General features: G+C 36.3%; 1 protein-coding gene and 1 pseudogene across 2 annotated transcripts; both read right to left on the reverse strand.

Moving 5' to 3' along the window:
• Window positions 1-325: 325 nt before the first annotated feature.
• On the reverse strand, window positions 326-19,300 carry QSOX2 (quiescin-sulfhydryl oxidase 2). 2 transcript variants are annotated; one of them, XM_059589629.2, is made up of 12 exons: window positions 18,867-19,300; window positions 18,271-18,295; window positions 18,094-18,186; window positions 14,496-14,677; window positions 11,944-12,013; window positions 11,773-11,841; window positions 11,608-11,681; window positions 11,372-11,522; window positions 9,583-9,623; window positions 1,525-1,671; window positions 1,002-1,436; window positions 326-795 (listed from the first exon to the last, which is right to left on the reverse strand). In XM_059589629.2, the coding sequence occupies exons 1-12, from the start codon at window positions 19,082-19,084 to the stop codon at window positions 774-776; spliced, it is 1,527 nt and encodes a 508-aa protein (XP_059445612.1). In that variant the 5' UTR covers window positions 19,085-19,300; the 3' UTR covers window positions 326-773. The 2 variants fall into 2 exon arrangements, with proteins under 2 accessions (XP_059445612.1, XP_059445611.1); XM_059589628.2 differs by having other exon boundaries at window positions 954-1,436.
• Window positions 19,301-42,301: 23,001 nt separating this feature from the next.
• LOC148586433 (uncharacterized) lies at window positions 42,302-43,476 on the reverse strand (annotated as a pseudogene).
• Window positions 43,477-52,353: the final 8,877 nt, after the last annotated feature.

Here is a 52,353-nt window from a genome sequence, read left to right on the forward strand (position 1 = left end):
CTTGGTTGTTCAAGTTAAAGAGTATTTTCCTCGAAATTGTCACAAAGCACGCAAAGGGAAACGTACAATTATCAGTGTTCCGAAAAGTAGTGCACAAGAGCCATAATACATTATCAATGGCGATCTTTTCAGATGAACAATCGACCTAAGAATTCGAAGCATCCATTAACTATTTCTTCTAGTCGTTAATACAATTCATCATTAATTTAAAATTTATGGCCAAAGCAAAAAAACAAAAAAACAAAATCACAAAGAAACAAGTTTTCCGTATCTTTTTACATTCAAAATTGACAGCTAAACAGCTACACTACTCTGCAAATACCAATTCAAGATCTAAGAACTGCATTTCATCTGTGGGAATAATATACTGCTCAAAGTCAAATTTTACAGAGTTGCTGCCCATCATCACCAATTCAAATTAAAGAACATACAAAGGGCCGTGGACAACAATGATGTACTCTCAAAACACCATACAGTACTCTCTCATCTTTCTTGACTAAATCCGTGTAATGAACAAAAATAAACTTTTTGAAAAAAAAAAAAAAAAAAAAGGACAATAAAGATGCAAATGGATCTAGGGTGATTCTCTCCCAAAATTAAGATTATCGTACCAAAATCTGTACATTAAAAAAGAAAAGCTTGAAAGAGAATACAGAAGAGGACCTCAACCAGTGCATTCAGGTACAAGGCTTTGATCTGGATTTGCTATTCAGAGCCTGATTTCATCCGGCTGTGCACCCTATTGCCTGTCTGACTTTGTCCCCTTAAGAATCTTAGTTCCAGTTTCTCCTTGGCCTGAAATATTGTGGAAAAAGAAGCAAAATAAGAAGAATGAAAACTCCTAACAACCAACCCTCTGCCTCACTAGCTCTCCTTTTCTTTTCTTTTTTCCTTTTTTCTCCTCTTTTTCTAATGGCTCTGCTTTTTTAAACGTTTTTGAAAGAGCTCATTACCCTCCTAATTATCATATGTTCTTTAAAGAGTGTAGTTGGTGGAAATACTTCCGACTCTTCTGCTGTGAGCGCCAGTAGCAAGCAAGTGCTCCAAATGCACAGCTAGCAACAGCAATTGCCAATGCAGCCCCCACAGGCACCACAAGCGCATTTGTTGAGGCCACCAAATCTTCAAGAGCAACATCAGCCCCATCTTTCCCAAGAATTTTTTTGTCCTTGTATAGAGATACTAGCGTTTTCCCATAATAATTAGACAAAAATTTGAACACCTCGTCCTGGTCCCAATCGATGCTGTTATTTCTCTGGCTACGACGGAGATGACAGGAAGAGCAAAGCTGCTTTGGAGGCCAAATCATCTTCGGAAATTTAGGATCCTCAGTTCCTAAAGATGCTTCTTCTTTGATTAATCTCTCATTAACCTTATTGTGCGCACTCCACAACCAAAGAGCAAAGTCACGGGTTTTGTTGAAAGGATTAGAGACACTGAAATCAAGATTGCTCACTTTTAGCTTAAGTTAGCCGAAAGAAGCTCAAAGAATTTGAAATATGTACTATTCTCAGAAGCACATACCTTGAACACATGTCATAAAAATGTTGGCGACATTCCTCACAGATGAAGAAGTTGTGCACAAATTCGCATATAGCTGTAAATGCAAACTGGCTCTCTCCATCCTCAATTCTAACAGAGAGTGAATGGAGCAGAACCCACAATCCACAACTGCAGACAGAGAAAAAAGCAACATGTCAAAAGAACTCCCAAAGTTGGGAGGAGACTTACAGTAAAAGGGAAAAAAAGGGAAAAAACTTTTAGCGGGAAGGCTATAACAACCAAAAGTATAAGCAGCTGCTTTACTGAGGTGGAAAATTGATATTCCAATTGCATTAGTGATTTGGGGGTGTTAAATACTACATAGTCGAGGGAGTTGTAAAAGTGTAGTATGGAAGCAACAATGTCAATGATATATTGGGTAAGCTACTGATGAACCGAAGAACAGGAACCATCAAGAGACCATCAAATAAGCACTCCTGATCTCCAAAAATTAATATATGCATGAACAAGAGAAATGAAACAAATGCAGCAAAAAACATTCTGTGGTTTCTTTTGTCTAAAAAAAAGGAAAAAATGTCATGATGAATTTAATACCTTCTATGTTGCGTGTGTGTGTGTATGTAACAACGGAATCCAGACACCTCTCAAAGCAAAATTAACGCTTTCCTCAACACCAATACCAGCAACCCAACACACCATCACTACCCCTCTAGAATCACACCCACCATCTCTATTACAGTCAGTAACTCAACTAAAACCATCATAGCCACAAAATGCAACCACTACTCCTCCATTGTCACCACTCTGCCTCCTCTTCCATTACTCCCATCTCCCTCACCACCAGCCTCCAGCTTTCATTGCCAGTTTGCCACTCCACTGCCACTGCTTTAACTGCCTCATCAATGTAACTACCTCTTCCACCAAGCGGCCACAAACAATATTGTGACACCCCAAAAAGTTAGTTTCATATTGGGTAGGTAAATTATAAAGGCACTCATGAGTACTACGTCTCATACTAATTCCTTACTAGGTGAGATTAAGCTTCATAAGCAATTATAATGAGCATTAGTTATAACTTGACTAATCATTTTGAACGAATAGCGCAGATATGATTATCACTTTCCTAAGTCGTTACAAATGGTATTAAGAAAAAAAGTACAGAAACTTTTTCTTATTAATAGAAGATTGAGAGCTGTGTGTGAGAGCTGTGTCGGCGCGTGAGGGCGCGTGTAAGGTGGTTGGAGCTAGTGTTAGCTTGTGTCATGGCTGGACCGAGGAGGTGGATGGTGGAGTCCAAGGAGTTTGAGGTGTTGATCAAGAAGGGGCATCAGGAGTGAGAATTTTTTAGAGGAGCAACAGATTCAAAAGGTCCATCTTTCTTAAAAAGGATGAGTTAGCCTGGTTGGTGAGAGTAGCGGATGATTTGGTGGCAGTGAAGAGCTCTGAGGTATTCTGGGATCAATCCAGAGTTGGATACCCCAAAATTATTGCGCAGAAGAGTTCAAATAGGCATGGATACTTCCTGACAGTGGAGGAATTCGATGGAAGAAAGAGATGTGGCTCGATCATCATCCCTGAAGGACGTCGTGGGTTTGGGTGGGATCGCTTCATTAAAGAAATGCAAGCAGCTTACTCTTCTCTTCGTGATCATCGAGTGATCAGTGAATGTAGAGAGTTTAGGGGAGAAATGGGTGAAAAGGAGGTGAAAAAGCAGAAAAGCTACGCAGAGACAGTGAGACTGTCGTTGAAGGCAACCCAAAAGGACGGTGAAGACTGGCAACAACCAGGCCGGCGAAACTTTACGACTGACAAGAGGAGCTTAGGACCGTCGAAGACCTAGGGTCCAGCGATGGCTCAGGGAGTTTTGGGGAGGTCTCCGAAGGAGTCTGCTATGGCTCCGACGAAATCATTATGGCCGGCGAAATCTGATAGAGGTCCGATAGTCCCTCGCGTGAATGTTACGAAAGCTGGAGTTTGCGTAGAGCGTGCGACAAGAATTTCAGCGAGTTGGTCAGTAAAGCCGGCAGTGCAGTCTGAGCAGTTGTCAGTCTCTGGACGCATGAAGGGACGGGAGAGGATGGGGTACCATGCTGGGCAGACCTACTCTGAGGTAGGTATTGAGCTCCTCAACGTGAAGGAGACGTTGAGAGTTCTGAAGAGAGAATGTGACGTGGGGATGTATAAGATTGACAGGGTGATTAATCAGATGAAGTTTAGTGGGCTTGGGCCGGAAGAGAAGGAAGTTGCAGATCAGGGGAAGGCTGTATGGAAAGAGAAGGAGAAGGTTGGGCCGGGAGGAAAATCTAAAAAGACCACCAGCAGGCTGAAGTTGAAGAAGAAGGTGATGTTCAAGCCAAGAGGGGTCGTGGGCTCAGGTGTGGGCTTTAGTCTAAGCCCATCTCACGATTCTAAGGTTGGGCTGGCTATATCGGCGGCCTCTGGAAAGGTAGCGACAGAGTCGCGAGTTCTTACGCCTTCACCGGAGTGTTCGTCGTTGGCCGGCAGGGAGCGAAGAGGGGAAGAGGGGGTTGGGTCAGTGGCAGAAGAGACTCCCAGGGTGTCTGGCGGCATTTCTGCGGGGGCTGCTAGCGTTTTCGTGGCCGGAGAGAATTTAAGTCCAAAAATCCCCGCAAGCCCGGTGAAGGAACTTCAGCCCACTGGTAAGGAATTAACTTTTTTGACATATATGAGGAGGAAGGCTGGGCCGAAGAATAGAAACAAGACAGGGGTGAGTTCGATAGAAGCTTCATCGTCGACGTCTGGGCAGTTGAAAGAGATTCTGGGATCGACGCCGGAATATTCGCAGAGGGTGCCGGAGATGCTTCTGTCATCGGAGCAGCAACAGACGGCGCCGGAGAAGCCTATGGAGACCGGCCAGGCTGGGGAGAGTACGTGCTGGGCCACACGAAAGCTTCTGAGAGGGAGTCCATCTCGCCGGAAGGTTAATTTGGCCGTGGGGGAGTGGGCTCAGCAGGCTTGTCGGGGGGAGGAATGGAGTTTGAGTCCGTTGTTTCATTTTGGACAAGAAAGGGTGGATCAAACATCGGAGTTGAAGTTGTCTGGGTCTGAATCAGGCATGGATGGGGATAAAATTGCTGAAACAGTAGGTTTGGAGGATTTAGGGTCAGACACGATTTCAACCAGCTGGGTAGTGGGAAACTGCCTCAATTTTTGCCCAAAAATTGGAGTTTCGGATGAGGGGAAAAAGGAGGAATTGGAGGCTCTTTTCAATGCCATTGAAGCCTCTAGAAAGCAGTACGATTCGGACTTGGGAGGTGTTTCTGCATGTGTTCCTGCACTCAAAGGCCTTGAAGAGATTGAGGAAAGTGAGAGGGTTGCTTTGGTGGATCATGAAGCTTAATATTGTAGTATGGAATGTGAGAGGGTTGAATGCCCTCAAAAAAAGGTTGCGCATTAGGGGTCTTTTGAAAGAATGGAAAGTAGATGTAGTGTGTTTGATTGAGACGAAGATGGAGACTATCTCTCGAGAGGTGATTCATAGTCTTTGGGGAGGTCAACATGTGGGTGGAAGTATAAAGGCTCTAATGGTTTGTCGGGAGGGATGCTAATGATGTGGGATAGGAGGGTAGTGGAATGTAAGGAGGAGTGTGTGGGACATTTCACTTTGGCTTGTTCGTTTCAAAATGTAGAGGATAGATGGGTGTGGGCGTTTGGGGGAGTGTATGGGCCAAATGAGGAAGTGGAGAGAGGGGCGCTTTGGGACGAATTGGCTGGTTTGATGAGGGTTTGGGAGGTCCCTTGGTGTTTGGGTGGAGATTTTAACATTGAACGATTTCCCAGTGAGCGCTCCAATGTTTCTTATTATTCATCGGGCATGATGGATTTCTCGGATTTCATTTCAGAAAATAATCTGGTGGATATGCCGATGATGGGGGGTCAATTTACTTGGTCCAATAATCAAGAAAATGAGAGTTGGTCGAGGATTGACCGGTTCTTGCTTTCGTCGGATTGGGAAGATCACTACCCAGCAGTTGTTCAAAGGAGACTTCAACGCCTGCTCTCGGATCACTTTCCTTTATTACTGGACTGCGGGACTCCTTGTGGAGGTAAGAAGGGTTTTAAATTTGAAAATATGTGGCTTAAGGCAGAGGGTTTTGTTGATAAGGTTGCTTCTTGGTGGGGGTCGTATTTCTTTGAGGGATTGCCTAGTTTTGTGCTTGCTAGTAAATTAAAATCCCTTAAAGTGGACTTGAAAAAGTGGAATGAGGAGGTCTTTGGGGATATTGGGAGGAAAAAGAAAGAGTTATTGGGAGGTATCCAGGAGTTGGATGAGTTGGCAGAATCGAGAGGCTTAGATCAAGAGGAGAAAATTTGGAAGGCGGACAAGTTGAAAGATTTGGAGAATACATTGTTGTGTGAAGAAATTCATTGGCGTCAAAAATCGAGAGCTTTGTGGCTCAAGGAGGGGGATCGGAATACTCGCTTTTTCCACAAGATGGCTAATTCTCACTGAAGGTACAAACGTATGGAAGTGCTTCGTATTAATGGCGTTTTATCCGATGATCCAGTTGAGGTTAAAGATCACATAGTGCAGTATTACCAATCTCTTTATTCGGAACAAAGCTCTTGGCGCCCTAGAATGGATAACCAGCAGTTTTTGTCCATCGATGAGGAGGATAATCAGTGGTTAGAAAGAGATTTTGAGGAAAAGGAGGTTTGGGAGGTGGTAAAAGGCATGGATGGTGATAAGGCTCCGGGTCCAAATGGCTTTTCCATGGCTTTTTTTCAAGCTTGCTGGGGTGTTATTAAACAAGACGTTATGGCGGTTTTTGCAGAGTTCCATCGTAGACGTCAAATGGTGAAGAGCTTGAATGCAACTTTTATTTCCTTGATTCCGAAAAAGGCAGATGCGGTGGAGATGAAGGACTTTCGGCCCATTAGCTTGGTGGGAGGAGTGTATAAAATTGTGTCTAAGGTTCTTGCCAATAGATTGAGAACTGTCTTGGGTAAGGTCATTTCCTATTCTCAAAATGCTTTTATTGGGGGTCGGCAAATCCTAGATTCCGTTCTTATTGCAAATGAAAGTGTGGATAGTCGCTTGAAATCAGGGGTGCCTGGTGTTCTTTGTAAATTGGATTTGGAAAAGGCCTACGACCATGTAAATTGGGATTTTGTTTTGTATTTGCTGCATAGATGTGGGTTTGGTGGGAGGTGGAGGGCTTGGATAGAGTGGTGTATTAAGACGGTAAGATTCTCCATTCTTGTGAATGGTTCTCCGGAAGGGTTCTTTAGCAGTTCGAGGGGAATCCGGCAAGGTGATCCTCTCTCTCCGTTATTGTTTGTGATTGTTATGGAGGCGTTGAGTAAGATGGTGAATGCGACGGTTGATCAAGGCCTTTTGACTAGGTTCTCGGTGGGTAATAGGGTCTTGTCAGAGTTGATGGTCTCTCATTCCTTATTTGCGGATGACACTTTGATTTTTTGTGAATATTCTATCGAGCAAATCCGGTATGTTCGTCTCATCCTCTTATGTTTTGAAGCTGTTTCAGGTTTGAGAGTGAATCTTGGAAAGTCAAAGATTGTGGCCATTGGTGAGGTGGAGAACATCGGGGGCTTAGCTAACATCCTTGGGTGTAATGTTGCTGATTTGCCTATGAAGTATTTGGGTCTCCCTCTTGGGGCATCGTTCAAGGATACGGCTATGTGGAATGAAGTGATTGAAAAGATGGAGCGTCAGATGGCAGGTTGGAAGAGAATGTATCTTTCTAAAGGAGGTCGTTTAACCCTCATCAAGAGCACTTTGGCTAATCTTCCGATTTACTTTTTGTCTTTGTTTCCGATTCCTGTTAGTGTAGCTAAAAGGATCGAGAAAGTCCAAAGAGATTTCTTGTGGGGAGGAATGGGGGATGAGCCCAAGTTGCATCTTGTAAGTTGGAACCAAGTTTGCAGCCCTCTTCGATATGGTGGTCTTGGCACTCGGAAAATGTATCAGTTTAACCAAGCTCTTTTGGGGAAATGGCTTTGGAGATACGCAAATGAGAACGGGGCTCTATGGTGTAATTTGATCAAAGCTAAGTATGGAGATCAAGAAGGTGGGTGGTGCACGAAGGAGGTCTTGGGCTCTCATGGTGTGGGTCTATGGAAGCATATTCGTAAAGGGTGGAATTTCTTTGCCAAAGGTATTCGTTTTGAGGTGGGGGAGGGTTCGAAAGTCAGATTCTGGCATGATATTTGGTGTGGGGACAACTCTTTGAAGCAAGTTTTTCCGTCCTTATACAGTATCGCCAGACACAAAGAAGCTTGGGTGAAGGATAATTTTATTGGGAGGAATGGGGTTGTTGAGTGGAATGTCATTTTTGTTCGATCGGTCCAAGATTGGGAGATGGATTTGATTTCTCCTTTTTTTGATCGGTTGTATTCTTACAAGGTCTCCCTAGGCAGTGTAGATCGTATTTGCTAGTCTTCGTCCAAGAAGGGCAAGTTCGAGGTTAAGTCGTTCTATAAGGCCTTGTCCATTTCTAATCGAGAGGAGTTTCCTTGGAAGAGCATCTGGCGTACTAAGGCGCCTCAACGGGTGGCTTTTTTCGGTTGGACTGCGGCCTTAAGTAAAATTTTGACTCATGATACGCTGCGTAAGAGGAACATAGTGGTTATGGAGTGGTGTTGTATGTGCAAGAAGACCGGAGAGTCAGTCGATCACCTGCTTCTCCATTGTGAGCTCGCAAGTGCTCTTTGGCACATGATTTTTCAGCGTTTTGGGTTGCATTGGGTCATGCCTTGCAGGGTGAGGGCCTTGTTTGCTAGCTGGTGGTCGGGAGGACATTCTCGAAGCGCGGTTGTGTGGAAGATGATACCTCTGTGTCTTATGTGGTGTATTTGGAATGAAAGAAATGCTAGATGTTTTGAAAATTCCACTAGGACCATAGAGGAATTGACTCATTTCTTCCTCTTTACTCTTTACTCTTGGACGGCCGCTTGGCTAGCTTCTTTAGTGATTAGTTTCTCTGATTTTCTTTTTCATTTCTCCCCCTCCTAGGCGCTCTCTATTTATACTTCCCGTGTATATGGGTTGCGCCCCTCTGCGCTCTTTTTATATATCATCATTACTTATCAAAAAAAAAAGTCGTTACAAATGGTATTAAAGCAACTTAGTAACATCATGTAGCATTGAGGCATTGCATAACGTGGGTCCTGACGACAATGTCCGGAATTTGAGTGGAGAAAATTGTGAACCCCAAAAAATTAGCCCCAATTTGGAAGGGTGAATTGTCCACATTGAGTGGGTGGATTATAAAGGTACTCGTAGATGCTAAGTCCCACATTAGCTCCTTATTAGGTAAGACTGGGCTTTATAAGCGATTGTATAAAACTCCAATTGTAATTTGACTAGTCCTTTTAGAGTGATGGCACAAATCTGCCTAGCGCTTTCCTTGGACCGTGACAAATATACTGACACGTGCTTGCCTAGTTTTATTAATGAACTAGTTTATGATAAATATATCATACTTTGCTTGTCTCCTGAAACAATCTCCAGAAAGCAACAATACGTAGTAGCTTTCTTTGCCTTCTTCTTAGGACACATCAAGAAATGGCACAATGATAATGTTGATTAATAACCCCCACCATATATGAATTTATGAATATGTATTCATGGCACCACCCTCACAAGCCCTCAAACGTGTGAGCAGCAAATGAACTTAACTATCCACACCTCCATATGTGCTCTTCTCTAAGCCTATCCCATTACACCAGGTATCTCCTAGATGCAGGACTCGGCGAAGAACTTCAGTCAGTTGTTCAGATTTGTTTAACCTTCTTTTTTTTTTGGTGAAAACTTCATGGTATTCTCCTCTGAGAACATCACCCTTGTGCATAAAGCAAGATAGCTGTTTTCTGTAATTTTGTGAAGGTAATTAAATACAAAACTTACTTAAAGGCACACAAACTAAATATAAAAATGCTAAAGACACAAACTAAATATCAAAATGCTAAAATAGGCACACAAACTAAATATCAAAATGTAAAAGTTTGATACTTGCTATGTGAATGATGATTAACACGCTAAACCATTAATCAAAATTTGAAGAATTGAGAAAAAAAAAAAAAAAAAAACACTACCTAAAGCCCCGAGTATCATTCTTGCTACCGCGACAGAACATCTGCAATAGAACATGCAAAAATAATCAAAACAGTTGGAAAATATTACATCACGAGAAATTGAATCAACAGCCAACATAGTAACCAACCACAAAAAAATAATAATAATAATAATAAAACTTAGAATGGATTCACTGCAGAAACAAATGTACTAGCCAGCATCAAAGATCATCCCAAACTACGGACTTGGCATATCACTCACCTCTGCAGGGACTAGGTAAATGACTGAAGCACTGAAGTCCCCAAACAATAAACCACCATCCGTACTAATAGTCAAATCATATCATAGTTGGATAAAATTATAAATCAAGAATTTCATGATCATCAAATCAGTAACTATACAACATCTTAAATATGTGGGAAGAAACAGAGCTTTCAAAAAATCAATCATGAAAGTATATAACAATTAGCTTATTCTTAACTGTAGACAACACGAGTAGTCAGCAAGAACTGAAGGAACTCATTGCTACATTGTAAGTCCAAGGGATAACAAGTGGCAGTCTCCAACTGAACAAGTCTGAAGTGATACTCTCATTAATCTCATTTACTTTGTAAATTTTAGGAAAGAGAAGGAGAAGAACATCAGGGGTAGGATGTGCTAGGCACAGGGCATAGTTTAGGCATGCAATATTTATTAGTTTTCCAGAATGACATTGGTTGATTTTTGTGGGTCTAACTATAACTATTTCCTGTTAAGGGCCCTAGCAAGAAGTTCTTAAACAAGCTCATAGTTTGAGCCAATTCAATTGGTTTAATTGAAATACAATGGTTCGAGATGCGATTTGGCTTGCAAAAGAAAATTTTACTCATAAATTTTTTAAAAAAAAAAAATATACACTAGTTCGAGATACAATGTAGAACATAATTGATATAGCCCAGGAGGAAGGTCCAACAGTCGGTGCTGGAGGACCCAAATACACCTGGATGTATCACTAAAAAGGTTGCAGATATGTTGTTCCACAATTTCAAGCAAGATTGGCTCATACAACATGAGCTATGGGGAATCTTCAAGAGCTGAGGAGCTCAAAATTGAAGCCCTAGAGAAGAAACATAAGGGAAATTTCAAAATCTGATCTTTTTTTGCCCCCTCAAACTAACACAAACCCTGATTAAGTGTATATATGTAGATTTCTCTTTTCTTTTCTTTTCTTTTTCTTTTTTTTTTTTAACTTGGTCCCTAAGCATATTGCTTGGGCCCATACTAACCTCAACTATGAGAAGTTTACATGTAAAACCAGGCCAGACCCATAACATATAACTAAAGCCCAACATAGTAAAACCCTTAAACCTGAACCAACTCTAGATTGAACTTGAATGACCCAAACACCCTCAAAAGTATTAAACAAAAGTCAATAAAATCTTGATAACTTCTAATTTCAATGAACCAGCCCCAGATTTTTCTTTTGGAGTCCCTTTGTACATTTTTCGAATTTACAAGTCGCTCATCAATCTTGACTGCATCAATGATGAAGACTAGCAACACCTGCTTATGACATTTTCATCACTTAAATAGACGATAATCTAGTTGGAAGAACATTACTTAGTGCTTCTATACTGCCAATATTTATGACTAAACAATATGTCCATAATTGTAAAAGAAAACATAAAATGTAATTGAAGAAAATCAAGTCAAATATTTATCAGCCAATACCAAAATCTAGGTAAAAGAGTGTCTTTTTAAATCCTGTCTGTGCAACAGAGAGAATGACAGTAAATTTAATAAGGTGAAACAAAGCCTTTGAGTATCTACCCAATATCCTCGAGGAACATCTTTTCCACAAATCTGAAAATTCCGCAATGCGCTCTTTCCATCACTATCTTCCTGCTTCTCAGTTGACCACATGTCTGATGGGCATAAGTCATCAAAGTTCACAAGCACCTCTGCACTGCCCTTCCGACACCTGCCATATATTTCAAAATTGAAACAATGGAGGAAGAATCATATTAGGCAGAGAAAAATGGCATACTGGAAATTTTGTCTGGTACCTCCTAGAAGGATGATGAGCCACCAAAAGTTGCAGGAATTTTATTAGTGAAGCCCGGGTTTCTGATTTGATCATCTGAAACACATGCATAAAATAGATTGATAGAATTCATTAGCAATAACGATCCCAAACTAATAAAGGCTGACGAGAAAACAAAAAAGTATACCTTTTGTTCTAAGATGATGTCAAAGGCTGTTGATGTTGCCTCCTCAACATCATACACAGCTCGTGCAATCTTACAAAAGTTTTGTTGCAAGAGTTAATATTTATTTCATATAGAACAAAATTTAATTTGTAATAGAAGTGGAGCAATTATATCTAATGTTCTTGTGCAGACCTGTCCAGGGTCTGAGCCATTTGATGAAAGATGCTCATTTTCAAATTTCTCATCATCCAAGCCAAAAGAGCTGCAAAGTTAAAAGCATGTTAGAATATAGTGACAAAAACAACTCTAGAAGCTAAAATATGCACAAAAGTTTACAAAACTAAATGTTTAAGTGGCCATTGTCATCTCCCCCGTGCTTGGTTTGCCATGTCTGATTCCAGCATCTACCCACCAACGCATTAGATACTAGCATATAGAAGAACTTGGTCACAAGAATTATGGTTTAATGGTTCAAAACTAATGGAATGTAGCCTCTTTGAAGTAGCAAAACAGTTTAGCTTAATTTGACACATAGATCGTTCTCCTGTATAGCATCTACCCACCAAGGCCCTTACCACTTCTGCCAACCCCAAGAGGTTATGATTCGACGACACTTTTTTTTTTTTTTTTGATAAGTATGATTCGACGACACTTAATTGCGTAACTTTGTTGTGCTAACCATTTTGCATAATAAAGTGTTAGTTTGTACCCTGCGAAAGTGTGGATAAGTATAATGAAGCATACCCACCCACATTATTGTTTGCATAAATTTAATTCAATTTTTTTGTCTTAAAACATCAGACTAATGGCTTAAGCCCAATTCAGTATTGAATCTATCGGTGTGTTGGAGATATAAGATATGGGACAAGCCAACACTACATATCATGTTGAGTAAGCCACAGAGAGATATTATGGGCTTTTGGAGAGAGAGAGAATTCTATTGAAAAGCACAAGATAGATCTCCGAGGGCGTTGTTTTAATGGCTAGATCACTCCATTAGTTGCTAATAGAGGCTCCTTCTTGAGTTTCATTGGCTTGTTGAAGTTTAGATCTTGAATTATCTTCCACTTCCTTTTCCTTTACTATTCTTTCTTATTTTACTTTCTTTTTTGTTTTATCTTCTCTCCTATACCCCCCTCCCCCCAATGCACTACTGTAGTACTGTTGCACCCTAAAGTATTTATTTATAAAGAAACAATATATGACAATAACATTACATTGCTAGATATTACATTACATTATAAGACATAAGTTGTGCACCCAAGCATATGCAAACACATGACATTCTGAGCGAGTAAATAAATTTTTACAAAAGAAAAAACCCTGATTAAGTAATGCATCTGGTTACAATAACTCCACAAAGAATTTTTCTTGAAAAAATAAATGTGGACATAATTAGTGAGTATCAACTACTACTACAATACTACTGCCCAAGATAATAAGATTAAAAGTGAGGCAATTAAACAAAGTTTCTAATAATTAAGAAAATCCTGTATCAAGATTTTATGAACCTCTCATGCTTGCAAAACCAACAATGACGGAATAGATGACAAATGATTCTTCTAGCCCTAGATGAAGGATTTTCTTATCAAGGATTTTTTTTGATATATACTTATCAAAAAAAAAAGTCCTAGATGATATGGCAATAAATAGGAAAGTGGACAAACTTTTCATTCATGCAGTTCAGATTTTGCCCAAAATAGATATCCATAGGTACAAGGCAACTCTAGAGGCAGCATGAATAGACTATTAAATCATCAATTGTCCAAAAAGCTTAAGCCGATAGGAGATGAAGGATTTAATTATTTAATTAATATTATAAAACTCCCCCTTATCTGTGGGTTCAAACCCCTCAACAAGTGAGGCCTAACACGCAGAATATTTAACTAAAATAAAAGGTAAAATATGAAATCATGGTTTAAATTCAAGACCTCAACTATAATATTATATTAAATCACCAATTATAATAAATAAAAAATTAAGCTAATAAGAAATTGTGAATTCAATTATTTAATTACTATTCTAAAACAAATAAAGGAGGATAGAAAACCTAAGAGAAACCATTCGCATAAAGATTCTACAATGAAAAACCTCATGTACTTACACCACCACCATCCTTGTAATGAGAGCAAATCATCCACTAAAGTAAATGAAACTGATTCTATGATCCCTACATTATGAAAGGGAAGTCCCAAAAACATTTTGCATCGAATGGTTGTCAAGGAAACATATAGATTCAAATAATTTAAAGTGTATTTTCAAATGATTTTCACTCCCTTTAAGAGGTAAACACTTTAATGAATTTGAACTCCTGTTCCAATAAACAAAAGAAAAGAAGGCGGGGGGGGAGGGGGGAGGGGGGGGTGCTCATTTGTTGAAAACTTATATAGTTGGAAAAGTGAAAACCAAGACCTACTTAGCCACGATGTAAAGCATCAAATTGATAAAAAGTACAAAAATAAACTCATAATTAAGCACATTGAGAATATTTGTGTATTTTTTAAGTTCAAATTTATTTTAAACTTCCCATTTGAATGACTATTTTGCCATGCATTCAATTTATTCACCTCAAAGGTACAAATGCATGAGAAAACTTTCAAAAAAACACAGGACTTGAAAATATGTATTTTACATATTTCAAATCACAACACTGAAAGTGTAAATTCCAACATGATGCCAGCTTTAAATAAAACACATAGTACAACATAACCTCCAAACAATAAATAGATGTAAATACCTCATACCTGCCTATTTGCTTGTTGATCCAATGAAGCAATTTATCAGCTGTCCGTCCATCATCAATGACACGTAATTCATTTTTCTCTTGTTTAGGTTCCCAACCACCCGATACGAACTTAGGAGGATGGCCCCAAAAGAGCATTGGATAATGACCAACAGAAAACTTATCACAAAGTTTAGTGTTTATCTGTTCTGTCAGACAAGTGAAAGGAGAAGGACTAATCACCAATCCATGCTTTATATAAATAAGAGTGTGTGTCATTTAAAGAAGCAATAAGAGAAATGCAATAACTACAAAAGGAGAGGGGATAACAGATCAACACCAAAATCAGCATAATGACAAGAACTGAGATGACAAAATTAGACAAATTCTATCACTGAATGTTAATTATGGCTATAGACAGCTCGTCTGATGAGCAGCTGTCTTCTTATATTGTGCCGTCCCTCCATTAGCTCTCTTTTATATGTATTATTTTTCTCCAAACTAACCAATTGCCTCCCCCCACCCCTACCACAAAAGGGGTGTGGCAGTTAATATAAAAGATAATATTCCTATTGTTGCACGGGACTGGGGTTTACTCTGCAGGGGTGGGTCCGAAGGGCCCTGCCTTGGAGAGGTTCCCCGACATAAAAAATAAATAAATAAAAAAATTTAAAAAAAAAAATCCTATTGTTGATTGTTGTCAAGTTGTTAAGGAAAGGACCAAGGAAAACATCTTTCCAATATATTTGTCACCATAAAATGTGAGTAGATAGAAGGCATGAAAACAAGCATTAGAGCCACCTCACTTTTTTGTGCTTCATATTGCAGTTTTTCTTAAAATAGTCATTCCTTAAATTTTGCTTGTTCTTGGCTACTTCTTTATGTTAGAACATCCAACCCTAAAATTTAAGCTAGTTACAAGAACTTGGTCCAGCAATGTTCAGTCAACCACTCAGCACATGAGTAAGAGCCTACTCCTCATGCAAGCCATATACTCTCGGTTACACTAGTCCGGCCAAACTATCGGCTCTAATACCATTAGTTAGGAAGTGAAACCCTTGAAAGTTCTGCAAGTAAGGCCTTGATGCACATAGAAGGGACACCACTTTCCCACATGGTTGTATTTGAGACTTGATATCGATATATGCACTGGTAAGGTTTCTCCATCTACTAGCGTTTTTAAGTTGGATGACCTAACATAGTATCAAATTCCAATTTGTTTGTTTTTGGATCAATGTAGCATACCTGTTTGTCTTTGTTTCAACTTCAATTGGACCAATCAACCACAATGGTGTGCCGCTTTAGGAGATTATCCATCATAAGGATCTTTCGTAGGGCCGCCGACCAACCAAAAAATGCCCTTCTCAACGGAACTTTAGTACGCCAAACACTTTTCCAAGAAAAACAGACTCAATCATGACAACATATGACATTGTAGAAGGATTTAACACCAAATAACCCCTTTTTGGAAGAGACCCACCAAAGCTTGTCCTCCCCTTCCCGTCTCACTCTCAATAAATACAACACCCGGAAAAATGATGCAAAGGCTTCCACCTCCCAATCATGAGCCTTTCTAGTTAAGATTGCATTCCACTGAATGGCACCGCCAAAAAATTCCACGAGAGTCGCAACAGATGCATCATTTATGCAAAAAGTCCAAAACAAGCGTACATCGGCTTATCTAAAGCCATATGCAAAACCCATTGAGCTACAGTATCAAGCAACATTGAGCTACATGTAGCGGACATTGTAGCTCAATGCATTACTTATTTTATCATTTCTTGTATCTCTATCCTTTTTTTTTAACATTTCTCTCGCCCCTTTTTTTGTGCTTCATGGAAGAAATGAAAGTTGCTTCTCTTTCTTCAGCCCCCTCCATGCCTATCAGCATTGTGCTTCGATGCTAGAGCCCCATTTCCCCAACGGCTCGTCGTCAATCTCCCAGCCAAAGGAGCTAGGCAAGAAGACGGTGGAGGTCTGGAAGGAGATCGTGGTTGGGTCAGAGAATCAAAGGGAAGGCAGGGGGGATTAAGCTTGGAAATCATTGGTGATGTTGGGTTACTAAAAAAAGGAGGCAAAGTCCCTATCTCTACTTCTCTCTCTGACTCAATTTCTCTTTCATTCTCTTCCTTTATGGTTTTCTCGCCGCAAATCTGTCTCTCCGGTGAGAATCAGATCCGTCCGATGTGTAGACTTCGGCTTCGTCTTGGTCTGATTCAACGCTGGAACAAGCTTCTGGAAATGACGGAAAGCCGATGTGCAAATCTCTCTCTCTGTCTTGGTCCAATTCCTCCTTGTTTGGCTTCATCCCATGTGCAGACGGTGGAAGCATGTGGTTAAAAATTCATGTGGAAATCAGTGAAGATGTGATTTTAACAAAAAGAAAATGAGTGGAGATGCGTGTGGCTTCATCCTGGTCTGAAGAAAAGGTGTGAGAAGAAAGAAAAGTAGAAAAAAAATTTGAAGAAAAGGGGATTGGTGTTTTTTTCATGGAGATTGTTTTTTAATTAAAAGGAATAAAAAATTAAAAATAAATATTATTTTAATAGAATAGATAAAAATATAACTAATCGGATGTAGGGGATCATTAAAAACCCATTAGCTAAACTAGATAAAGTGAGTTTTGACTATCCATTTTTCATAAACCATTGTGAGTGCTCTTAAGGGTTGTATCCCCACACCAAAGATCATGCCAAAAACTAACCTTAAAGCCATTTCCCACCTCAAATCTAGTATGATTACAAAACTTCCCCCAACCACTCCTAATATTCATCTATAAACCCACCTCATACGCCTTGATGGACTCCATAGAACACCACACTCCCCACGCACTTCCATATTTAGAGTCTACTAGCACCCTCCACCAAACCTATCTGTCAAGTTCATAGTGCCAAAACCATTTAGCTAAGACTAAGAGAGCATGATTGAATCTTAGCAAGTTCCTAATCCTCAACCCTCCCTCAAAGATCGATGTACAAACCTTTGACCATCTCACCAAATGATTTGAACTCTTCACTTAGCCCCCCATAATAAATCACGTTGAAACTTCTCAATACGATTTGCAACACTTGTAGGGAGAGGAAAAAGGGAGATGGAGTACGTAGGTAAGTTGGATAGGGTGCTCTTGATAAAGGTAATCCTGCCACCCTTAGACAAATACAAAATTTTCCAATAGCCAACCAACGTTTTATCTTCTCAATCACATCGTCCCATATATGCTTAGCCTATAGGATGTCCCCAATGGAAGGCCAAGATACTTCAAGGGCAGAGACGCAACCCCACAACCCAAAATTCCAGCCAACCCAGCCACATTATCAACATATCCCACAGGAACCAAATCCGACTTGGCTAAGTTTGTCTTAGCTATTCAAAAGTAAAACCAACATAGACCACAAAACATAGAAAAGGATGAATTTAAGCATTTTCTTGCCCATCTTCATCAATAGGACCCTCTGGGCATGGGACTAATTTACAACCATAGGGTTGCTAAGTCAATGGTCAGTTCCCGGAAGAAAAGTACTAACGTTTTTCATAGAAATAAAATATAAGAAACTAATTTCCAGATACCAAATATATCAAACCCTGTGAAGAAAGTAATCGATAAAGCACAGCATAAATACCTTCGATGCACAGTCTACCCTAGTCATCAATATGATTCCGGGATGCACTGCATCAGGTCCATTAAAAAGCCTAGCAACTTTTTCATAATGGGGCTGCACAATTGATTTTCAATCAACAACAAATAATAAAATAACATCCACTAGGAATTACAAGCCACAACCTTTAGCATACCATACCTTATAATTTCTGCAGGCAGGGCACCTGATAGAACAATAAAATTATGTTAATAAAATCAAACTCCACACGACAAAGGAATATCATATTTCTAAGTTCTTGAATAAATGCAGAGAAAAAAAGTTTTAAAAATAAACATAAAAGGCAATCACTCGGCTGCCAATCCCTTCAATTTGAGTGGCAAAAGTAGTAAACCATGTCTTCGTTTTCTGTATCCTAAACTCAGACTAGCAATCTAGGTCAGCCAAAGTGCAAGGTAACGCTAAGACCAGCTTCAAAAAACACACACCCACAAACACACAAAAACGCTTTTGAAATTATTCAACTTTTTATTTGGATTGCCCATTTCATATATCAACCAACAAGACATTAACACGTTAAGAAATTGCGTAAAACAGCTTCAGTTTAGCTCAAATAACATTTCTCCAACCAGTACTTTCCATAAAATTTGAATATTTTAATGCAAACAAACCCAATCAATGTATATCCAAATTATAGATCTCAAATATTCCATTGAACTAATTCTTTTGTTTTACAACCTGGAACGCAACCATTTTTTTCTCTCCTTTTTTTGTGAGGCTAAATTCGAAATACTGACCAGTGAGCGAAGAATTCGACAACCGCAAAGGTAGCAGGGGTGTCCCTGAGGACCGCATCGAAGTTCGTGACGTTCAAATCGACGGCATAATCGCGAACATCACCTTTCTCGGCATCGATCGCTCTGAGGATCGAGCGCGACCCTGAAGAAACCGACGTCGCTCCGGATCTCAACCAAAGCAGGCTCAGAAGACTCAGAACCAAATATATTTGAGACATGGAATTTAAGACCCAATTGGATGATGCGCCGATGAATCCTCTTCCACCACTAGGGTTTTGTGTGAGTGCGGAGTTTCAGAGGATTTTGCCTCAAGGACTGTTGGGGGAGAGAGCTGTTTACCGTTAATCGTTAGATCGCAGATGCGTCGCAGAAATTGGTCTTTTTCACGTTTCCGTATCTCCGTTGTACTCTCTCCGACTCGGTTGTCGTTGTATGAATCGATAATAAAAATTATTACAAAAAAAAATATATTATTATTATTATTACGTTGTTTTAAAACATTTTTTGGTAGTGCGATTTTTACACGGAAACGACACTGTTTCCAATAAAATTATAAAAGTAAAGTGATGCTTCGATGGTGAGATTTTTATTTAAAAAGAAAATTAAAAATAACATTAAAAAAATATTGAAATATTAACTTGCCTTTTTAAAATTGTTTATATTTTCATACAATTCCTAAAGGACAGATTACAACATAATTATAAGGAAAAACATTCTGATCTCATTAATAGAAGAAGAATCACGAGCATAAAATTCTTACATCGCAAAACGTAAAACTCTGAGAAAATTATAGCCGAAGTTACAAGGTTACAACATCATAGATACATACATAACAATCTTACATTCAAGACTAATCTATGATATCAATATCCGCTAACTTATGACTAATCTTCAGTTGTAAAAACAGCTATGTTCTCTGTTCCAGATAGACAAACCGATACATAAGTAGCAACATCCATCCTACTCGACTCGCAAGCCAGGAAATTATTCACATCCTCAACCCAAAAGGCAAAGACCACAAAATATAGCCAAAAAAACAGGAAAAATAAAGCAAAGGCACAAAAGCCCACAAAACACCGCCGAAAGAAGGCTGCCAGAGGATTTTGTCCAAAGCGCGAAAAAGCCACACAAAGGCGCGTGCCAATCACAATCCATCACGAGTTGCTAGAATCAGAAGCGGCAGGAGTCGTTGGAAGCGGGCAGGGCCAGAGGGCGCGATGGAGGGGCACGTATCGAGGTGAGTCTGATGGAGGGACGTAGATCGAGCTTTGAACAGTCCGATCCAAGAGCCCCATCAACCCCGAAAAAAAAAAGACACGGCAAAAATGTTGGATGGCACATCCAGCGTAGTGGAGCTTGAACCTGTAAAACAAAAGAAAAGTAAACAAAAAGAAAAAGGGTGGGAGGGGGGGCAAAGAGGAGGGGAAGGGAGGGGGGAAGGAGTCAGGGATGGGAGGGGGAGGGGGAGAACAAAGTGGAGAAGGGAGGGAGGGAGAGGGGGAGGGGGAGTTGTGCGGCATCCATATTTTTTCCATATCATTTTATAAACCAACAATTAGATTTGTAAACTTATATGAACTCCACATAAATCTAATAGTTGTGGGCAAATTATAGACATAATTATAAAATCAAGATTACAATCATTTATTTTGAAATTAAAGGGAAAAATTCATTTAACTTTTTGAATTGTCATTATTTTTGCAATGTCTTCACTAAAGTTTAATTTCTCTCAATTTAGTGTATCTATCTTTCAATTATTTTTAATGTCACACATCCATTAGGATTTTTTGTTAACTCCTAACTAAGGGGTGTTAAAATTCTCAAAATACCCCCATTTGTTTTTTTTTAAAAAAAAAAAACAAAGATTAAGGCGTTTCTCCAAATTTAACGGTATTTGTAAAATTATCCATGCATCAATCTTTGCAAAAAAAATTAAATATTTTTTCTAAAAAAAATAATAGGAAGTATTTTGGAAATTTTGTTAGAATTTAATCGAAAATTTTAATGGAGACGGCACATTACAAAAATTTTAGTTCCCTAAACACTAAATTGAAAAGTTTTAAACTTTCTGAGTAACATTACAAAAAATGTGACAATTCAATGAGTAATTAAATAAAAAAAACTTGCTCATATATTAATGCGCTGTACATTAAAAATAAATAAAGAAAACACTAAAAACATAAGCACATGAAAATCTCACCGGTATTAAAATACGATTCTGCAACTCTCCAAAAAAAAAAAAAAAAAATCCAAAAAGAAAGCAACAAGTATATTTAAGACATTTCTTAAACTATAAATGTTAGCTTTTACTTATTAAGAGTTTAGTGACCTAACCCTAAAATTAGCTTTGGATTTGGTTTGGTCACCTAACCACTCCCATTATTGATTTGTTTTAGTAGTTGGTACAAATGAACGGATTTGTTGTTCCCAATCCATATCAAGTAGTTGGTACCAACTACTAATGGTAAGTGTGAACCAGGCAAAGTGTAAAGTTTTGTTTATTGAGTTCTTCATTGATTGTGTTCAATTGAGCTATATCATATTTTGATTTTTCTCCTAAATTATGAGTATACATATAAGTTTATGTTTATATGTTGTAAGTTGTAACCCTTTAGGTCAACCCGAAATGCTACCAATGGGCAGGAGCGGATCCATTGTTAAATATACATATTTTATGAATTCATCCCCTAAAAACTGATATATTTGTCTCCCCAAAATTAACATATTATGCGTTATTTTGTTTATATTCTTTTTCTCTAAGCCATCTTCCCAACATCGTGTTTTTCCTTACATTTATTTGTGCTTTTTTGTGCAAAAGCGTGGAATATGGTGAAAATATATGTTTCTATTTATTTTTTGAGTGATTGTTTTGCAGTTATTTGATTTACAATTTTTATTTTTGGTACCATTTTTCTTAAACTCTATAGATCGCGTTTAATTTATTTTGCTAATTGTTTATATTATTGTGTGTTTGTAATGCTATGAGATTAAATTTAAAAATTGCATGTTTTTATTTTATATAAACAAGCACAAACACACATATAGATAAATTATATTTATTTATATGTTTTTGTATTTATATAAGTCAATGTTACTAACTTATCAAAAAAAAAAAAAAAAGTTTGTCCCCTCACATCAAAAATCCTGCCCCTACCGATGGGATTGTCGTAACTTTGGGACACAAAATTTCTTCAAGCTGGTTTAGAAGAAATTTACTTTAACCAACTATAATAAGTGCTAAGTGTCATCTAACATATTTGAATTTTTCAAAAATCAATATTTAGGTTCCTAGGTTAGTAAAATGAAAATAAATAACTCTTAAGAATATTAAATAAAAGGAGAAATTTCAGTTTAGTCCCCGAACTTCCACACGATTTGACAAACTCCCAACTTTCAAATATTTCACTTTGGACCCCTAAACTTTCAATTTTTCTCAATTTGGACCCATTCGTCAGATTTTAAACATTACATGACGTTTATGCCCCTGAATTTTGTATAAAATTCCAACTTTACCCTTAATTTCAAAACGTTTTTTTATTTAAAAAAAAAAAACAAAAATCAGGGATATTTTGGTCTTTTTTAGTATTTTTAACGGCTAAAATTGACGAATGGGTCCACATTGAGAGCAATTGAAAGTTTAGAGGTCCAAATTGAGAGATTTGAAAGTTTTGGGTGAGTTTGTCAAATCACGTAGAAGTTTAGGAGGGTAAAGTGAAGTTTTTCCTAAATAAAACATTAAGAGATGACACTTGACACTTACTAGAATAGGTTGGAAGAAATTTATGTTCGTAACTTTGCGCAATGTTACCGAACTTGCCTCACCGAGTGTAATACCATGGACAAACATGTGGTAGTTTGTGAAAGACTAGTTTAATGACACATATAAATAATAAAGCACTCAAACTATCAAGATTTGGATGCACTATTCGAACGTTTCATGAAACATTAAAACTATGCCATGTCAAAGCATGAGAACCTTTGTTTACCATTTTAGCGATCAACATTAGCAACCTTATATGGATCAACCGTTTTAACGATACGTGAACCGTTACAACGATAACATATTTCATGCGAATATAATGCATTCAAAACTTAGAAAACATAGGAAACACTATTTAAAAGCTTTCAGAAACCTTAGCAAAGACATTCTCTCACCCATTCAATAGCACAAAGAGAGAGAGGTCATTTTTATGGTGTTTTGAAGCTAAAGGTGGTCTCTACACCACCAAGAATAAGATTATGAAACCATAACCTTTATTTCGTGCCACTTAATTCTATATTTTTATTAATGTGGGTATTTAGCATGTTCGACGTATAATCAAGCTAGATAATAAATGTTCCTAAAAAAAAAAAAAAAAAAAAGCTAGATAATAATGAGATCTTGTTGAGATATTTTTTAATAAAAAAACATATTTGTAATATTTTTGCAACATCTTTGAAATTTTTATTTTATTTTTTTTTATAATAAAAAAATCCATTATTTTGGTCATTTTGAAAGAAAAAAAAAAAAAAAAAAAGGAAAAAATCCTAAAAGAATAAGATAATATTGTAAATTGAAAACTCGAGCGACTGAACTTGGAAGTATTGAAAATTGGTGAACTAAAGCGTTACAATATGGTCTACTTATACACTGATTCAGGAGACCTTGACGATTTAGTCAAAGGGAATCACAATGAGTATGTGAAAGAACATGTGATGGAGTACATAGACTTGTGTACATATTTGTTAAAGATGAATTCAGCTTGTAAACGATTTTTCATTCCCTGCGAACTCTCTCGCATTGCTTGCAATGAATTTGATAAAGAATGGTTGGCCCAGCGATATGAACGAAGAATACATCAATGGAAGTGGACTCAAGGTAGTGAACAAAATCACCAAGGATTTATTTAGAAAATTGCGTTCTAATTGGATTCAAGCAAGTACTTATTGATGAAAATGGTCTTTGGCGGTACACTTCAAAAACATCTCCAAAAGATAAGGATGAGAAACTGACAGTTGTAACAACAAAAGAATCTTCTGCTAATAATAATGGAAACACGATATATCTCTGGCTAGATGGAATGTGTAAATTCCATAAATAGGATAAATAGTATTTTCACAAGTTTTATATATTCAGACTAATAATTCTTGATTTTGTATGTTTTTTAATTTAGATTTGACATGCCTCACGTGTAAAGAGCGAAACATAAAGTCTATATTTATCAAATTGTGGAAGGCATGTGTGCTGTGGGACAAGACAAGAGGCTGCTGGTTCCACCAAGGCCTATTCTGCCGCTGGGCATACTGAGGGTAATCCAGGTGAAGGTCCAATTTTGGACGGGGAAGAGGTTGTTGGATCGGTTGGGGTTCGTCCTAATGGGGTCGTTGGGTTCCTTAGTGCCAAATTGCTTGGGGAGCATTCTTTCGCATGTTCTGCAAAACAGAGAAGATTCAAAGTCTATAAGAGTTCTCGACGGTCGATGGGCCCTTCTTTTGACAGTCCATCTGGTCTTGCTACTGATAGTCCTGCTAGTCCACCTTCTCCGTCTATTGGTGCTGGAGATCTGAGGATCACTCCACTGGCTATGTGACTTCCCAACAAACGAGAATCTATATTTTGGACTCCATAAATTCATCGTCTTCCATGGAGATTAGTGATGCTATAGATGGTCCTTCAACCAATGATCGTCCGATTGATGGGGGTGGCTGTGCCCAACAACCACCGCTTGGTTCTTAAGCGACCTGCCCTGAGTCGCTGGGTTCTGCACAATGGTCCTAACAATCCATAAAGGATGTAGACCCTTTAGGCGCCTGTCAGATGAGATCTCCTCTGTAGCCAAATCTGGAACAGTGAATGCAACCTCCTTGAGTTGACTTGGAGCCAACTAGCAGGGTCGGATAAACCTCCAGTGCAAACTTCGATGGCTTTGATTAGAAGTCTCACATCTTTCCCAATTATTTCTAGGATTATAACGCTGAAAATTATTAAAATTATTGTAAATAGAGCCTGTAGAATTGTAGCCCTTCGAATCAGCTTTCCAATGGTTTTTCAATGGACGAAATCGGGGCCGAAACGAGCCAGAATGGTCGAAATTGCTGAAATTCCCCTAAACTTAGGGGGTCTGCTGAAATCGGGTTGCCTGAACCGGGTCTAATGAATCGGGTCTGCTGAAACCGGGTGGCCTGAACTGTGGGTTGAAACGCGGGTTAAATTTCAGGTCTGATTTTGGATACGGGCGTAATGGCGGGTTGGGCTTCACTAGTTCGGGTTTTGATGAAAAGGGTCGGGTTTCAACGAATCGGTTTTCAGCGGGTTGGGTTTCAGTGCTTATGGGTTTTTGATTTTTTTTTTTTTTTTTTATCTGGGCTTGGGTTCGTAATACGAACTTTCAGGCGTGTATTTCCATTTTGGGCTGGAGCAGAATGGTTGGCAAAGTGGATCGGGATTTGGTTTTCGGTTATGATCCAGAATGCGTGGAGCGGGTCGTTCGACCCGATCCGATACCAAAACAGCGCCGTTCCTATTTACTGGAATGGCATCGTCTGGATAAGAGGCGCTGAAAGATGCCTGTTTGAGTAAGCTCGAAACGGCGTCGTTTTGGTTATCTAGAACAACGTCATTTTAAATAAAACCAAAACCACTCACCTTGGCAGCAAGACAATATCGTTTGCAGCAGGTTCTTCCTCACTTTGTGAAACGGCGTCGTCTAGGGTTGGGGAATTGGCAGTTTTTCTCAACCCGTCGTCTTCTTCCTCCAGATGTGCTCTTTTTTTTCGAATTTTCTTCCTCTGCTTTAGAATGTGAAATTTTGTCTTCTGGGTTTTCTTCTGGATCTTCTTCTTGATCTTCTTTTGGATCTTCTTCCTCCCACGGAGCAGATATGTGAAGAAATCTTCAGATGAAGACACATACGAAGTTTCTTCCTTTTTCTCACAGTTTCCTGAAGCAAAATTCGCAGATGGAGAGGCATTATCAGAAAATTCAGGACTAAATTTTTGGGGAAAAATTTTCTCAGAATCATGTAAAGGAAGAGTGAGGAATTTTCTCCAGTATTTTTGTTCTAAAAAATGCGTTCTCCTCAGAGCATCAATATTACCTGTATAATGTAATCCACCGACTGTGTTGATAAGGGGTTTTTCCTCTGGCTTTTGCAAGGATTGATGCAAATTGTAGAAAGCCACAGAAGAGGCTAAACCAATAACTTGTCTGTGGATTGTTTAATAAATTTCAGACAAAAGTGTTGGAGGATCTTCAATTGTTTTTTCTGGTTCTTCAATCTTCTCTTGTTCTTCCATATTACTGTGCTCTGATACCATTGTAGGATTCTAAATTATAGGATCTTTGTAAATTCTTCAGAAAAGATTTCTCCCGTTAGGGTGGAAATCCGGTGGAGAATAAGAGTGTTTAGAATGCAGAAAAACCAGGAGAAAACTAAACTAAGATTTCATGTAAAAAATAGAATTAAGAATCTGCATTCTCATGGGACTCTATTTATAGAGTCTCAATACAACTCTTGGTCAAGAGTTACCACTCTTGACTTACTACCACCACAAGAAGTAATTTTACTTTCCTGTAAAATTTACATGATCTGGTATGGTGATGACCGCACTAATAATAGTGTGATCATCCTGTACACCATCAGTTCTGACCGGTACGAGGATAGCAGGTCATCCGCCTGGGAAAACTGTGTCCGGTATGGGACCGTGTGGGCCCGGAGTTACGGCGCGTCCTTGAGGACGGTTTGGACCCATATTTTTATAAATTTCATACTGAATTCAAACAAAGTACCATTTTTGTTTTTAACTATTATTGAGGTACTATGTGATATAAAACGAAATCAAGAGGAAAACGAAAAAGTATTTAACCCTCTAATCTAACCCAACATGAACCTAAGTTGGGCCAATTTGGGCTCGTGGACTGGTATAGGCCACTAGTCGTGCTCACACACACACACACACACACATATATATATATATATATATATATATATAGAAACGTATATCACATGATCTTTTCCAAATGGCGGCTTGTAAAAAATAAACATGGCTCATTAGTCATTATACTAGCAACGAGTACACTATCGCTAAACTCACAACTTCTCAACTTAAAGTAGGTTGCTAGAAGCTCAACTTTTTCCTTAGGTTGCAGCTCATATTGATGTTCACTGGAGTAATTGTAGCATTGGATGACTAACTTACTGCTAACTCCTGATATTTAATGAAACAATGAAAAATATGAGAAAACTTATCAATCTTTATACAAACAGTACTCTATTTTAAACAATGATGATCTTGTCTCTCTTAAATATTTAATTTCGTGAAACAAACCTGTGTGGAACAAATCGGTAATATAGCAGCTAATTGACAAAATGCTTGCAAATTGAATAATAATTTATTCAACCTAGAAATGTCAAAACTTGTTTTTAAATTAAACTCAGTTCATTATAATTTACTTTAAATAATTTTAAATTCAAGATACTTATCTCTTATCATGGAGCTCTTGCCCTATGAATTTATTGTATTAGTATACTTTCATTGCATTCATTGAAAAGCTAACATGATAGAATAGTAAAGGAAATTGATAGATTGAATATTAGTAAATATTGGTATACTGTAATATATAAAATTTGTGAAAACACTGTTTATTAAATTCATACATACTATCTAGCCATAGAGATATCATGTTTGCATTGTTATTAACAAAAGACTCTTTTGCTGTTACGATTGTCAGTTTCTCATCCGCATACTCATCTTTTGGATATGTTTTTGAAATGTATAGCCAAAGATCATTTTCATCAATAAGTACTTGCTTAAATACAATTTGAACACAATTTTCTAAATAAATTTTGTCCTTGAAGATTTTCTTCACCACCTTGAATCCACTTCCAATGATGTATTCTTTGTTTATATCGCTTAGCGATATGATTTTTTGTTATTTTTTAAATAAACAAAATACCCCGATTTTTCGTTAAATTTTCACTGATATCTGGTTTTTGTGTTAATATATCTGCATGTTTAAGAAAGAGACCTACTCACTCGAAACAATTTAAACTAATCCAATGTTCACAGATAAATATTTGCCTCTTGATCAGACTTTTTGGCTCAACCAAACTAGTTTAAAACATGAAAACATGATGTTAGATGAATATTTTCTTAATCTATTTTGTTCTTTATAAGCTTTAGTTCACCAATTTTCAATTCTTCAAAGTTCAATCCCTCGAGTTTTCAACTTATAATATTACCTCATTCCGTTATAATTTTTCGTTAATTTTTTTTTTAAAAAAAAATGCCTAAGATACCCCAATTTTTCTATTATATATAAAAAAACAAAATAAAAATTGCAAAAATATTATAAATAAGTTTTTTTTTTTTTAAAAAAAAAAAAAAAAAAAATTATTAAAAAAATATATCAACAAGATCTCATCAAAATTGATATCCCAACAAATGTTATATGGATTACATGAAGCAATTCTCAAGGGTTATGTTTAGAATTTTTACAAGATAACAAATATTAAATTATGATGAAATGAAATGAATGATATCTAATTGATTAAAAAAAAAAAAAAAAAGATTAAAATAATTGCTTGAATTTTTCAGATATTTACCTTGGTTCGTTATCACTTGTTTTTTGCAATCAAATGTGCTCAAGTAACCTTTGAAATTGAGATATGTACATATTTATTTGTCAAAAAAAAAAAAAAAACTTTGACCTTTAACATGTTTTGCACCTGAACAACCAAAACACAGTTATATGTTAGCTTTAAATCTTAAAAGAAACTTTTTTCTTCTTGATCATATAGTAGATTAAACTTGCTGGGTCAGTTTTGTCTCCTTAACAAGATGAAATAATAGAAGAATTTGTTAAATTAAATAGTAATGGAGATTGATATACTGTCATATTTTGCATTTTATTTGATTAGTTTCGTCTCCTTAACATGCTCTAATTGAATTGAAATTTTACAGGTAGATATAATATTTTGAGAAGAACGTTTTGGACTTTCGTTTAACTCATTTTGAGTTCGTTCGACTTAATTTTCATTGGCCCGAAATTTCTGTTTTATAACTTTGTTATATTTGTTATTTGATATACTCATGTATCGAAAATTGTTATGGATCTCATCAAAATTGAGATCCATAAAAAATATAACAAGTAAAAAACAAAATAAAAATTGCAAAGATATTGCAAAAATATAACAAGTAAGTTTTTTTTTATTAAAAAAAATATATCAACAAGATCTCATCAAAATTGAGATCTAACAAATGTTATATGGATTACATGAAGCAATTCTTAAGTGTTACGTTTAAAATTTTCAAATAAGTTCTTGCTTAAATCCAACTTGCTAGCTTTAGTTTCGTAGATATTGTATACAAGATAACAAATATTTAATTAGGATGAAATGAAATCAATAATATCTAATTGATTAAAAAAAAAAAAGATTAAAACAATCGCTTGAATTTTTCAGATATTTATCTCGGTTCGTTATCACTTGTTATTTGCAATCGAATGTGCTCAAATAACCTTTGAAATTGATATACGTACATATTTATTTGTCAAAAAAAAAAAAAAAACCTTTAACTTTTAACATGTTTTGCACATGATCACCCAAATGAAATAATTGGGATAGAGTATCGAAAAACTTTTTCTTTCTTATCTCAGTCGTCTCTTTTGGGATGCATACTACCCAAACACCTTTCAAACCCTGAAAGGTGTTTAGGGTTTAGGCTCAAATAACCTTTGAAATTGATATACGTACATATTTATTTGTCAAAAAAAAAAAAAAACCTTTAACCTTTAACATGTTTTGCACATGATCACCCAAATGAAATAAATGAGATAGAGTATCGAAGAACTTTTTCTCTCTTATCTCAGTCGTCTCTTTTTGGATGCATACTACCCAAACACCTTTCAAACCCTGAAAATCACTGCCCACACGCACACATGGCTGGTCACAGAGATCCGGTCTAGACCGCGGAAAAAGAACAAATTTTAGTAAATATTATTTTTGAAGTGACGAAGGGGGAAGCAATCACCCGTAGTAATCTTGAATGGGAGCTAGTACTTCCACAAATGAAACTTCGTACTAGAAGAACAAATCTAAGAATGACTTGGTTAACTAAGAAGTTTAAGCAAATGAAAAGCAAGTTTAAGTTAGCCAAAGATTTGGCTGATGTTGGAGAACAGTCAGCTACAATGTCAAGAACATCAGGACCGCTGTGGTGGTAAAGCTTCTCTTTCTTATTTTTCCTAGAATTTTTCAGGTCAAATAGTTTTTAATTGTTTCTTACAACTGGAATTTCATGTCCATGTATCTCCCGACAAAACTCATGAACAAGTCTGTAAAAATTACGATATGCTTAATGTACTTCTTGCAAACGAACCCCACAACAACGTCGGCGGGCCTACGATTTTGGATAACAGACACAGAGGAAAACGACCAATGGACGACGTCAACCTTGATGATACCAGTAGCAACCCAGCAAAAAAAATCAAAATACCGACTGAGAAAAACATGGTTGACGCAGCAGTGCCGACGACCCTAACGGATGATGATAAGTTACTTGCGGAAGCCATGAAAGACCTACACCAGATTTGTGATGCCCTACCAAACGAATATTATGAGTTAGCAATGAAAGCACTTCAAGACCAAAACCTTAGAGATTTGTTTCTATGTATGGTTCAGAAAGCAAAAGTGAACTGGATACTTGATGAGTTATCGAGCGAAATGAACAAGTTAAGGTAAGTAAATTGATGCATAAGTGTTCAGTTTAATCTTACAAAATTGCCTACTTTTATTTGAAAATTTTATCTGCACTAAAAGTGAATTTGATTTTAGTATCTTTGTAGAATTTGCCAGCAGATTTGTTGCTGAAGGCTTCTCTGCAGAGTTTGTAGAGTCTAATTTTGCTTGCTTGAATGTATTCTTATTGTAATTTTGGTCTTATTTTGGGAAGGCCTTCTGGTGGTGGTTCCTAGTGAGCTTCAATGTTTTCCTCATAGCAGCTCCCTCACAAGACTTCACTCACAATGCAGCTTCCAGTGTGATGTAATTATTTTTTTGAGAAAGTACCATGAATCTTGTGGATCATGTGGATGTTTGTACTTGAACAGCCGACTAGACAATATGTTATATATTTAGACAATATGTTATATGTTTAAGTTAGTAACTAGGCATAGAGATGGAATTCATGTAATACGTAATTAATTTGCCTTGTTCCATACTTTAACTTATTATTTGCTCATTTCATTCTTAGTTAGAAAAGTTTTGGCATTTTGTTCTCTCTCTCTCTCTCTCTCTCTCTATATATATATATATATATATATATATATATATATATAGCCTTGAAACTAAAAAATTAGATCTTATGTAATTGTTTGGAATACATCACAGATTTAAAAAAAAAAAAAAAAAAAACATCTTTGGCGCAATGTTGACGGCAGTTATATGTCCGCTTTAAATCCTAAAATATACTTTTCTTCATGATCATATAGTAGATTAAACTTGCTGAGTCAGTTTTGTCTCAGTAACAAGATGAAATAGTAGAAGAATTTGTTAAATTAACTAGTAATGGAAATTGATATACTATCATATTTGACATTTTATTGGATTAGTTTCGTCACCTTAACATGCTCTAATTGAATTGAAATTTTACAGGTAGATATAATATTATGAGAAGAACATTTTAGACTTTCGTTTAACTCATTTTGAGTTCATTTGACTTAATTTTCGTTGGTCCGAAATTTCTGGTTTATAAACCTTTTCATATTTGTTATTTGATATGTTTATGTACCGAAAATTGTTATGGACCAAAAATTGACACATTTTGTCACAATGTTGGGCACAAAAAAAAAAAAAAATTGATGATTTGTATGTTCTAAATAATAGGTTTATGATTCAGGTTAGGATACCCAACAATAATTTCAAGAAATTATAATACAATCAATAAAAGAGAGAGCTTCAACATACCGTAATTGCCATGTCATCATCTTTGTATTTTTATTTTTTAAAGCGAATCCCAAGGCTTATTTCATCAATCTTCTTTAGATTTGAAAATAGATTTGATTTTATAAGTTGATAAAAAATTTCTATGACCAACAACAAAAACTTATTACTTCTTTAAACTTCTCGTTTTTTCTTTTCCATTGTATTGATTTTGTTGGCCAATCTTTTATCCTTCCAAGGTGGTCTTCGCCTCAATTTACTGCAAATCAATATATGAATACTGAGATATTTGGCAAATACGAGACATCCCATTTGTATATCGCACAAGAACTTCACATTTGACTAAGTCACTTTCGGACTTTTTGCAGTCGTCCATGCTGATGATTGCAAATTCAGCACTATGCATTTTTGCAATGAATCACCTAACTGGTTTTATTCTCGTATATATTGTATACAAGATAACAAATTTCTAATTAAGATGAAATGAAATCAGTGATATCTAATTGTTTTTTTAAAAAATTAAATCAATCGCTCGAGTTTTTCAAATATTTACCATGCTTCGTTATCACTTGTTTTTTGCAATCGAATGTACCAAAATAACCTTTGAATTTGAGATACGTACATATTTATTTGTAAAAAAAAAACCTCTGACCCTTGACATGTTTTGTACCTGGTCACCCAAACCGCAGTTATATGTCAGTTTTAAATCATATAATAAACTTTTTTTCTTCATGAACAAATAATAGATTAAACTTTCTGAGTCAGTTTCATCTCTTTAATAAGATGAAATAGTAGAGAAGATTGTTATATTAAATAGCAGTGGAGATTGATATATTGTCATATTTGACATTTTATTGGGTCAATTTCGTCTCCTTAGCATGTTCTAATTGAATTGAAATTTTACAGGTAGATGTAATATTCTGAGAAGAACGTTTTGCACTTTTGTTTGACTTATTTTAAGTTCGTTTGACTTAATTGTCATTTGTCTGAGATTTCTGGTCCATATATTTTTTCATATTTGTTATTTGATATTTTCTTGTACTGAAAATTGTTATAGACCGAAATTCTTGTCCATAAACATTATACCAATATTATTTTTATATTTTTCATATTTTCGTCTTTATCGACAATATGAGTGTGTACAAGAATATCATATTGTACTGATTTTATTCATTAATTTTTAATCATTCCAAGTTGGCTTTCACTTCAAGTTGCATCAAATCAACACACGAATGACGAATGCCAAGATATTTAGCAAAAACGTGGCATCCCATTTGCATTTCGCACCAAAACTCCACATTTGAATAAGTCACTTTCGGGCTTTTTGCAGTCGTCCAAGCTGATGGTATCGAAATCAACACTATCCATTGTTGGAATAAATCATCTTGTTGGCTTTATTCTCATAGATATTATATACAAGATAACAAATATCTAATTAAGACAAAATGAAATCAATGATATCGAATTGTTAAAAGAAAATAAGATTAAATCAATTGCTCGAGTTTTTCTGATGTTTACCTTAGTTCGTTATCACTTATTTTTTGCAATTAAATATGCTTTTAAATGTGTGCAAATAACCTTTAAGATTGAGATACGTACATATTTATTTGTTAAAAAAAAAATCTCTAATCTTTAACATGTTTTACATCTGGTCAACCAAACCACAGCTATATGTCAACTTCAAATCTTATAATAAACTTTTTTCTTTATGAACAAATAGTAGATTAAACTTGCTCGGTCAATTTCGTCTTCTTAATAAGATGAAATAGTAATGGAGATTGATATACTGTCATATTTGACATTTTACTCAGTCAGTTTCGTATATGATATTTTTACTGGGTCAGTTTCGTCTCCTTAACATGTTCTAATTGAATTGAAATTTTACAACTGGATATAATATTCCAAGAAGAACGTTTTGGACTTTCGTTTAACTCATTTTGAGTTCGTTCGACTTAATTTTCATTGGCCCGAAATTTCTAGTTTATAAATTTTTTTATATTTGTTATTTGATATGCTCATGTATCGAAAATTGTTATGGATCTCATCAAAATTGAGATCCATAAAAAATATAACAAGTAAAAAACAAAATAAAAATTGCAAAGATATTGCAAAAATATAACAAGTAAGTTTTTTTTTATTAAAAGAAATATATCAACAAGATCTCATCAAAATTGAGATCTAACAAATGTTATATGGATTACATAAAGCAATTCTTAAGTGTTACGTTTAAAATTTTCAAATAAGTTATTGCTTAAATCCAACTTGTTAGCTTTAGTTTCGTAGATATTGTATACATGATAACAAATATTTAATTAGGATGAAATGAAATCAATGATATCTAATTGATTAAAAAAAAAAAGATTAAAACAATTGCTTGAATTTTTCAGATATTTATCTCGGTTCGTTATCACTTGTTATTTACAATCGAATGTGCACAAATAACCTTTGAAATTGAGATACGTACATATTTATTTGTTAAAAAAAAAAAAAAAACCTTTAACCTTTAACATGTTTTGCACATGATCACCCAAATGAAATAAATGGGATAGAGTATCGAATAACTTTTTCTCTCTTATCTCAGTCGTCTCTTTTTGGATGCATACTACCCAAACACCTTTCAAACCCTGAAAATCACTGCCCCACACGCACACATGGCTAGTCACAGAGATCCGGTCTGGGCCGCGGATGAAGAACAAATTTTAGTAAATATTATTTTTGAAGTGACGAAGGGGGAAGCAATCACCCGTAGTAATCTTGAATGGGAGCTAGTACTTCCACAAATGAAACTTCGTACTAGAAGAACAAATCTAAGAATGACTTAGTTAACTAAGAAGTTTAAGCAAATGAAAAGCAAGTTTAAGTTAGTCAAAGATTTGGCTGATGCTGGGAGAACAATCAGTTACAATGTCGAGAACATCAGGACCGCTGTGGTGGTAAAACTTTTCTTTCTTATTTTTCCTAGAATTTTTCAGGTCAAATAGTTTTTAATTGTTTCTTACAACTGGAATTTCATGTCCAGGTATCTCCCGACAGAACTCATGAACAAGTCTGTAAAAATTACGATATGCTTAATGTACTTCTTGCAAACGAACCCCACAACAACGTCGGCGGACCTAAGATTTTGGATAACAGACACAGAGGAAAACGACCAATGGACGACGTCAACCTTGATGATACCAGCAGCAACCCAACAAAAAAATCCAAAACACCGACTGAGAAAAGCATGGTTGACGCAGCAGTGCCGACAACCCTAACGGATGATGATAAGTTACTTGCGGAAGCCATGAAAGACCTACACCAGATTTGTGATGCCCTACCAAACGAATATTATGAGTTAGCTATGAAAGCACTTCAAGACCAAAACCTTAGAGATATGTTTCTATGTATGGTTCAGAAAGCAAAAGTGAACTGGATACTTGATGAGTTGCCGAGCGAAATGAACAAGTTAAGGTAAGTAAATTGATGCATAAGTGTTCAGTTTAATCTTACAAAATTGCCTACTTTTATTTGAAAATTTTATCTGCAGTAAAAGTGAATTTGATTTTAGTATCTTTGTAGAATTTGCCAGCAAATTTGTTGCTAAAGGCTTCTCTGCAGAGTTTTTAGAGTCTAATTTTACTTGCTTGAATGTATTCTTATTGTAATTTTGGTCTTATTTTGGGAAGGCCTTCTGGTGGTGGTTCTTGGTGAGCTTCAATGTTTTCCTCATAGCAACTCCCTCACAAGACTTCACTCACAATGCAGCTTCCAGTGTGATGTAATTATTTTTTTGAGAAAGTACCATGAATCTTGTGGATCATGTGGATGTTTGTACTTGAACAGCCGACTAGACAATATGTTATATATTTAGACAATATGTTAGATGTTTAAGTTAGTAACTAGGCATGGAGATGGAATTCATGTAATATGTAATTAATTTGCCTTGTTCCATACTTTAACTTATTATTTGCTCATTTCATTCTCAGTTAGAAAAGTTTTGGCATTTTGTTCTCTCTCTCTCTCTCTCTCTCTCTCTCTCTATATATATATATATATATATATATAGCCTTGAAACTAAAAAATGAGACCTTATGTAATTGTTTGGAATACATCACAGATTTAAAAAAAAAAAAAATCTTTGGGGCAATGTTGACGGCAGTTATATGTCCGCTTTAAATCCTAAAATATACTTTTCTTCATGATCATATAGTAGATTAAACTTGCTGTGTCAGTTTTGTCTCATTAACAAGATGAAATAGTCGAAAAATTTGTTAAATTAAATAGTAATGGAAATAGATATACTATCATATTTAACATTTTATTGGATTAGTTTCGTCTCCTTAACATGCTCTAATTGAATTGAAATTTTACTGGTAGATATAATATTATGAGAAGAACATTTTAGACTTTCGTTTAACTCATTTTGAGTTCATTTGACTTAATTTTCATTGGTCCGAAATTTTTGGTTTATAAACTTTTTCATATTTGTTATTTGATATGTTCATGTACCGAAAATTGTTATGGACCAAAAATTGACACATTTTGTCACAATGTTGTGCACAAAAGAAAAAAAAAATTGATAATTTGTATGTTCTAAATAATAGGTTTATGATTCAGGCTAGGATACCCAACAATAATTTCAAGAAATTATAATACAATCAACAAAAGAGAGAACCTCAACATACCGTAATTGTCATGTCATCATCTTTGTGTTTTTATTTTTTAAAGCAAATCCCAAGGCCTATTTCATCAATCTTCTTTAGATATGAAAATAGATTTGATTTTATAAGTTGATAATAAAATTTTATGACCAACAACAAAAACTTATTACTTCTTTAAACTTCTCGTTTTTTCTTTTCCATTGTATTGATTTTGTTGGCCAATCTTTTATCCTTCCAAGGTGGCCTTCGCCTCAAGTTGCTGCAAATCAACACATGAATACTGAGATATTTGGCAAATGTGAGACATCCTATTTGCATATCGCACAAGAACTTCACATTCGACTAAGTCACTTTCGGGCTTTTTGCAGTCGTCCATGCTGATGATTGCAAATTTAACACTATGCATTTTTGCAATGAATCACCTAGCTGGTTTTATTCTCGTATATATTGTATACAAGATAACAAATTTCTATTTAAGATGAAATGAAATCAGTGATATCTAATTGTTTTTTAAAAAAATTAAATCAATCGCTCGAGTTTTTCAAATATTTACCATAGTTCGTTATCACTTGTTTTTTGCAATCGAATGTACCAAAATAACCTTTGAATTTGAGATACGTACATATTTATTTGTCAAAAAAAAACCTCTGACCCTTGACATGTTTTGTACCTGGTCACCCAAACCACAGTTATATGTCAGTTTTAAATCATATAATAAACTTTTTTTCTTCATGAACAAATAATAGATTAAACTTTTTGAGTCAGTTTCATCTCTTTAATAAGATGAAATAGTAGAGAAGATTGTTAAATTGAATAGCAGTGGAGATTAATATACTGTCATATTTGACATTTTATTGGGTCAATTTCGTCTTCTTACCATGTTCTAATTGAATTGAAATTTTACAGGTAGATGTAATATTCTGAGAAGAACGTTTTGGACTTTCGTTTGACTTATTTTGAGTTCGTTTGACTTAATTGTCATTTGTCTGAGATTTCTGGTCCATATATTTTTTCATATTTGTTATTTGATATTTTCCTGTACTGAAAATTGTTATAGACCGAAATTCTTGTCTATAAACATTATACCAATATTATTTTTATATTTTTCATATTTTCGTCTTTATCGACAATATGAGTCTGTGTACAAGAATATCATATTGTACTGATTTTGTTCATTAATTTTTAATCATTCCAAGTTGGCTTTCACTTCAAGTTGTATCAAATCAACACACGAATGCCAAGATATTTGGCAAAAATGTGGCATCCCATTTGCATTTCGCACCAAAACTCCACATTCGAACAAGTCACTTTCGGGCTTTTTGCAGTCGTCCAAGCTGATGGTATCGAAATCAACACTATGCATTGTTGGAATAAACCACCTTGTTGGCTTTATTCTCATAGATATTATATACAAGATAACAAATATCTAATTAAGATAAAATGAAATCAATGATATTGAATTGTTAAAAGAAAATAAGATTAAATCAATTGCTCGAGTTTTTCTGATGTTTACCTTAGTTCGTTATCACTTGTTTTTTGCAATCAAATGTGCTTTTAAATGTGTGCAAATAACCTTTGAGATTGAGACACGTACATATTTATTTGTTAAAAAAAAAATCTCTAATCTTTAACATGTTTTACATCTGGTCAACTAAATCACAGTTATATATCAACTTCAAATCTTATAATAAACTTTTTTTCTTTATGAACAAATAGTAGATTAAACTTGCTCGGTCAATTTCGTCTTCTTAATAAGATGAAATAGTAATGGAGATTGATATACTGTCATATTTGACATTTTACTCAGTCAGTTTCGTATATGATATTTTTACTGGGTCAGTTTCGTCTCCTTAACATGTTCTAATTAAATTGAAATTTTACAAGTGGATATAATATTCCGAGAATAACGTTTTGGACTTTCGTTTGACTCATTTTGAGTTTGTTTGACTTAATTTTTATTCTTCTGAAATTTGTGGTCCATAAAATAATATACCAATATTATTTTTATATTTTTCTTTTTTTCATTTTTACCGAAAATACGAGTCTATATATAAGAATACCTCATTGTATTAATTTTGTTCACCAATCTTTAATCATTCAAAGTTAGCATTCGCCTCAGTTTGCAGCACATTAACATACGAATGCCGAGATATTTTACAAATGCGAAGTATCCCATTTGCATCTTGCACCAGAACTCCACATTTGAGTAAGTCACTTTCGGACTTTTTGGAGTCGTCCACACTGATGGTAACAAAATCAGTACTATGCATTATTGGAATGATTGACCTTGCTGGCTTTAGTCTCGTAAATACTGTATACAAGATAGCAAATATTTAATTAAGATGAAATGAAATCAATAATATCTAATTAATTAAATAAATTGTTCGAGTTTTTCAGATATTTACCTTGGTTCGTTATCACTTGTTCTTTGCACTCAAATGTAATTTCCAATGTGCCCAAACAATCTTTGAAATTGAGATACATACATATTTATTTGTCAAAAAAAACCTCTAACTTTTGGCATGTTTTGCAGCTAGTCACCCAAAGCACAATTATATGTCAACTTTAAATCCTATAATAAACTTTTTTCTTCATGAACAAATAGTATATTAAACTTGCTGCTACCACTAAGTTAATTATCTAAGATCCATTTAGCTAATTTTAAGTTAGCTATTGGAATTCTCCTTGATGTTCTCAACATAATCAACTCTTTGTCCTTAGTCATCCCAAACATGAGTGATCAAATTTTGTGTTATGGACCTTAACAACTTTCCAACAACCTTGTGAAAATAAACAAATGTGGGTCCCCAAAATTGAGCCACTTACTCCTAGACTTTTGTGTAAGAAAAGCTTCCACAGTTTGACAAATAGAAAAAATACTCATTAATATAGTTTATCTCCTTACAAAAGTTTTACTACCAAATCTCAACACCTCCTTTCAAGCAAAATTCAGACTTTTTTCAACTTGTTGAACACTTTGCAAAAGCCTACCATACACCCCTCTATTTTTTATTTTCAAAACTTTATTTATAGACCTTAATTTCACACAAAGTCTATACATATGAACACATACACATGAACATTTCAGCCATCTTCAATCAAATCAAGAAAATTAGGGGTGTCAACCTAGTTCAGTATTTCGGTTTTTGGCCGAAACCGGGGACCGGAACCGGGGTACCCCGATTCTTGGTTTTGGGCAACTAGAACTGGGAACCGGGTCTTGTAAACCAGGGTCCTGGTTACTAGCCGGTTCTGGTTTGTACCAGGTCCGGTAACCGGTTTTTTAAGAAAATTGTTTTTTTTTTTCATACAATTGGCCCATTTTTTTAAAAAAAAAAATCTATTAGCCTTTTTGTCCAAATTTATTAGGCTTTGTTGTGATTGTTTCAAATAATTAAAACAAAAAACCTAAAGAATCCCAAAAATCATAAAAAAAATCAATGTTTTTGCCTATATGAGCCTTAGAAATAAAAATTCAATTTTTTAAAATGCCCTAAAAATTATTTTAAATTAGTTACATAGAGAAAACATTAAAACAATAAAAACAAGTATTTAAACAAACCAACATGCACAAGAAATACCCCTTACAATAAAAATAGTTCATAAATATAAATATATAAATCGTTCCTAAAATTTGTTTATATATATATAAGAGGTCCCCCGGTTCTAGGTAACCCGGTAATAACTAGGTACTGGAACTGGAATCGGGTCCCCGGTTTCCCTTTTTCCGGTTCCGGTTCTAGTTTTCCAGTAATTTTTGACCCCCTAAAGAAAATTATCATTTTCGGTCCAAAAGCCAAAGAACTTTTGCCTGAACTTCAGAAGTTATGAGTTTGACAACATCAAACTTTATGCTAGGATAATAATTGCTTAACGATTTTATTTGTTATACTTAAGGCCCGTTTGAAAGTGCGATTTCAATAAGTATGATTTTTAAAATTGTGTTTTTGAAATCGCTAATTTTTAAAAGCGCATAGACATTTGGTAAAACATGTTAAGAAATACTTTTTTTTATCAATTGAGTATTTGGATAACATTAGCATATAATTGTGGTTTCATGGCCAAATAGGTAAATATTGCTCAAAATATTTTTTTTAAGCGAAATCGTGATTTTAGTTTAAATTCGCACATTTTCAAATAAGCACAATCTAGTCAACTCGTAGAAATCACGAATTTTTTCACGATTTAAAAATTTGTATTTTTAAAATCACAATTCTAAACACTCCAAAATTGTAATTTAGTTTAAAAACACGAATTATTTCTTTAAAAACGTACTCTCAAACGGACTCTTAGATAACAATGAATATGCAAACACGTTTTATTTATACAAGCTATTGGAAAGTGAGGAAGAAACACGTGTGATGTGGTTGTTAATTTTATAAAATATTACTAAAAAAAAAAATCTGTTACTTAGAATCGGCCCAAGCCGCCCAATGTATTGATGGGCTTTCAAGTATGGACCTTAGCACTTGGCAAAAGACATAGCTTAGGCCGGTGATGCTCGAGTAAGCCCTATAACAGTATAACTAATTGAAAACTTACATTGATGGCTTTATTTGTTATTTTATTTTTTGGTAAAGTCCATTTAACTCCTTTAAATTATTATTTTAATGATAATCTACTTCTTAAATTATCAATTGCGACAATTTACCCCCCAAACTACTAAAACAATGATAATGTAACCCAAATTTTTTAAAAAGAACAAAATTACCCTTACTAAAATAAAAATAAAAATACTAAAAATTTAATTTAATTTTTTTCAAAATTTTAAGGATATTCTTATCTTATTAAAAATTTTATAGGGGTAATTTTGTCATTTTGTTAACATTGAGGATACATTTAAGTAAATTGTCACAATTAATAGTTTGAAGGGTATATTGTCATTAAAATAATAGTTTAAAAATGTTAAGTAGACCTTACCCTTCAATTTTTTTTTTTTACCATTTACTAGCCGTTTCGTAACTTTCACACCATTCAATATTTGAAAATTGAACCGCGTCACCCTTTATTACGATTTTTTGTAACCTCATTGCCTCAGGTCACAACTGGACTCCACTGCATTCAATGCAACGAATGCTTCTAGCGCTACTGGTTCTAAAATTACAAATTTAGTCGTGCCATGTGACAGATGAGTTAATATTAGATGTTGAGAACTATTAAGGCCATCCCAATAGAAAAACTGTAGTTTAATATGCTGGCTTCTTATTCCCACACTGTACCGGAACACAACCTTTAACTAAAAAGTTTTTATCAATGAATCTACTAACTATACAATCAACGAAGATAATCCTTTCATTTCCTTTAAACTTAAAATGTGTAGATAAATATCAATATTTTAAGGCAGAGACAAAATCAAGAGGCTTTGGGGGCTATAGATGCATATAGAAGGCTTTATTTCATTAAAAAAAAGAAGTAATTTTAGAAGAAATTTTAAAATTTAGGAGCTATGATCTGAACCAATTAGAGACTATGATCCGCTTTGTCTTAGGAAATGAAAAAAGAGATCTCGTGTCTTGAGTGCCAAGAAAGCAGACTTCGCATCCCAAGCTATCCGAGTACTTGCCCGAACACCTTAGGACTCAAGTTCTCTTCCTAAAATTTGAGTGAAAAATTTAAGAAATCCTAATCCAGAAAAAGCTAGAGGCAGAAACAAAGTGACCTTCTCAAATCTCAATTAAAGCTTTTCATCCTCTTAGACCAGCGAGGTTCCTAATTGGAAAGAGAATTAACTAAAAAGACCATTAATTATGCTTTATTGGTCTGTTTAGAACAAGAGCAATTACAACATATGCTATATAAAAAGCAGAGGCTGTGAAGCTGATCAAAGTTCAAATCCTTATACAAGCTAGCCCTCCACGTAATTAGTAAAATGAAACTAGGCTGAAGTTGGCGTAGTATCGAACGATTTTCTCCTAACCAGTAGGCTAGTAATCTGGGATGGTTGACCATGTGGGTTGTCAAGTACACACAAGACAAAGTCAGGCCGGTGAAGCGCGAGGGCTAGGCGATCATCGCCAAAAAGGAAACCAGTCGCATCGAGGAGAACTGCCATGAATTCCTGTGAGCCTCTGAGATCCAATGCAGAGAGTACCGGGTTCCATTCAAATAGAGGGGGTAAGAAAAGAGTCCCTTTGGGCTGTGCTTGCACTTCCTCCTGAAATACTGGCTAAGTTGTGACCCTTTGATCCTCAAGTCCAACCAACTCTCTGGCGCTGAAACAACCTTTGATTCTTTTTGAGTCGCAAATTCCCGTATCCGATCCAGCTCCTCGTTAATAACGGTCATGTAGAAATTTCCCCTGAAGAAATGGTAACTCTCCCCAATCATCATCAAAGCATCCTTGTAATTGGGCATGAAAAGAACCAGGTAGTCCTCCTCTGCCAGCCCACAATGCTTCAAGGCTCTGTTCCTAGCTTGGATTTCCGGGATTGATATGAAACTCCCTTGAAAAGAAGATTTCTTGGTCAGGATATCAAGGAGTCTCGATGGCTCCAACTGGGTCCCGTCCAGGTCAGAAAGATAACTGGTGAAGAAGGCTGGAGAAGACAACTCTCTACTGCTGCCACCACTCTTGGGGGAGTGATCAATTTTGTTGTCACCCTCTTGCACAAGGCCATTGCAATATTGCGGGTATTTCGCAAAGACATACTGCTGAACATATTGCATCTCGGTCGGGGTTATTGGGCCCGACCACCTCAGGTCAAGCCCATGGAGAGTGGAAATGGCTTCAGCAACCAAGTGAGCCGTAATCACACCATGTGATTTCTGTTTTCAAAAAAAACAAAAAAAAAGTTGATCAAATATAAACGAAACTTGCCTTGAAAAGAAACTTGCCTTGAAAACCATGCTGCTTGGCCTGCTGGTTTGAGTGGGTGATTTGGGTAAAAGCGATCCTTCAAGTTCATGTTCAACAACGTCCTAATAATCATTACTTTATGATCAGATTCTTTTGAAACAGAAAAAACTTTTTAAGAATATGAAGAGAAGAAGAATAAATACCTTAGACTCTCCAACATGAAGAATGGACTTTTCTTCTATGTTTCTCCCCATGGTGCCTCCGGCTCCTTACTTGTTAGAACTTAGGCCAAACTATGGGCATAAACACTTGAAACCAGGAGACAAATGAGAAAATTGTAGGTGAAGACAAGCCAATGTGACAATGTCCTATGAGCAGTAGGTTGCTGAAGTAGTGGATGATTGAAATCGGAGTATGAAAGAAGTTAAAAAGCTAAGTGATGACAACAAAAGTCCTACAAGATGGAACTATATGATTACACCAGCCTACCAATAATCAACAATGATTGAATAATTAAATTAATATACCGCCAAAAAAAACAATAGATTAACAATACATTACTGAAAGTGAGCTGAATCATTGACTTTGACTTTTAAATAAACGAAGCCGCAATGGTTGAAAAATATATGTCACAATCAACATACATGTACATTACGATTATAACTAAATTACCCAGGCATAAATCTCAAATTAATATAATCATATAAATATCACCACAAGTCGATGTTAAGAACATGCCATACATTAAAGATAGTCAAGTGTTTTTCAAGTTCATTTTCCTAATTTCTACATTAATTGTTGCCTTTTACTTGTCTCGTAAATCTTTGTTAAAGTGTTCTTAATCATGGCCTAAAACAAGGAATTGCATGAATTATCATATTAATTTATAATAAAAAAAATTGAAATATTCCAAACAACACTTTAATTCGTCAAAAATTATAGGGTAAAGTCCACATACCCCCCTCAAACTACCACCCAATTGACAATGTTTTCCCCAAACTTTCAATTGTGACAATGTCCCCTCAAAACTATCAAAACATTGTCAATGTCGCCCCAAGACTAGCAATAAGACAAAAATGCCCCTATAGATTTCTCAATAAGACAAAAAATACCCCTATAAATTCAAAAAAAAATTGAGTTTTTTAAAAAACGAAAAATTTTAATTTAAAAATAATATTTTTTTTAAAAAATTAAACAAAAATTTTTATTTTTTATTTTTAAAAAAACTATTTTAAAATATATATATATATAGTTTTAGAAAACAAAAAATTTTATTTAAATAAAATTATAAAACAAAAATAAAAATAAAGAAACGAAAACTTTCAATTTTTATAAAAAAAAAAACGATTTTTTTTAAAAAATTTTTTCTTATAAAATTGATTAAAAAAAAAAAAAGGCCAACGTTTGGATTTTTTTTTTTGGTTAGTTTTAGGTTTTTTCTAGAAATTTTAGTTTTAGTTTTAGTTTTTTTTTTTTTTAAGGGTAATTTCGTCATTGGGGAGAATATTGACAATTTTTAGTAATTTGGGGGGACATTGTCACAATTGAAAGTTTGGGGGGGACATTACGTGGACTTTCTCCAAAATTATATCTAAATGAAATTACTTTAACAGGTCAAAATGCGCTCTAGACGCCTACCATAAGAATTAGTTGGATAGATAATGCTCCTGATTGTATTCGAGAGTTTATTCAGCTAGAGCATTATGCTCTGGTTGGCTGATTTACAAATGAGAATTCCACTATTACCTAAAAAAAAAAAAAAGAATTAGTTGGTGACAAAATATTAAAAGCTACGAATGGCAACAAGACCGTTACTATTTTCGATTACGCATTGCGATGCTAAGTTAGTCATAATTCATAAAGAGAAATAAAAATGGCTGAATTGAGAAAAAAAACAAAGTATAGTTTGGCTTAGGTGGGATCAGGTAGGCATTAAATATTTGTTGTGAGGACTGATTGGGTAGTCAGCCTTGACAACATAAATATAAGGTCATGTAATAAAAAATGATTTGCTGATGGAAACCTCAAACCTAACTATTATTTTATAAAGATAATTTTTTTCTCTCTAGAGTGTGTCTCCACAAACTAGAGTAGAAGGCATTATTTCACGTCTTCTCGAGGACTGTGAGAATAATCATCTATAGTTCGGGTATTCTTTGGGGTCTCTACTGATCGAAGCAGCCATGGAGGAAGACTTGACGCATATGTGAGGGAAGCTGTCATTGACGGAAGAGGAAAGCATTGGCCTGGATGCGGAGGAAGAATGTGTCGAGGAGATAGCAAGCAAAGGACGATCCCATTGCTTAGTAGGGAAATTACTGATCGAGAGGATAGTGGGGAAAGAATCGGTTCGAGCAAGGCTTATTAAGGGATGGAGACCGACAGGTTCGTTATCTTTCAAAGTCTTGGGAGATAACCTATTCCTCATTGAGTTTGAGCATGAATGGGATAAAATCAGGATTCTTGAAGGAAGGCCGTGGATATTTGAAGGGAATTTATTCTCGGTAACAGATTTTGATGGATTATCCCCTCCTCACCAAATGGCGTTTGATTCAGAGACATTTTGGATTCGAATGCTTAACATGCCATTAGCATGCATGGGCAAAGATATGGGATTCAAATTGGGATCCACTGTGGGGGTCGTTGAAGAGGTAGATACGAATGAAGATGGCATTGGATGGGGGAAGTATTTACGAGTTCGAATCAGAATTAACATTATGAAACCGTTGGCGCGGGGACGTATGTTAAATCTAAAAAATCGATCATTTTGGATCCCTTTTCAGTATGAGAAAATTCCAAAATTTTGCTTTGACTGTGGGATCATCTGGCATGGCCCTGCGGGTTGTCAGAAGAGCAGCAGGGGACGTGCTAAGGGAGCGGCCATGGAATATGGCCCGTGGCTCAGTACGTCTTATCAAACCAGGGGAGCGGACAGACGAAGAGGCTCTTGGAGCGGGGCTCACAATCTGCATGAGGACGGGGGATGGTCCAGTCCGGCCAGATTCCGGTCACCGGAAGCTGGTCTGAACAGTTATGGGCGGGCGAGTAATGGGGAGACAAGCTGCGACAAATCTGGGGAATCAATGTCCGTTTCGATGCAGAATAAGGCAAGAGCAGATCATTTCCCCATGGAGGAAGAAACGGCTGGCCAAGGAAAGATGGAAACGAATAATGGAGCATTTAATGGAGAATATTGTAGCAATGCGGAGCAAGGAAAGAAGGGAACAGCTGTTGGAGGGAATCAGAGCATTGATGAGCAAATCACAGCCCAAGCGCAATATCAGCCATGTAACGACAATAATATTCCAATGCAATCAATGGGACCTGATAAGGAAAGTTTGGAGGCATGCATGAATGCGATACGTTCAGCACGTTTGGACAAGAATTTAGACGATGGGGAAGGAGGAGATGATAACACGTGGAATGGAGGAATAAAATCAGCCTCTAACGCGCAAGGGAAGGTATCAGGAGGCACGTTGGGTCAGTTTGATTCTACTGGGCCTAAGGTGTCGAGTTTGGGAGGCTCTCTACGTAAATGGAAAAAACAAGCTAGAAGAGGGGACAAAGAATGGGCTTCGGGTCCACAGAACTTGATTTGTTCAGGCAAACGAAGCACAAATGACAAGGAGGACATGGAGACAGAAGAGCCAATACAAAAAAAGGGGAAGGAGGATACTAAGGAGAAGCTCACAGGAGAATCAACAAAGGCGGTGGCTGCCGAGCAGCACCGCCAAAAGAAATGACCATATTAAGTTGGAACTGCCGAGGGCTTGGGAACCCTCGGACAGTTCGAGACCTTTGCCGGTTGGTAAAGGAGAAGAGACCCAAAATGGTCTTCTTAATTGAGACCAAGTTACGAGCCTCACGTATGGAGCTAATTAGAATAAAACTGGGCTTTGATTGCATTTTTACGGTTGATAGTGTGGGGTGAAGCGGAGGGCTGGCACTATTGTGGAAGAACGAGGTTGGGCTTAGCATTCAAAATTTTAGTCGCAGACATATCAACGCGACAGTGGGTTCTTTGGATAATCCTAATGCCTGGAAATTCACAGGCTTCTATGGGCATCCGGAAGTAGCGAGACGAAAGGAGGCGTGGAGCTTGCTTGAACTTCTAAGCTCTTTTCATCCGAAGGCTTGGGTTTGCGTAGGAGATTTCAACGAAATTACAATGGATTCAGAAAAATTTGGGGCCCTAAAAACTCCTAAAAAACAAATGCAGGATTTTCAAGCTACAATAGAGGCTTGCCACCTCTATGATCTCGGGTTTACGGGTCCTAAATTTACTTGGAGTAACAAGAGGGGGGGTCGGAGTTTCACCAAGGAGCGGCTGGACCGAGCTATGGCAAACTCGGAATGGTTAGATCACTTCCCTGCAAACAGGCTGGAGGTTTTGGCTGCATGCAATTGGGACCACCTGCCCATAATGGTGTCAATGGACGAGAATCACACAAGGAAGTCCCAAGGGCGGCGTTTCTTTCGTTATAAGGCCGGGTGGGGAAAATGCACTGAAAATAAAAAAGTGATAAGGAGAATATGGAGAGCAAAAAGTGTCCAAACAAATGTGTGGGACCGTGTGCTGAACAAATTGAATAATAGCAAGAAGGCAATTGTGCAGTGGAAGAGAAGGAATGGCAGCGTAGGGGACCAGGGCCTTAAGGAGAAGTTGATACAGCTACAGAAAGTCCAAGAAAATGAGGGAGCCGAAAATTTGGGGGAGATCTTTGAACTCCAATCAGAGATCAACGTGATTCTGGAGAAAGAGGACTTGAAATGGAAGCAATTGGCTAAGGAGCATTGGTTGAAAAATGGAGACAAAAACACCAAGTTTTTCCATGCTTGTGTGAATCAAAGGAGAAGGTCCAACCAGATTGAGAAGATTATTGATGAAGAGGGTGGCCTTTGTTCCAAAACAGAGGAGATAGAGGAGGCTTTCCATAAATATTTTCAAAACATATTTACAACTTCATCTCCTATTTGTATCAACAGATGTCTGGAAGGACTAACACCAAAAGTCTCAATGGCAATGAACGAATAGCTCCTGCGGCCATGCACCATGGAGGAAGTAAGCTTGGCAGTATCACAGATGGCAGAGTTAAAAGCTCCAGGACCAGATGGCCTTACAGCAGGTTTTTTCCATGAACATTGGAGTGAGGTTGGGAAGGAGGTATGGTCCTCTGTATCAAATTTTATGTTGTCAGGAATTTTTGCAGAAGACATAAATTTCACTCATATTGCTTTAATTCCTAAAATTGCCAATCCAAAGAAAGTGTCGGATTTTAGGCCCATTTCTCTTTGTAATGTCTTTTACAAAATTATTTCCAAAACTTTGGCAAATAGGCTTAAGATGTTATTGCCTGATATCATTTCGGAAAATCAAAGTGCCTTCATTCCAGGGCGCTTAATTTCTGATAATATTTTGGTGGCCTATGAGACCTTACATTCCATGCACACACGAATGTGGGGTAAAACCGGTTTTATGGCGCTCAAATTAGACATGAGCAAAGCATACGACATGGTAGAATGGATTTTTCTGGAAGCAGTCATGCGTCGCCTGGGCTTTGCAGACAGATGGGTGAACCTAATTATCAAATGTATATCATCGGTGAGGTATTCTGTTATTATTAATGGAGTGCCTACAGGAAATATTTGTCCCATAAGAGGGATTAGGCAAGGGGATCCCCTTTCCCCTTACTTATTTCTCTTATGTGCTGAGGCCTTAAGTTCACAACTATCACAGGCGGAAAATTTGGGAAAGCTAAAAGGAGTAGCCACATCGCCCAAAGGTCCGCGCATTAGTCATTTATTTTTTGCGGACGACAGCCTATTATTTTGCAGGGCTACCCCAGCGGAATGGCAACGGTTATCAGAGATATTAGAGGTGTATGAGCGGGCATTGGGACAAATGCTGAATCAGGATAAAACATCAATTTTCTTCAGCCGGAACACTAACAACGAGGTCAAAGAAGTGGTTACTCGATTAGCGGGAGTCCCCGCTACCCAGAGGTATGACAAATATTTGGGTCTCCCCGCGTTGGTTGGAAAATCCAGAATTAGGGAATTTCAGTCAATTAAAGAACGTGTAAGTAGAAGAGTTAATGACTGGAAGACCAAGTTTTTATTCCAAGCAGGAAAATAAATTCTATTGAAAGCGGTTGTACAAGCTATCCCAACGTACATCATGAGCATTTTTTTGCTACCGAAATCGTTATGCAAGGAGATCAATTCTATTATGCAAAGATTTTGGTGGGGTCACAAGGAAAACGAGAAGAAAATTCATTGGATGAGCTGGGAGAAATTGGGGCAACCAAAATCACAAGGAGGATTGGGTTTTAGGGACCTTGTATGTTTCAACAAAGCGCTCCTCGCTAAGCAAGGGTGGCGTATACTCCAAAATCCGGACAGCTTGGTTGCTAAAATCCTAAAGGCGAAATATTTTCCTAATGACACTTTGTTAAAGGCGAAAGTGGGAAATAGACCCTCATTGGCATGGAGAAGTATTATGGCATCAATGGATCTACTCGAAGAAGGGTTGATGTGGAGAATCGGGGATGGTAATTCAGTGAACATTTTGGGGGACAAGTGGTTACCGAGACCTTCTTCCTACAAAATCCAATCTCATTGTCAAGACCTCAACATTGATGCCAAGGTCAGCATGTTAATTGACCAAGGTTCACACAGCTGGAACGACCGGGTAATAAGGGAGTTATTTTCTGAAACAGAAGCAGACATCATCTGTTCGATGCCCATTAGCCGCTATAATCAGTGTGATAAACTATATTGGCGGGTAACCAAGACGGGGGAGTTCTCGGTCCGGAGCGCCTACTATCTTGAGATGGATAGGAAAAAAAGAACCCACAGTGAAGGATCCAACAGTACCCGAAGTAGCACTCTGTGGAATTCCATCTGGCAGATGAAGATCTCAAATCCCATGAAATCCTTTCTATGGAGAGCATGCAACAACATACTCCCAACCAAGGTTAACTTGGTCAGGAGAAGGGTGCTGGAAAATGATTTATGTGATCTCTGTCAACGAGAACCAGAGTCCACGGCCCATGTATTGTGGTCATGCCCTGCTGCGCAGGACGTGTGGGGATGTTGCACTGTCCGAATCCAAAAAAGCTTATCCATGGAGAGAGACTTTGAAGACATTGTTGAAATGATCCTGGAACGCTGCAGCAAGGAGGATGCCGAGTTATGTGCAGTGATTGCTAGGGGCATTTGGAATCGGCGGAATGCCATGGTACATGGGGAAGATTTTACTCACCCAAACATTGTTATTAGCAAGGCTCTGGAACATCTGAAGCTCTACCAATCGGTCCAGGAGGCTGGGCGGATGAACGTCTCTAGCGGAAATCAAACGGAGGAGGTGAAGTGGAAGGCACCGTCTAGGGGTAAAGTAAAGACCAATTGGGACATTGCTCTAGATGCAAAACAGAACAGGCTGGGTATTGGAGTAATTATTAGAGATGACAGAGGATGGGTTTTAGCAGCTTTAAGCAAAACACTACATTCTCTTCCGGAACCAGTTGTGGGCGAAGCAATGGGGGCCCTAGCAGCAGTGGAGTTTAGTAGGGACAGTGGCTTCTTTGACATCATATTAGAAGGGGATTCCAAGCAAGTGATTGATGCCATTAACAACATTGGCCCTTCATGGAGCAAATACGGACATGTAGTGGGTGATATTCAGGAAGTAAAGAAGACATTCAGAACGTGGGAAGCTCGACATGTCAGAAGAGGAGCGAATGAAGCTGCCCACAGGCTAGCTAAGGCAGCAACCCGAGATGTAGGAGAGAGAATTTGGCTAGAAGATATACCCAACTCCATTTTGGATGTTGTTACACTGGAGCAATCTGCTCTATTTGTATAGAGCTTTACAGCTCTTGTTTTTTCCACTATTGATAATAAGAAGAGATATATTGATTCAAAAAAAAAAAGATTTAAGGTAGTATTAATATAGATTGTGAGATAATATAATCATATAATTTAAGTATGAATGTATGACTATTAGATTGTGAGGAATTTAGAACTTAGAATTTCAGCATTACCATCAAATCAAAATTAAATGATTAATAATTAAGTAACTAATGAGTTTCTTATAATTTATATATTATAATCATAATTTGCAGTAAGTAAAAACTTAACAATTTTTACTTCCCGCAAATTGTTACCTAAACAATTTCTCATATTACATTATGAGGAATTTAGGACTTAGAGTTTGAGCATTACCATTAGATTAAAATTAAATGATTAATAATTAAGTAACTAATGTGTTTCTTATAATTTATGCATTATAATCACAATTTGTAGTAAGTAAAAACTTAACAATTTGAATTTAAATCATATATATGTCATGAATCGTGATCATGAGATTATAAAATATAAGTATATAAAAATTAATATTGACCCATATAATGATACAATCATATAAGTATATAAATATTTACATATAAGATACAATACATATTAATATTGACATTATATACTTGACCCGTGTTAAGTATTATCATTTTAACATATTAACTAAATAATACTATATGTAATATAATAATAGTGATTAGTATGTGTGAGTATGTGACATAAAGCGTTTTACGTTGTGATTTAAAAAATACTTAATCTAAAATAAGAAAAAAAAATACACGATTGAAAAAAAAACAATTTTTAAAATCGTAATTATTGAAATTGAAATAACAAACTGACCCTAAATAGTACTACATAACTCAATTTTTATTCCTAATTCCTAAATTTTGAATTTTGAATTTTTTATTAAATTTAATCGTAGCCGTCCAATTTAATTGAATTTAATTTTGGCCGTTCAATTTGATCTATGATACATAAGTATAAACCAATTTGAAAGAATTATATGGTGCTCCACTTGACATAATAAGTTCATTAATCTACCGTTCTAAATTGAATAAGAAAGTCAAAATCCTAATAAACGGTCTAGATCATCTACTATGCTTATATGGAACCGGTCTCACTATGAGAGGCATACAGAGGATTAATTCCAGGTGAATATATTCCAGGATTAATTCCCTAATGCGTGCGCTTTGTCGGTTGATTCTTGCCGTCCAAAATGTTTTGATGATCTAATAGCCGTTGAATGATATTAATGGAGGACAGCTACCAAGCAT

This window comes from Corylus avellana, chromosome 4 (genome assembly GCF_965113065.1).
Source record: "Corylus avellana chromosome 4, dhCorAvel1.hap1.2, whole genome shotgun sequence".
Classification (NCBI taxonomy): domain Eukaryota; kingdom Viridiplantae; phylum Streptophyta; class Magnoliopsida; order Fagales; family Betulaceae; genus Corylus; species Corylus avellana.

Coding starts and splice junctions, on each gene's coding strand:
- QSOX2 (XM_059589628.2), bottom strand. CDS start 19,084: ATGTCTCAAATATATTTGGTTCTGAGTCTTCTGAGCCTGCTTTGGTTG. Junction 11,523..11,607: donor GCTCATCATCCTTCTAGGAG/GTACCAGACAAA, acceptor AATATATGGCAG/GTGTCGGAAGGGCAGTGCAG. Junction 1,672..9,582: donor AATGATACTCGGGGCTTTAG/GTAGTGTTTTTT, acceptor CTCTGTCTGCAG/TTGTGGATTGTGGGTTCTGC.